Raw genomic sequence first — 63,319 nt, 5'->3', positions numbered from 1 at the left:
TACGATATCTTCTACAGCCATCACTGTGCACTGTCATTGTTTATGAAAATGTTGACATTTATTGGTTGGAGACATTGGCTCAGATGAATGTGTGAAGCGCCTTTTGAAAGAAGCTTTCCTGTAAAAATCCTAGCCCATACCTGAGTAGTGTAGAACCCGGGATCCACTTATAAATTATTTGTTTTTTCTTGCACTCTGTACTTACAGCTGTATACTGATCATTGACTTAAAACTTTCTGCCTAATAAAACTCGGCAAAATAAAAATAAAAAATATGGTTTTAAATATCGGTATCGAAATTAATATTACAAAGACATAAACTCCCGGGCGTAATCGGATGTTATCTATATAAAAAAAGAAGAAGAAGAGGTTATAATATTTAAGTTATTACGCCCTGCGATGGTTATTCAAGATTATATTAAATTGGATAATGCTACGGGTTATTATTGCTAACGCTTAACGCTCTGCACAGAACAGCCACCTCCCAGTCTTACGGTTAGCCGCTGGATAAAGCAGGTGCTGTGCGAGAGCGGCGCGGCGTCGACACGGGGATTGATACTTGACACTATTAGTAAGACGACAGTCGACAGGCAGGAGTCAGGACTAGCGATTCCAATACTTTCCAATACTTTCGCTATTTTCTATAACCATAATTTTATCGACGAATAAAGTTTCGCTAAATCAGTTAAATAATCACCATGATCCCAGTATGTTATCATTTGAATCACAAACCATAGAGGAGAGCGAGCTATTTTCCCCATGAATAAAAATTTCAAAAAAGTATGTAAAAACAAACACTTGTATCCCAATTAATGATAAACGTAATGAGAAGTTTAGGAGTGAAATTATATCTAAGATTGGAAATTTAGAATATCATAGTAGCCCAGATATGACATTTGGTAAACTTTTCAAATTAATTAAAAACAATTTTGATACCACCTTCACCTCTAAAACGGCAAAAATAATAAGAGTAAATTTAGTGAATGGGCTACACCAGATATTATGAAAAGCAGATTAAAATTGTATGATCTTTATAATGAAAGAACTGTAAATCAAAGTGAACACTTTAAAAACTATATAATATTATATTCTAAAATATTTAAGCAAGTTTGTGGGGCTGCAAAATCTATTCAAATTAGAAATAAAATTAAGAATTCAAAAAATAAAATAAAGACAACATTGCAAATAATAGCAAGTGAAATAATAGCAAAAAAACGAAGAGTCGCCAGTCACAACTCAGATTTTAAATTAAATATAGATAACAAAAATATAACTTCCGGCAATGATGTTGCGACTGCTTTTGAGAAATTTTTTGGTGACATTCCAGTTTCGATTACAAGAAACTTAAAGGACTCACCTGATGATGCTCTATTGTTACTTAAAGAAAAGGTAAATGAATGTGATATCGATTTTAGATTTAAAGAAGTAGGTCCTCAAGACATTATAAAAACTTTTAATTTATTAAATATTAAGAACACTACCGACTTGTGGGGCCTATCAATGAAAGTTATTAAATCTATAATCGATGTTATCGCGCCTTACTTAGCGACTATTTTTAATGATTGTATAAAAAGTGGCATATTTCCTGATCTAATGAAATACAGTAAAGTTTTACCTCTTTTTAAATCTGGTAGTAAGTCCACATTGAGTAAAATTTATGAAAAGATAATACTGAATCAATTAATAACGCACTTTAATATAAATAATATTTTACATAATAAACAATTTGGATTTACAAAGGTCTACTACAGACGCAGGCGTTGAATAGGTCAGTAGTATTTTTAATGCCTGGGAGACGTCGCAGGATGCTCTAGGAGTTTTTTGCGATCTCTCAAAGGCTTTTGACTGCGTGCAACACAAAACATTGGTCAGGAAACTCTATCACTATGGCATAAAAGGCACAGCACTCGCCCTCCTAAAATCGTACTTGTCAAATAGAACTCAGAGGGTTGAGATAAATGGTAAAAAATCTGCTGGTGCTAAAATTGAAATGGGGCTATAAATGACCTGCCATTCTTAATCAAAGATAAACATGGGATAGTATTATTTGCTGATGATACATCGCTTACATTCAAAATCAATGATTTTTTGGGTTAGTCGCCTTTTAACAAGAAAAACAAATTTTCTTTTCAATACATATATTATTATTCTCTTTGTTCATAAAATAAGTTTACGGGTGTTGAAACAAGTCCGAAATGATCCATCACAAACTTATGAAATTGAATAAGTTTCTCTGAGAACATGCCAACAGGGTGTAGGTACTATGAAAGAGAGTCCGTGGGAGAGCCATGCTTTGGCACGAATGGGCCGGCTCGATCGGAGAAATACCACGGGCTCACAGAAAACCGGCGTGAAGCAGCGCTTGCGCTAGGTTTCGCCGAGTGAGTGAGGTTACCGGAGGCCCAATCTCCTACCCTATTCCCTTCCCTACCTTCCCCTACCTTATTCCCTTCCCTACCCTCCTTACCCTATTACCCTATTCCCTCTTCAAAGGCCGGCAACGCTACTGCAGCTCTTCTGATGTTGCGAGTGTCTGTAGTGGTTTTCCATCATGTGACCAATTTGCTCGTTTGCCCCTTATTGTATAAAAAATCCTTCAAGTATACGATTTTGGCATGGAGGTATCTTAAGTCCCGCGGGTGGATACTTTTTATCACACATAAACAAATTTTGGCGCAACGGAGTTACGGGCGTCATTTGTAGTCATTTATTTATGCAAAAGTGTGTCTGTCTGTCTGTCTGTCTTTTACTTCTTCACGCATAAGCCGCTGAACCGATTTTGCTGGGCATGGAGATACTTTGAGTCTTTGACTAAGGACAAAGGGTACTTTTTATCCCGGAAAATGTACGGTTTCCGCGTGATAACTAATTAACTAGGTGACGTCACCTAGTTAATTATAAATATTATGTAAATTCCTATAAACTATATATTCTGTGCTAATTATTCAAATCAGTTCGATTACATACGTTCTCATCTCGCATTTATAAGGCATTAACATAGCTTCTGTAACTTGAACTGAAACTACCTGACCTAGTTAATTACTATATCATCTAGTTAAATGTATTCTAGTCTCTAGAATTGTAAATTCTAGGTGCTACAATATTATACCGTTATAACTTAATATGCTAAGTACTCCTATACGGTTTGACTCGATAGTTTTACTCCAAATCGAGCAAAAACCACAGTGTGGACCGCAAAACTCACAGTTCGTAGCTGTGGTTCGTAGGCTCGCATCGAGCCGGCTCGATAGAATTAAATACATCCTATCCTGTATTTCCTTCGATTTGGAGCTGCCCCCTACCCTCCTAGAAGATAAAATAAACGTCAATTTTCCTGGCAAGTTTCCTGGCAATAAAAAATCGGCCAAGTGCGAGTCGGACTCGCGCACGAAGGGTTCCGTACCATTATAGAACAAAATTAGGCTAAAAATTGTGTTTTTGTATGGGAGCCCCCCTTAATTTTATATTTAATTTTAATATTATTATTATATATTTAAGTACTTATACATACATATAACTAAGGACTTTGTGAAAAATTCAAGTATCTACCTGTTGCTATTATTGATATAGAGCAAAAAGAGGTTAAAAAAATCACGTTTGTTTTATGGGAGCCCCCCTTAAATATTAATTTTATTTTTAGTAAGTATTTGTTGTTATAGCGGCAACAGATATACATAATCTGTGAAAATTTCAACTCTCTAGCTATTACCGTTCTTGAGTTACAGCCTGGAGACAGACAGACAGATGGACAGACATCGAAGTCTCAGTAATAGGGTCCCGTTTTTTACCTTTGGGTACAGAACCCTAAAAACGTGTTACCTACTCTGCGCATAATGAAGTTTTGGTCAGTTTAATAAAAGTCAATTGTCATGATTTTTTGTTTCAATATACCAGACTGACCATCTTTTCGAAACAGATCTGCCGAACTGAAACGACGTTAGATGATGCACGGCAACAACACACCGTCGGAGTGAGGGGTGTTAAAAATAAAAGCTATATAATTGCTTAAAATCGGTCTCTCAGTTTTGCAACTATCGAATCCATAATCTCTATAATATTCTCTCTCATTCTCTCTTTGACACAAGAGGCAAATGAACGTCATCTAGCACGTACGAAATAGTTACCGTTGGCAAACTGACCTACATCAGCGTACGTTACCTGCGCGTGCGCATGACGCATCGGTCATTGGCATTGCCAGTATTTTTGTCTGGCAAGGGAATGACCTGTTTTGGTGAAATAATCATCGTATCAATACTTTTACATGATTTTAATGTCTCCTATTCATAATTCCATATTAATATTACTAGCTATTTGACCGAGCTTTGCTCGGTTTTGGATAAAACACGAATAAAATGACATTTTCTAAAAAATATGATTCCTAGCCAGATCGATTTATCGCCCCCGAAACCCCCTATATACTAAATTTCATGAAAATCGTTGGAGCCGATTCCGAGATACAAGAATTGCTCGTTTAAAGATATAAGATAAATGCGAATGTTAAACAGCAGCTGAACCAATTCGGTTGTAGATAAACGGAGGGACATTTTGAGTAAAAAGAAAAGGAAAAATGGCGTAGCCGACATGTTTATATTCACCTTTTAATTATTATATAAATGTAAATTTTATATTTTTTCGCTACGATCCAAAATTGTGAACCACTGTTTAAAGTAATAATGTTCAAAAGAAAAAAATATCATGTTTTATCTGCTACATTTCCGCTACAAGCCATTGAACCACAGTGAAAAACAATAAAACCAACCTGTTTTGTCACAATCTCTTGACCCATTTGATTGAATTGCCAGTTAATCTTTTTGGCGTCAATATATTCCATTGTTTTAACAATTTACACGGGCATCCAGTCCCAGTAATCTTTTATTGTCAATTTAATTTTCCTTTTTCCGTTTCAGAGTTTTTTTAAGTGCCGTTATCAATCTACTCCTTAATTTAATCCAGAGCTTTGTACGTTAAACAGAGAATTCGCTGAAAGATATATTATATTATTAATTTATAGAATTTTCCTGCTACTCGTTTAAGTACATAATATTGTATCATCATCACGCTCGACTCGTATTAAATATCCGTTTTGACATCGTTAATTATTATTTTACTCTCACGTCGACGGTACAGCTCGCACTTCCGTTATGAAAATTAATGTAAATATTTTCAAAATTAAATTACATTAGCGCTCGGGGAGTATAAATAACGTAATTAAACACAACTGATAAAATTTGTTATCACGCGACCACACGAACCGATATAATATCTGACATGAATGAACTTTGCGAATTGCGATACAAATATATCACCAGTAGTCCTCGACTCTCAGTCGGGTGTGACGGTGCCAACGTCGAACATGGCGGTGGAAGCTCACGTAGTTGTGACGGAAAACATGATAGTGAATGAAGCGATCAGGAAGAAACGAACTAACAAACTGCTGTTCTGGAGCGGGAATTATTGGCGAGCTATACTCGGTGAAGTGGTTTCGACGGCTCTACTGATGCTGCTCGGCTGCATGACCTGTATCCCAGTCGAAGGGCCCCTGCAGCCCCTGTACGCACCGATCGGATTTGGCCTAATCGTGCTCTTCAACGTTCAGACCTTCGGCCACATATCTGGAGCTCACATGAACCCCTGCGTCACCCTCGCTGCTGTGATCTGGGGGAAAATGAGCGTGCTTCTTGGAGTAGCGTATTTAGCAGCCCAATGCGTCGGTGCATTCGTTGGATACGGAGCACTGGTGGCGCTATCCCCGAGTGACTTTCTGGGTAGAGGAATATGCGTCACCCAACCCCATATGAGCTACACGCCTCTTCAGGCGCTCGGTATCGAAGCTCTTCTGACCGCTGCCTTAATCTTTATCACTTGTTCCATTTGGGATCCAGTGAATGAAACCCACACTGAAGCTGTCTCTTTGAAGTTTGGGTTGACTGTTATTGGTCTTTCGCTAGCTGGAGGTCCTCTCACTGGCGCGAGTATGAATCCAGCTCGTTCACTAGGGCCAGCAATGTGGACTAATACTTGGAATGTCCTGTGGTTGTACTGGATGGGACCACTGCTTGGCGCCACGTTTGCTGTAGTCGTCTACAAACAAATATGGCTAAAATTAAAGGTCCAAGAGTTAAGAAGTCACGAAATGGTGTTAATGAACGATGAACAGATTGTGATATAGTTTTAAGGTATTCAATATTTCTAGGTATAATATAATTTGTGTAAAATAGATAAGGTTTAATCATAAGCGTTATGGTGAATATTGTTCGTGATAAAAAGGAAGCTTTAATTTTATTTATTCCAAATGTTTTGTTTGTAATCTTTTCGCCTCGAATCTTCATAAAATAATAAAATGATTTTCCTAGTGGTGCAGTCTACGCATATATTAATTTCTTAAATGTACTGAACTGAAAATTCATGATAGCCATTCAACATACCGGCAACGTACCTATTTGCAGTACGAAAATAATTTAGAATGTATGTTCTTTTTGTTTCTCTATCTGTCAAGTTCTTCGAATTCCTTTGATATAAAAGTATAGAGGAAGTGTTTGTTTATTTACAAAAGGGTTGACCGTCTAATTTGGCGATGATCGATGACGGTCATTATGATTTACGGCCATCCACAAATAGCGTCCATCCATCATAAACCCTCACTGTATCATCGGTCGTCTGCTAATTTCCATCACCGTTGTTTATTTCAAAAACATTATGGGGCGATGTTCCTTTTTACCTCCAATGAATAGGACGTGTTTTTCAGTTTTTATTACCCGACTGCCAGGAGGGTTATGTGTTTGGCGCGTATCTTGTATGTTTGTAATATTCTTTATTACCTTGTATCTCCAGAACCGCTAAACGGATTTTCACAATTGAGGTATCGTTAGATTTGTCTTAATGACCCAAGTGTTCTTAGATAGGTGACATTAAAAAAAAACAAAATGGCAGATGTTTGACGCCATATTGTGAGGTAAAAAAAAAAAATTCTACCAAACATATCGAGTGGGGTATCAAAATAAAGGATTTTAAACACTAATTCTAAATATGTATATAACTTGCAGTTTTAATATTAAATGGAACGATAAATCTACACTAATATTATAAAGTGGAAAGATTTATTTATTTATTTATTTATTTATATATTTATTTGGGATAACAACAGCCATCAATTTTACAATGTACAATAGAAGAATACAACAAGTACATAAGGCCAATAACAGCTATCCACAACTTATTACAATACTTATTACAATTTTACCAAAAGTAAACAGCATAGAAACGGAAATGAAAACATGTTTGACACTTAATGCTAGTTCTTATAATAATATCAAGCCATATATTTTATCTATTATAACTTATAAGTTATAGTATAATATAAATAATAAATATATACTTATAATCATAATCATAATCATAATATCTTTATTTGCTCGAAATGTGGTTACAAAGGATGACAAAATGATACAGTACCAGCACACTTCGCTAATACATTGTTAGCATGCAAATGTTAATTTCTTAAAAGGAGTAAGACAATATTAAATATAAACATTCAGACAAAATAACAAAATCAAATTTAAATAAGTAATACAGTGCTAAGTGTCATTTAAAGAGTAATTAATCATCTTTATAAAATGTTTTATTTATATTTTTGATGGTCATCATCCAAAATGTTATAAGATACAGAAATTTAAGTCAATAGATTGAATTAATTAATGAAAATAATGTCCTATGGGTATAAAATTGGTCATTAATTAGTAAAATGTTAATAATGTTAAAGAAATATATGAATTAAAAAAATAATGATAATAAAATATAGTGTCAAAATTAGTTCAATAATAAGTAATAAAAATAAAATGTCAAAAAAAAAAAAAATTAATAAAATAATAATAATAATAAAGTCAATTGTCAATTAGTCGAGATTACATTAACAATAGTATGTGATGTCATTAATTTCATTATAATAGCAATAATTTCTAATGTCTAGGTTAAAATTAATGATAACTAAAACTCTTTATATTATTTTGTTGTTATCATTGAAATAATCAGAAAGGTTATAATAGCATTTGCTTATTAAAAGTTCTTTGACAGATTTTTTGAACATGTTTATACTGACATTATTTTTTCTTATAGATAGTGGCAATTTATTATAAATTTTGGATGACATACCTAATACACTTTTACAAACAAGTGACGTTTTATAATTGTTTGTGTATATTTTATCATTGTCACGCCTGTTTCTTTTTACGACCTCAGAAGTTTTAGGAAATAATTCAGGATTTTTATAAACAAATAGTACCATTTCTAATATATACAAGGACGGAAGTGATAGAATTTTGTGCTTAATAAAATATGCCTTGCAGCTATCCGTTACCTGCAAACCAAACATTGCCCGAATACATCGTTTTTGCATTTTAAAAATTACGTCTTTTTCAGGCGAATTTCCCCAAAATATTATACCATAGCGTAAGAGAGATCCAACCATGCCATGATAAGCAGTTAATATTCCATCAGTGTTCATGATAGGAGCTAACTGAGCAAGAGCATAAGAACAGCTACAAATTTTTTTGCTAAGTTTTTCTATGTGAGATTTCCAGTTTAGCTTGCTATCAATATTAATTCCTAAAAATTTACAGTCATTTACGCGGATAACTTTTGTATCACTATAGTGCACATTAATTTCGGGAGGGGATTTTCTTTGTGTGAAGTGTATGATGCTAGTTTTGTTTAAATTAATTTTTAAATTATTATTGTTTAGCCAAGATATTATATATGTCAAAGTTTTATTAATGTCGTTTTCATAATTACTTATTATGTCACAAGCTATTGTTAGGGTACTATCATCCGCAAAGAGTGTCATTGGTTTGTCAGTTGTTTTAGGGAAGTCATTTATATAGATTATGAATAGAAGAGGACCCAAAACACCACCCTGTGGAATGCCATAAATCAAGTATCTCATCTCAGATATAAACACATCCTCCTGCAGTGTTTTGGTGTTTATTCGCTTTATTTTTGTACACTGTTTCCTATTTGATAAGTATGACTCTATTAGTTTCAATGCATTTCCGCGAATACCATATGCCTCAAGTTTTTTTATTAAGATTTTGTGATCAATGTAATCAAAGGCTTGGGTCATGTCGCAAAATATAGAGCATATCGGATTTCCATTATCTACATTATTCAGTACTATCTTTAGAAAATCAAAAATGGCCCTATTTATATCCATATTACGACGAAAGCCCTTTTGTTCCTTACATAGTAGGTTATATTTTTCTAAATAATTGTACAACTGATTGTTAATATGTTTTTCAAAGATTTTCGAAATCACGGATGTCAAGGCTATAGGTCTGTAATTATTTAGTAATTTTTTGTCATTTTTTTTAAATAATGGCGTGATGACGGAGATTTTTAGTTTTTCCGGGAATACACCGGATACTATACTCAAATTTAGGACATAGCTTAAGGGATCAGACACTATTTCACTAACGCTTTTGATCACAGGAGTTGATACTTCATCCCAACCAACACTCTTTGAGTTTTTTAGACCTTGAATAATTTTCTGTATGTCTTTAGGTGTGCTGGGGGCGATAAAAAATGAATTCATTGTAGATGAAATATTGTTAGTAATATTTTTGCCGTGTCCAGGGATGGGGTCAATTTTGTCTATGAAGTAATTATTAAATGCGTTTGAAATTTGCTTTGGTTCTGTTATCATGTTGCCATTTACTATAATTTCTGATATATTATCCCGAGGTAAATTTAATTTAGTTTGTTTAATAATATTCCAAATAGACTTCGTTTTGTTTTTAGACATTTTTATTTTATATGTATTTTGCGCTTTTTGAGTTAGTTTTATTATTTTCTTTAATGTCTTTGAGTATTTTTTAAATTTCATTTTATTTTCATTGTTAGGAAATTTTCTATATAACCATAATAGTTTTCTTTTCTTTTTACAACCCAATTTGATTCCCCTAGATAACCATGTTGGCTTACTATATACTGGTATTCTTATTATTTTATATGGAAAACATAAATTATAAAACAACAAAAATGTTTCCAAGAAATAATTATATGCTTGGTTAGCGTCCTCAGTGGTATACAAATCATGAAAACTTAAACTAATAAGGCAATTTTTAAATTTGAGAATATTTTCTGTACTATAGTCACGTTGTTTCTTACGCCAGTATTTTATTGTAGGCATATGCTTAGTCGGACAATGGATAATTTGCGCTGAGTGGTCTGATAAAGCTAATTCTATCACTTCAGTCTTACAGTTTGTACTCAAGTTATGAGCAAAATTGTCTATGCAGGTTTTACTACTGGATCTGGTAGGCTCATTGAGGGCAAGTTTGAAAGAAAAATTTGTCAATAAACATTGAAAATCTAATGTCATGTTATTATTTTTTAAAATGTCAATGTTAAAATCTCCAGCAATTATAACTTGTTTATTTTTCTTCCTAGCCAGAATCGTTAGCAACTGTTCAAGTTTAGTAAAAAATATATTTAGATTAGTCGATTTTGGAACTCTATACAAACAAACTATGATTATGTTGTGATTCACTAATTCCACTCCACAGCACTCAAATGAACCTTCCATAGCTAGTTTAGATGTAAGATGTAATTCATTCCACAAAATGCCCTGTCTAATCAGTATGCATGATCCACCCCTGCTTACATTTTGTCTACAAAAGATGGCTCCCAGAGTATAATTAGGTACTAATAGCTGGTTTTCATATCCAGCTTTTATAAAGTGTTCAGTCACACAGATAATGTGTACAAGCCTATTATTGTCTGATAATTCAAACAAATTAGCTACCAGGGAATCACACTTATTTATTACCCCAGCAATGTTCTGGTGTAGAATTAATATCTTGTTTGTTAGGATAAAAAATCTTTGGACCCATCAATACCTTTGTGATTTAATTCTGTGCTGTGGTTATCATTAGTATCCTCCAAATTATATCCATTACTATCATAGTAATTGTCTTGAGAAATATTATTAGTGTAGGAAATGTCGTTAATACAATATTGCAATTCTAGGAAAATTGTATTAAAACCTATGTCTTTAAGTTTTCCGGTTTGTTTATTGTACATTGTATAGTCATATTTAAGATTTTTATTAGAATCTAATAGGTATACATGTTCGTGTGTCAATACATCTAAATAAAGTAGATTGTTAAAATGTTCAATTCTCCAGTTGTACATATCATAACCTAACCTAAATGTGGGAAGACATAGAATTATATTCGTGTTTTTTATATTTAGTAACATATTTCTTATTTTTATAACTAGATTAAAGTAATTTTTAGTAACAATAAAGTCATTTTCACTAATGAACACTATGCAAAAATCGGTCATACTGTATTTATCAAGTTTGGTACTTAAAGAACTAAGAATATTTGTAGTATTAGAATTGGGCATGCTGTAATGACATACACTATAATTTTGCCCAAAAGTATTAATGGAAAATTGAAGCATTTTATTATTCGGTTTCGTACTTATGATACATATTTTGTTTATGTTTTGTTGTTTGAAGTTCTTCATCTTCTTCTTGGGAATACTTGATGTTTCTTCATTATTGTCTTTGGCAATTGTCTCTGATTTCTTTGCAGTATAATAATTATAATCCACTTCAGTGTTGCTGTACTGCATAATGTAATTAATTTCGCTTGTCTGTGTCCAGCCGTCTGTCAATGTCACTGATTTTTTCCGTAATGGTTCCCGTTTGTTGTTGCCGGTATCTTGTGGTGTTTCAGTTTCTAATTTTTTACTTTTTTGTGGTGTTGTCTCTAAGCTCTGACATCTATTTAGATCATACATCCTATTTCTACTCTTCCTCCTAGCGTTTGGTGTAATAGAACTGCTGCCGGTTTCAATCTTTTTATACATTTCAATTATTTTGTCCCTTTTTTCCAAGTCATTCCTTAACTTAAGAATTTCCAAGCTTAAATTTTCAATTTCCTGATTGGCGATAAGCAGATCATCTGATAATTTTTGAATTTTATTAATGTGTTCTAAGCATTCAGTACTACCGGAATTAAGTGAATTGTTAGGTAGGCTGTTCATAGAGGCGTCAAATGTGAACGAGTGATCAATGTTTGTCAACGAGTTTGATCGAGCATTTCTCCTTAGTGTTACAAACTCGTTTTGGGATGTATCCATTATTATAGTGAAGAATTTAATAGTTCTTGAGATTGTGTGGTCAGCTGTGGTATACAGTAGATAAGCATAAAAAAACTTCTGCAATTTACCAATAGATGGCAGGTACGTCGCACTTTTATTCCGTTGATATGATTTAAAAAATAACTTTTTAGCACTAGTAAAAATTTAATTTTTTTGTGTTTATTTCCACTATTTCCATATGATAACTTCTTGCATAAGTAATTTAAACATGTAGATTCTTCTTTGAGACTTCAGAACCGTTTAATTTAATTCTTTTTAAATGTTACAAAAAGTTTTATAAACAACACTGTAATTTTAATATTTGCAGGTTTTTTGTTATGATTATTTTATCACTTAGACACTTAGCACTTAGTAATTTAATTTGTAGCACAGTTTCGACAATATAGCGTAAATTAATATTTTTTAAGAATTTTTAATATAGAGCCAATGTAGCTATTTCTTTTGACACCTGTCAACTCATAAATGTGTATAATATAATTTGGTGAATAAATGATAAAATAAGTATGATATATGCATATAAGATATAAGTATAATTTAAATAGTAAAAGTAATTAATTAATAATTATAGATGAGGATATTGAAAACAATATATAAATTCAGTACAATTTCATTAATTTTAAAACTAACTAACGACTCCAATTATCACACAGGCTTTTTATTTTTCTAACAAGGATAATTTAATTTTTGATTTTAATGATGGTTTTGTTTCTATAAAGGGATCAATATGAGAAAATTTTTTGTTGTATGTTTGTATAATTCTAGTGAGAACACAATTTTTAGCGTAATTAGTATACTGAAATGGGACATAAAATAGAGGAGTTTGACGTGTTCTGCGATGGGGTACGTTAAACAAGACTAGATTTAACAGATAAGGACTATCTATATTACCATTTAATATATCATATAGAAGACACATGTCATATAAGTTACGACGATCATCTAGGCGCATTAGTTTATAATGACGACACTCTTCAACGTAATTCTGTGTGGGTAAAGAAGAGCCAGACTTAAAATTTAGAAAACGAATAAACTTCTTCTGGATGTTTTCAATGCGAGATGCATGGGTGATATAAGAAGGAGACCAAATTTGACATGCATATTCCAGAATGCTTCTAACAAATGCAAAGTACAGAACCTTAATACAATGAATACTTTTGAAGGGTTTGCATGTCCTTTGCACGAAACCCAGCACACGGTATGCTCTGTCTATTATATTGTCATAATGCATAGTTAGAAGCATTCCGGAATCGAAATATACGCCAAGATCTCGAACATTACTAACGCGAGCTATGGTGACGTTATTAAAATTATACGGAAACATTATGGGGTTTTTTCTGCGTGTGAAACTTATGCATTGGCATTTGCGAATGTTAATTGTTATATTGTTGTCTTTGTAATAAATAAATAATTGGTTAAGATCGCGCTGCAAAAGTTCACAGTCCTGTAATGAACCGATGGCAAGGAAAATTTTTTTGTCGTCAGCATAAAGTAGATGCATGGCGCTGGTGAGGCACTTGTTAATGTCAAAAATGTAAGCACTGTAAAACAAAGGGCCCAAATGTGATCCCTGCGGGACACCGGAGGGTATTTTTACATAATCCGATCTGAAACCCCCCAGAATAACAGCTTGTGAACGGTTCGTAAGATACGACTTGACCCACCGTAGCAGATCACCATGTATTCCCAGTTTATGGAGCTTGATAAGCAGGAGGCCGTGATCAACTCGATCAAAAGCTTTTTCAAAATCCGTATAAATCACGTCCACCTGCCCACCACGCTCCATATTCTGTAAGACATAGGTAGAAAATATAGACAGGTTTGATAATGTTGACCGTCCCTTCAGAAAGCCGTGTTGAGTACTTGGTATGCCTTTAGATAAAATGTGATATATATTGTCATAAACAAGTTTTTCGAAAACTTTACTGATGGTGCTTAAAATAGAGATAGGCCTATAATTGTCAATAGCTGATTTACTGCCTTTCTTATGAATGGGAATAACGTGATCTATTTTCCATTTGTCGGGAAAAATACATTCAGACATTGACCTACGCAGCAAAATTGTAATGGGTGTAGCCAGTGAGTCAGCACATGCTTTTAAAACAATAGGTGGTATATTATCACAACCCGAACCTTTTGATATGTTCAGTGATTTAAGTGACTTTAACACCGATTCGTAGGAAATATTGACATGGGATATAGAATCAGGGCAGTTTATATCACTGACGAAATTTAAAGATTGAGTGTCACTGTTATCTAATGAGGAAGAGGTAAAAACACTTTTAAAAAAATTACTAAATTCGGAGCAGATCGAATGGCCCTCGTCGTATTTCTCCGAACCCAATGTAAAATATTTTGGATATTTAATTACACCTTTTTTGGAGCGTACATATCTCCAAAAGTATTTTGGACAACGTCTAATATTTTCTTCGGATCTGGAAGTAAAATGTTCAAAGCATAGATTTAGAACCATACGCTGCCTCTTTCTTAGTAACGAGAATTCATCGTAATCTAATGGGTTGCCATGTTTCTGCCAAGCACGATGCGCTTTTGATTTTTCTCTGATAATCTTTATTAGTGGCAAAGAATACCAAGGTGGGTAATTTTGCTTATTTAAAGAGAAATGTTTGAGTGGAACATAAAGAACAAAACATTCATGTAATTTTGAGTAAAACAGATCAACGGCGTCATTAACTGAGCCAACACTTAAAATCTCGTCCCAGTTAACATTGTTAAAGTGATTATTAATTACTGTGTAGTCACACTTATAAAAGTTAAAACGCGGTTCGTGACGCTCTGTAAAAGGTTGCAGGTTGACATCACAAACTGTAATATTTAGTGCGGGATGATACTTATCTTCTTTTATTAATGGTGAGTTTGTGGTGTTTACCTGCACAGGTAGCGTGGAAAAACATAGGTCAATAATGTTACCGCTAGCATTAGGAAAAAAATTATATTGCTTTAAGCCTAAGTACCCAAGAGCGTCAGCAAAGTTAATCGCGTTAATGTGTGAAGTTGAGGTACCAGAGATATGAGCGACGTTGTCGTGTGTACTCCAACTCAGCTGTGGCAAATTAAAGTCACCCAATACTATGTAATTATCGGAAGAATTTAAGTTTATGTAGGTTGATAACTTATTCTTAAAGTCAATTAAACAATCGCATAGTGAAGTCGGGTCGGGAGCTATATAAGTAAGAAAAGAAAATTTGATTTTTTGTTTGTTTGGCTCCGAAACTACTGGACCAAATTGAAAAATTCTTTTACCATTGGAATTCTACATTATTTTTGCTAAACATAGGCTGAATTTTATTTTCGAAAAAAAAAAAGAGTTCCGTAAGATATTTGGGTTCTTCGGACGCAATGTGTAAAAAATCAACCAGAAAAGTTACTTATTTTACGTACGCTGCCTAAACTATAAAAGAGAGAACCATAAAATGTTCTAAGTATTTGTAGAACTTATAAATATCTACAAAAAAGTCCACGGCACACTATACGTATCTATGTCGAGTGAGGCACAATAACCATTTTTTTATTTAAAAATCTTGAATTTTTTTGGACTACATTTAAACGCGTTTATTTTTTAATTCTTACCAAAATAAATTATTCCATCACTAAGTACAGTTTATGTAGATAATAATTGGTCTTTGAATAAATAGAATTGGACATTTGGTTTTGAAATTATGGTGAAATTAAAATATTACGATAGTGCGCGTGCGGGAGGAAGATAATCTGTGCAGGGTGCAGGCTGCGTATAATGACTGCGTCGTCGATGTTAGTGTTGGAGTCTGTGAATTGACCTGGGAATCATTTCGCTGACCGAGTCTTTCCTGGGTATGCTTTTTGCAGCGCTCACCAACGCTAGTAATAAAATAAGAAAAAACCAAAATCCGCCTGCATGGATAAATACATAATTAAAAATTAACTGACATTACTGAAACAAGATGAAAATTCAATGACAAATTATTAAAAAAAAAACAATGATTTGGTACTTAAAACTAGAAACATACATTGAAACAGTACCAAACCTATGTACCTATTATAACGTATTGTAGGTACACTTAGAAATATCAGCACGGTAGTTTTTCAATTTTGTATTAGAATAATAATTGTCGAAATGGTTAGATGGCTACAACTAAAAAGTCGAAAATAAAATTAATTAATTAAAAATCAAAAAACCCGACTGCAAAAATGTTAACTCAAAAGAACGAAACAAGACCTAATTCTGCCGGAGACATCGAATCCATGTTTTAATTGATACGACTCTTGCTTACGAGTTACATGCCAGGATAAATAGAAGGTTACATAGGAAAATGTAGAAGAAGAAAGTGGATTATAAAATGCAGTCGGAGGCATAATATTTTATGATTTATGAATTAATGTTAAACTTGGTGCGACATGCCTCCGACTGCATTTTATTGGACCGGCTCGACCGGAGAAATACCACGGCCTCACAGACAGCGCTTGCGCTGTGTTTCGCCGAGTGAGTGAGTTTATCGGAGGCCCAATCCCCTACCCCCCTAGAAATGCCGCAGTTGAAAAACAATTTGTTACCCCAGGAGGGTACCAACTGCGTTGGAGAATCCCTCTCTGGACGTCCATGCTCAGGCACCCCTGGAACTGAACGTGGACGTCCAGGCTGCCCCTCGTATTCTGGGGAGGGCAAAACTGCGCTCCAATCTGCTCGGGGCAAGGGCAAACATACAAAGGCATCCCCCTCGATATTAAACATGGACTTTTGTAATATCAGAGGATTATACTCCAACCTTAATGCCGTCCATTACCACCTTGAGACGGCAAAGCCGGCTTTGCTCTTTTTAACCGAGACGCAGATATCATCTCCGAGTGACACATCATACCTTTCCCAACCAGTGTATTACCTCGAGCACTCCTTTCTACCCAAAGCTGGACTGTGTGTGTATATCAGAGATGATAGCAGCTCTCGCCGCCTCAGCAATCTTGAGGTCATGGATCTATCAAACTTATGGCTCCGCATAGATTGCGATGACCACCCTCGCGTCTATGCGTGCCTATATAGGTCCCATAGTAGTGACCCCGAGACGGACCGGCTCTTAGAGCACCTGCAAGCTGCTTCAGATTTTGTGCAGCAGCAGATCCAATCCGCAGAGATCATAATACTTGGCGACTTTAATGCCCACCACGCCGACTGGCTCAATTCCAGTAAAACTGATCATGCGGGGAGATCTGTCTGCAACTTTGCCCTTGCGAACGACTTGACACAACTGGTTACTACGCCTACGCGAATCCCAGATGTGGATGGTCAGAATCCTTCCTTGTTGGATCTCCTACTGACTTCAAATCCTGACGGCTACCAAATATCCGTAACCGCACCACTTGGTTCATCGGATAATTGCATTGTTAGGAGTTCTGTGCCACTTAAGACGGTGTTAAGACAGCGCGCTGTTAAATACCGTCGTGTGTGGCACTACAAGTCAGCAGACTGGGATGGGATGCGGTCGTTTTTTGCATCCTATCCTTGGGGGCACGTGTGCTTCTCACCGGGTGATCCTGACAACACTGCCAACTCTGTTGCTGATGTGGTGATGCAGGGGATGGAACTATTCATTCCGACCTCTGTAGTGCGAACTGGCGGCAGATTTCGTCCCTGGTTTGGTTCATCCCCCAAAAAAGTTTGCCCCCTTATTTAGTTAAAAAAAAAAAAACTACAAAATTGTATTTTAATGGAAAATATCAACGAAAGGCTGTTTTGATTAAAGCCTTTCGTTTAACATTCGTTTGATATGAGATTCTAATTTGCTTTTTATTGGAAAACAGCTTGGACCAACAAGGGACGCTTAAATATATTTGGATTAAAATAGTAGATGGTGTCAGTACGGAAACACATGTTTGTTTTTTAATTCTTCAAGCCCCATAAGACCACCGGTTATTGCGACAACAATAGAATACAATAGCATTTCCTGGAAACTGTGATCGAAGTATTAAGGGGTTCCGTACCCAACGGGTAAAAACGGAACCTATTACTAAGACTTCGATGTCTGTCCGTCTGTCCGTCTGTCTGTCTCCAGGCTGTATCTCAAGAACCGCTATAGCTAGACTTCTGAAATTTTCACAGATTGTGTATATCTTTTGCCGCTATAACAACAAATACTAAAAACAAAATAAATTAAATATTTAAGGGAGGCTCCCATACAACAAACGTGATTTTTTTGCTCTTTATTTGCTCGACCTCAATAATGGCAACAGGTAGGCACTTGAAATGTTCACAAAATATCTTAAAATAAAATCAATCGTATGATAATTTAATAATTAATGATAAAATTAAAATAAACTAAATAATAAAGGCGGCTACCATACAAAAAAAACCTTTTTTTTTGCCTATTTTTGCTCTATTATGGTACGGAACCCTTCGTGCGCGAGTCCAACTCGCACTTGGCCGATTACTTATTTTTGTTTTCTCTGACGAAAAAAGTTGTGATCTAGATAATATACATATTGTCAAAATATTTTGATCAGATTGAACCATAGACTTAATATATACTGTCGTAAAGACCACCTGACAACCCGAAAATGCGTGACCATTTTCGATCTGTCAATGTGTGAGTGTGCTAGTGATGTATATTTTACTATCGATAGTATAGTATTTTGCTATCGATAGTATAGTCCGTTCGAGTTATTTTACCTGAGTTTCTATAAGAAATAAATAATATGCAACTTTGACAGATTTGTATTTCAAATTAGGTATCATAAATTTTAATTGGCAAAAAAAGGTGACGATTGAAAAGTAGATACACATTTTCTTTTGGAATGATTTTTCAATCGTCGGATATGTTATGACATGAGGTTCTTATAGGGATAAATAATATACACATAACACATTATAAAGTTACTTATTTATTACTCAGGTAAAATCTATCTGGTAAATCAGTCCTTACATTGAAAGTAAACGTTGAAAGTAAACAACAAATAGAAAATAAATAGCCCTGATAATGTTAGGGGGACGAAATAATAATAATAAAAAAAAAAAAAAAAAAGTAAACAACACACATAGAATATTATATTTTATTCTTAAATTAAATACATAATATCATAAAATATCATAATATTTTTTATTATAATTATTTTTAACCGACTTCCAAACAGGAGGAGTCTAGACGTTCGGCTGTGGATATATTTTTTATGTATGTTCAACGATTACTCCGCCGTTTATGAACCGATTTTTAAATTTTTTCTTTTGTTGTACATTGTATTGTTCCGAGTAGGTATCATGTTCACAAAAGTGGTGGTCTGGTGATGGAAACCATGAGAAATCGAGGTGACTCCTTGATATTCAAATGGGAACATATTATGGTCCCAGAAAACGTTCAAAATCTTTCGATTAATAAATTTAAAAAAGTAGTCAAAGAACGTTTTGTGCCAAAGCCTATTATAAGGTCAATGATTTCATAAACGATGGCACATCTTGGGAATGCTGAATTACTGCTTGCAAGGCTACTTCTACATGACTTACAATTATTATGTATCTATCTATGTTTACATTGTATAATTTTTAGTTACAGCATTGTAAATTTTATTTTAAAAGATTATTTTTTTTCTCACTTTTTTTGGTAAAAAGTGGACCCCGTGCGAGTTTCTTACGCCGGTTCTTTTCGTCGGCTTAGTTACCGAACCGGTGGTAGGCACCATGTATTCTGAAAATATATTTTATTTTAGATTTGTTCAGAAATAAAGCAATTTTGATTTAGATTTTTTAAAACACCAACTGTAGGTATAGAAAACCTTAAGGACAGCTAAAAAGAGTAAAATTATCATTTTTTATACAAAAAATTAAAACCGACTTCCAAGGTAATGACAATTCTTATTCTGTACTCAGTATTAATTTCTAAACTCTAACCTAATCGCCAGTTCTCTGACAGAATAGGTATAACTGCAACTTATATACTTAGGACTGGTACCGACTTCAAAATTACGAAGATTGAGTACAGAATAAGGATTATTTAATACTTTTTAGTTCATTTAAGTATAATCTTAAATGAACTAAAAAGCAATAATTGCTTATAATTGCTTATTTTTAATAATTGCTTCAGTAACAAGTGCAACAGTATGTCAAACTTACTGGCACAAATAAAGTTGGGATAGCTAGATCCTTTAACCAAAATAGTATTTATTCTACATTTTCTTTAAAAATTTTCAATGAAATGTTTGCTACATATTGTTGAATTTTTCTTGGGATTCCAACCAACACGCCCAATTAATTTCAGCCATTTTCCTCTTATTAGAGGATCTTGAGGGAATCTGTAAAACAAATGATTATGATATATAAATATAAACCTTCCACTAGTTTTAGAGTCACTCTATATTATAGTAGTTATATTATATTAGCTATATTACAATATACTATTAGTTAAAATAAGATAGTCCTTTTTAGTCCGGCCGCACATTATCCGAATTTGTGATCACTAAAATTCGGACGCCCCGCCCCGCTCGTACATTTTGACACGTCAGAAATTCTTTTAGTATGATGGGTCTACAACAAAATGTATGAACAGAGTGCGTTCCGCCGGGCGTCCGAATTTTTCTGATCAGAAATTTCGGTTAATGTGCGACCGGGCTTAAGGTGATAAATATAAAGGTAAATGATTTTTAATTTTAGTTTTATGTTATTGTAAAATATCGATAAGCATATCGATAAATTTGATTCAAGCACTAGCGTATATGTAAAAAATTTTGATGAAAAATTTTTCTTCAAAATTTGTGTAATATAAGAACAATAGTACCTTTAGTTACGCAAAATATGAAAGTAAAAGGGAGGATTCATAATATTTTATTTGAAATAGAGAACTAAAGACAGAATAGAGCGAAAATAAACACATCGTAGCAATTAGGACATGAAGATTAATTACCTGTGAAATGTATATTTTTCAGGATTAATCTTATGATTTACACTGCAAACAATTACAGCACAAGTCAACATTTTTAAATATAATAATATTTATTAAAAATAACAAACAAATTGAACAATATATTGGAAATACCGAAAGGGCATAAAAACGACTGACGACTTTTGACGACCTGTCAAATAAAAGTGGTTACAATTTTCATTAGACTGCCTCTCTCTTTTCATCTTGTTATAATTCCATAAAGGATTTTCTTCTCTCTCGCACTCTTTGTTGGTCTTTAGCATTATAGGTTTATGGATTGAACCAGGTATAAAGTGACATTAACAATATTATGGAACATGCCAACCTGTCGTAGCAACACGGCTGGCTTATCCCTCGTAAGTATTTATTTTTGTTTTCTAGATAATGTATTGAAATATTTTGATTAGATTATACCAGGTTTGGCTGCGTTTCCACCAGATATGTGTTGCGAGGAATATGTTTTTGAGAACCAATAGAATCGCTTCATTGATGAGAGCTTGTCATGACTCAAAAACACATTTCTCGCAACACATCTCTGGTGGAAACGCAGCCTTAAAGTCACATTAATATGAAATATGCCTACCAAAGTTGTAGCAACACGGCTGGCTTATCCCTCGTAAGCTTCTATCTCAAGTAATACGACCGGAGATTACGAAGCCCGCCGATATTGGCCGTAATGCCGTTTATCCACTGCCACCGTCACCGCCACCGTCACCGCCACAGTCACCGCCGCCGTCACCGCCGCCGTCACCGCCGCCGTCACCGCCGCCGTCACAGGGACGTCACTGAGAACGAGATTATGTCGGGCCGACAAAATGATAACTTACACCACTGCGGGAAATAACGAAAGCTACTTTTTGCAACGAAGCTGTACACAGCATAATGAACTTTATATCAACAGTAGTTATAACACTTAAATTAAATACGACCCAAAAAATTGGACGCACATCTTCCACGGAATTCTCGAGAACTCTCCGGTGCCGTTTGTGGAATGGGAATCCACGGGAAGTGGTGCAAACTAATCAAGTAAAAGATACAGACTAAACAATGGGATTTCCTCATGATGCGGGAATTCGCAGGAATGCTCGCGCATTCCAGCAAATTCTCGCGTTATAAGGCAAAATTAACGCTTCCATTCCACGCCGCTGAAAATTGAGCCATTATTATAGGTTTAATTTTGCTCTACACCATTACAAATCAGCATAATATTACGATCGCTAGACCAATGTCGGTAGAATACGAAACCCATAAGCTATATAGCCTAGGCCCTAGGTCATAAAGTGGCATTTTATTTCAATTTTTGTCGGTGACGTCCCGTTGATGCCGGCGGTGGACAAACGTTAACGGCACGACTTGTAAGTTTTCATATACGATATTACCTTTGCAGATCCACGGTATTACCTTCGATGAAGGAAATTCTTCGTGGAAAATGTAATCATCATCTTTTTTGCTAAAACGGCAGCTTGTAAGTCTTTCCTAAGTAATGAAATACCAATTTTAGTATTTCAAACGGACGTATTAACATTTTTGTGTACATTTTTGGAGTGTTGACCGGTCATTTGGTTGAATGGGCTTCCGTCAACCTTTGTAAAATTATAATTATAATCGTGGAGCCTTTGACCTATCACGATAATTTAAGGAGGCGGAATACAAGTAACATTTTTCCAATTTATCGGTTTCAAAAATGATTCTCCGCGTCTTTTTCGTGGGATTTTTTTATTTTCGAGTTATCTTAAAACAAATGCAAATACCTTTAAGGTGCTCTAAAGATAATAAATACGATCTTTAAGGCATGTAAATCGGTCCATAAACTACTGAGATAATCAAATTTGAAATTTCGGTCTCCACGAAAGTTGCGACAAACTCCACGAAAGTTACGATTGAATTTTCTAGGAACAAAATATGGATTGAAATCTTTTTTTCCTTAAAAAATAAAATAAATTATTATTTATTTAATCAGTTTTTATTAAGATCAACAATACTAAAGAGCACTCTGTCAAGTAACCGGTCCTGAAATGCTGTGATTTTTTCGAGGTTCAGGTGATTTTATTTGAAGTTCGTGAAGAATAAGTGATTTAGGAGGTCATATAAGGGGGTTTTCAACTAAATATGGAGATTTAGGACACAAGATCATAATATTTTCTTCGATTCAGTTTGTGAGATATATACAAGGGCTCGCTTCGCTCGCTCTCGTCTGAGTATTGTATCGCATTGCATTTGGATTGAGGATGTAATATCAGTTGTTCATGTAAAATACTGATATTCAGGTAAATCCACTACATTAGAAGCAGATTCGATATATTTGGGGAAAAGATCAGAAGGTAGATTGATGTATAAAGCCACATATGTTTTGTTTTTCAAAAAATGCTTGTATAGTGAAAAATTAGTTCTGGCTACCAAAACCATACCTGGAAATACTATACTATAGCCAATTCACATAGGAAAACGGTGTACAAAACAGCCTACGTAGCTTTTGTAGGTCACTAGGTAACTTTCATGGGTGAAAATCTACGAAAACTGTGCCACGAAAGTTACAAAAATTTTACATTTTTTAGAATTATGATTAAAGTAATAGGTAAATAAACAAACAAAGTGCTAGGAAATAATCTCGATCATATACCTTATTCCTTAATTTGATATGAGTGTCATAATTATAAATTATTATCATTCAAAACATGCTCGCAAAAGTTACGTGACTACAGCGACCACCAAATATATAAGGAATATCTTATCTTATATTTTCTTTGTTTTGAAGCAACGAGGGTTTGAGTCCCCTGTACTTATGCTGGAAAGACACTGAGCGTTGGTGCAGCTAAAACGTGTAACCACAAGTCGTCGCGTTTGGAAGATAGGTGCAGTTTTATTACCCGCTCGTGAAACTAGCAAAATCGTGTGACACAGACGTTATGCCTATTAACTTTTTTAACTTAATGTATAACATTATTTTATTTTAGGAATTAGGTAGCCCAGTCAATCTAGATTATTTTGATGTATCACACTCTATGCTAATGAATAGAATACAAAAGTTATTAAAGCTTTCCGTAAGCGCGAACAGAGTGTGACACGCGGAGAACACCGATTTTGCCCCCGATTTAAACATTGAATTAACCATTAAACAAAAACTATAAATAATTATAGATGTTTTTTATTGAAATCAGATACTTAAATAAATGAGGAATAACGTGTGTTTGGTCACTTTGGTCCTAATGCTGTATGTTTATTAAGGTAGTAGTAAAGAGCGTGTGACCACATTTTGAGGGGCCTCGGAGAATTACTTAATAAATTCATAACAACAGCACGATTATTTTGCTAAAAGCGCTCGCCCGTCCAAAAAAACGGTTTAATATTTTTTGTAGGGACTTGATATATACAACTTTGGCTAACTTATTTTTACGATAACATTTATATTTATCGAGAAAAACGGGAATAACCACTATTTCGCACATTTGACCTTGAATAAAAATGTTTGCGCAAGAGGGCTCGTCGAGCCCTTTGATAATATTTTCTTTACAATGCAGGTGAATTAAGCATTTAACGTCTCCACTTATTTTCAGCTCCGAATATGGAATTTTCCTGGGTTATGACTTTTTAACCCCCAAAAAAAAGAGAGGTGTAATAAGTTTGACGTGTCTGTCTGTCTGTGTGCGTGTCTGTCCGTGGCATCGTAGCATCAAAACGGGTGGACCGATTTTGATCTAGTTTAAAATAAACTAGATCAAAATCGGATGGTTTGAAAGCTGACATTATCGAGCGTGTTCTTAGCTATAGTTGATCATCATCAGTTCGCTCAGCACTGAAAAATTTGATTTTGATCTACTTGAAATAAATCCGGGGTTGTTTTTGACTTCTTAATTTAACGTTATTTGTAAATCCGGGGTTGTTTATAAATTACTTAATTTTGTGTCGAATTTGTCTGGGCTATAGTTAAAACAAGGTTTTGTCCAGCGAGAACTATAATAATCATGAGTGTGGTGCTACGGGTTTCCGAAAGTGTTTGGCGTAGATGCTGTCCCAAAGGTCCATTCTATCTTGGTCACTCCTGTACCATTTCAGTTCTAACTGACTTGATAATGACATAAATGGCACTCCGCTTTCTCCCACTGGTGCCCAGTATGGTAGCTTTGAATTTTCGTGTACCGGTTTGCTGAAAGAAGATAAGAATTTATGAGTATGACACATACAGACAAAAACATGTAAAATTAAAATTATTTAGGCCAACATCGGATGTGAAACCTTTGATTCAAGTACCTAAATTTAATTACTATCTGGAAATATGTCTTTCTACTAAATCTGTAGAACAGTTTTTGATGGATTAGGTTTGGAGATGTTTATATCTCCATTATACATACAGCGAAATGAAGTTGCGGCCAAAATTTTAAAATGTTTACCCAGTTATGATGAAGTTTGACCATAGCTCCCTCATGACGGCCTTCATGCGTTTATATTCCTGCGACATTCCGTTCTCGTTCACGTCGTCTAGAACCGCAAACGACTGGGAGCAGTGCGAAGCGCCTCGAATCGACTCGAAGTTGGAGTAAGGCACGCTTTCATCACTAAACAGATATTCATAAAAGTAGACTTCCTTATTTCCAGCTGCCACGTGCATTTTTATCGATTTTGTGATCGAATGCGTGAAAAGCCTGTCCGTGTAGTAGTTTATATAATTCTCCGCTGTATTCATATCGATCGTCCGGTTACCGAAATAAAAATGTTTCAATCTGTCCGCCACTTCCTGCCGCTCCTCTGTAGATTCAAAAGCCAGATTGTCCGGAAGGAAGTACGAAAAGTTTCTGTTCATCAGGTTCTCGTACTTCCGGAAGAAAAACATTCTTAGCATGCCTTCCATGCTCGTGAATCCGAATAGCATAGGTACCGGTCGGTAGTCGCCGCTCGTAAACGGGTAGCTATCTAAGAACATCTCCTGTCCGACGTTCTTTTCGATACAGGGTGTGAATGCCACCGATGCGTCGGGTTTCCCCATCACTACCACCGAACTTAGAGCAGACAGTGATGTATTTTTGTAAAACGCCGACAGTCGCTCCGCATCATTGGTATCATTTGAATGTTTCGTATCGAAGCCCAATAGTTTAGCGTAAAATTTAGCGTTCCCGATCGGATCCGTTTGCAAACTGAAAGTGGCAGTGCAAGCCCCACTTCCCGCTATTGCTCTGTGGAACAAGCCTCTGGACATTTTTGATACCATGTGTAAATCTACGGAGGACCCTCCAGCGCTGCATCCCGCTATGGTGACCGATTTTGGGTCACCTCCGAATGATGCTATATTTTCTTGGACCCATCTCAGAAGCGCCACCTGATCCTTCATAGCGGCATTTCCTGGTACGTCCGTCGTACCGAGGCATAGGAAACCATAAGGACCGAGTCGGTAGTTGAAAGTGACAGCTATAATTTCATTATTTTTAACCAGAGTATTAGGTGTATCTCTGTCACCATAGCCGATCTGGAATGCTCCCCCATGAATGTACACGACGACCGGGAGATTTCTTCTGTCAGTGTCAGGTACGTGTACGTTAGCAATGAGACAGTCATCTTTAAAAATTAGTTTGGTCTTAAAGAATCTTAAATTAGGTTGTGGACAAGCTATATGTCTTTTTGTTGCTTCGAATACTTCTTGCCATGTTGGCGGAGGTAGTGGTGCCTGAAATATTAAAAAAGTATTACATAATCACTCATCTACTACACACATTTTTGTATTGCTTTATTTTGTTTATCCTTTTTTAAAAAAGGTGTGTGCTGTGTATGTTTTTAAATAATTTTATTTTACTAAAAATCATTAATATTTGCTTATTACTTACCTTATACTTGTCAGTTCCCGCCGGTGCCGTGGCATAAGGTATTCCATAGAATTTAAATACTCCATCAGACTTGTATCCCCTCACTGTTCCTTGTTTTATATTGACATCAAGAAACTCTTCAGATGATACAACACTTAGACAGGCTATGGCCAATATTACTTGTAGCATATTGTTTCTTTTACACTGTAATATAGAAATATAATAACTTTAATATTATAACAAATTACCTATAATGTATGTTAAAAGATATTATGTTATAGGTTCCTACACGACACAATAGTAAATATATAACACAGGATCAATATGAATACAAAAAATAATTTAACCAAATATTATACACCAGATTGGTGGTTATAATTATTATTTAGGGGAAGTTTCGTTTTGGTCGCTAATTATTGGATTTACATGATTGATTCACAATCAATCATGTAAATCCTATAATAATGAATTCTCCAAAAATTGTTTCAACTCAATTCAATATATTTATTTGCATAAAACATGTTATAAAATTATATTTTTAACACGAATAATGATACACTCTAGTTATTTCAGATAGATATATTACATAATTGCTATTTATTTAAATAAGAAAATAGGATTAAAACACGTCAAGATTGTTTTCTCATTTTTTTTAATTTAATTCTATCTTAGTGAGTCCTTCTCTATTAGTCAAAAATATATAAGTTTATTGTTCAGTATTTAGGAAAATAATAAAAATATGACTAAAGATAATATTATTGTGATTAAATTAAATTGATTATGATTAAGAGTAGATTAGCGACAAAATATTACAAGAATTGCTTACCATCAGATATACAGGGTGTAACAAAAATAAGTGATAATACTTTAGGGTATGTATGTATTCCTTGTAGAGAATTCACTGTGAAAGTAGCAGCGCTAAAAGACCAAATTTTTTTTCACTTTTGTATGGGCAAGCGCCCGAACGTTACGAGTTTCCCCATACAAAAGTGAAAAAAAAATTTGGTCTTTCAGCGCTGCTACTTTCACAGTGAACTCTCTATAAGGAACACATACTCACCCTAAAGTATTATCACTTATTTTTGTTACACCTTGTATAATATTATTATTTTACAAAACGATAACTTTATTAATAAATAAAAAATTAAAACGACGCACATTCGATGCGAACTGTAAGAATCCTTTAATAATACCCAGATGCCTATACTTAAATGTATTTCGGTTTAGTATTTTTACTTTTAGATTGCTTGCGTGCTTTGTATTAAAGTCGCCGGTTTTTCCCTGCTTTACAAAATAATTGGTTCCCTCCTTCCTTCACTTTTCTGATTAGATTAAAAGTAATAAAAATGTTTACCTGCTTTATGTCCACCTTGGTAATCCCATTCGTCTCGATGGAGATTATAATTTCTTCTGTTTATGTAGTTTATTAGATTTCAGAATATTTCATAAATCCAGAATTTAGACGTCTTCAGAAGAACAGTTCAAGCCTTGACAGTGCCCGACCACACAGTTTAAAATTCTGCATTCGTGCGAAACAGGATGCTTATAATATACACTCGAGGTGCTTTAAAGTCAAAGAACCGTTAACTGACTGGTCTCCTACTGTGTTATCTCGTATTAAATTATTTTGGGTATTAATCGGTTCAAACTGTGATGAGGGTCAACAAAACATTAAAAGATAGCGAATTTATATTATGATAGCGGTCATATGTGATCGAGGTCAGTTGAATATTGAATGTATGTATTATAAATCAGTTTATTTCCTCGTGTCACAGATTTGGAGATGCAACAATAAGCGTTTCAACAGCTAGCTATGGAAAATACTATTTTATACCTAGTTTTATGACTTCCTAATTATTTTTGTTCTCACAAAGTAGATCTTTTTGTATCTAAAATAATTCAATACAAGCCAAGAAATCATAAGGTTTTTTTTAATAAATAAAAATTAAATAACAGCATTAAAATGATTAAAAAATAAGAGTCAGATTAAAATTAGTACGTAGGAGGTATTGGTTTCCTGTAGTATTTGCTGTAGATGTTATCCCAAAACTTGGCTCTCTTGGGTTGTAATTTGCCCTTCAGTTCCATGGTGGTGTTCAGAACCATGTGAGGACTTCTGTTTGTATTCGCTGGTGGCCACTGGGGGTAACTGGATTCTGCAGGTACTGGTTTCCTGTAAGTAATTTTATTATTAACTAGCTGTTGCCCGCGACTTCGTCCGTGTCAGCAAAATGTGATAACGAAGATAATAAAAAAGAGAGAATTTTTCCGAACAAAATAAAATATATCCTCCTTTATCGAAAGTCAGTTAAAAAGTAGCCTAAGTTACTCCTTATTACATCAGCTATTTGCCAAAAAAAGTCCCGTCAAAATCGCCCCAGCCGTTTCGGAGATTAGCCGGAACAAACAGACAGACATACAGACAGACAAAAATTTTAAAAATGCTATTTTGGTATATGTATCGTAAGTACATTCATATGCATGTAGTAAGAAACGGTTCTTTCAATATTACAAACAGACACTTCAATTTTATTTATATGTAAGTATGTAATGTATGTATATGTATGTATAGATAACAAGTTGTGCCTGATAATATAAGAAATTTCTTGCTCAAATTTATGATACAATATTATATTTTCTTAAAAACTATTTAATGACTGATGGATAGATTTCAAGTTTCAGATAAGTAATTATAAACTATTTTATATACCTACAAACGTGGACGTGGTGTGAAGCGTCCATAGATAGATATATTAAACATAATTATTGAATGAAGAACCATCTAAACTTTTATCATAATTTAAAACTCCTGCTTCATTCTAAATTTAGTAATAAAACTGTTGCTTGAAAAAAATAATAGGCACTTTTTAATAAATTTAATAAACTGGCAAATCACAACATAATAAGTCTGACTAGACGCATTATTAGGATAATATAGGCTAATTTTAAGACGACTCAAAAACATAAAAATATTATAATTTACAATAGTTCTATCACTAAATACTTAAAGGAAATAATACAATTATTTTATTCTTACCCGGTCAAAATAAAGTTGAGCCATAAATCCCTCATAGTTGATTTCATTTGTTTATATTCTGCTGACAGATCTTCTTCGTTGGCTTCATCTAAAACAGCCATTGATTGGTCACAGTGATTTGCCCCATGAAGATTATATGGAAGGTTTCCAGATTTGTCAAATACGTACTCATAAAGATATACGTTGTTATTGCCAGCTTTTGTTTGCAACGCAGCAGACTTCAGCATCCCGTGTGTAAAAGTTATATCTGTTATATAGTCTACGAAATTAGCAATAGTGCTTTCATCTACAGTTCTATTTCCAAAGTAAAAGTTTTTAACTTTTCGAGCCACTCTTTGTTTTTCTTCTTCGCTTTGGAACTGGAGATTTTCGGGTAGGAAGTCAGCAAAGTTTTCATTCATTAAACCTTTCCAGGTAGGGAAAAAAGATAATCTCAACATGCCTTCCATATCGGTGAAGCCGTACAGCATCGGAACCTTCCGATAGGCGCCCGTCTTCAAAACGTACGATGGATCAGTATCTAAAAACATCTCCTGTCCCAAATCTCTTTCGATGCAAGGAACAAATGTTACTGAAGAATCCAGGTTTTCCATAACGTTAATAGAGTTTAGTACAGAAAAAGGCACATTCTTGTAGAATTCCTCTAAAGCTTGAATATCATCCACGTTTGTAAAATTAAGTAATTTGGCATAGTTTTGAGCATATTCTATAGGATCTGGTTGAACACTATAAGAACATAAGTTTGCAGAACTCTCTGGTATGGCCTTTTTAAATAGTCCCCTGGACATCTTGGAGACTAAATGCAGATCGACGGAGGATCCACCGGCGCTGCACCCCGCTATAGTGACGTCAGCAGGATTGCCTCCAAAATATTTAATGTTTTGTTGGACCCATCTCAACAACGCTACTTGGTCTTTCATGGCAGCATTTCCTGGAACATCCTTGGTTCCCAGACAAAGGAAACCGTTAGGCCCCACTCGATAGTTAAAGTTTAAAGCAATAACTTTTTTAGTTTTAACGATTTTCTGTGGTTCCTTTGATTCACCGTAGCCATATTGGTATGCTCCCCCATGGAAGAACACTACCACTGGGAGATTTTTCTCATCGGTATCTGGTACATAGATGTTAGTTACTAAACAATCTTCAACAGTTTTCATAAACTGCCCTCCTCCTCGTGCAGCTTGTGGACATATAATCAGTCTCTCCGTAGCTTCGAATGTGTCTTCCCATGTTGGGGGTGGCAGGGGTGCCTGGAAAATAAATGTTTTATATATTATTACGAATAGTAAAAATCAATAATCATAATCTTATACTTTAAACGAGACAATCTTATTTTATTATAAGTATGTAAATGTTTTAGGCATCGCGGTCGTTTTGTAGTGTAGTATGTAGAGGTTAATTTGAGAAAAAGATCTAGGAAGTCCATGCCTGGAAACCAGTAACCACACAATTTTGAATTACTTCTTTGAAATGAGAGCAAATAATATTCTACTCACATTAAACCTTTGAGGTCCTGTCGGCGCTGTGGCATAATGTATACCATAAAACGCAAACACACCATCAGAAGTCTTATATCCTCGGACTGGGCCCTGGTCGATGGTCACATCCAAGTATTCCTCCGCCGCCACAAGCTTGCACAGCACAAGAAACACAAGCACTAATGTTGTCATGATCTGAAAGATGTAGCACAAAACTTTCAAATTAATTTTCACCATCATTTCAGTTATTGGGTTCTTAATAACTTCTGATTTGTTCACACAAAAAAATGTCATTTTGTCGCTATAAGATGCTGCCTATCGCCTTCCCCAAGATTCATCTAATACTTTTAGTCGACTCAAAACACATCAAATCTTATCTCTTCGTTATATTAGTTTATAATTTAGATAATAAGAAACATTAAATATATTTAGGAGACTAGCAGTATTACTCGTACGTGGTACGCGTACGGGATAAAGTTGGTACAAATATTTACGGTCCGTGATTCTAGAGGTACAACCTCAGAACAGGAAAAGGTACAACATTATTCTCGGTTCAGTGTGCATTTTCTTAATGAAACCTTATACGGCATTTCTTGCTCTATTCAATTCAATTCAAATATTCTTTATTGTGCACACAATACATAGAGAATACAAACAATTTAAACAAGATTTTACATAGGTGTCACAATGGCGGCCTTATTACTAGGTAGCAATCTCTTCCAGGCAACCACGAGCGAAGGTGAAAATTGTGGAAGAGGTAAGTGTGCATGCGTAGACAAAAGAATACAAATATTATATTATTATAAATATATAAATAAATATACATATATATACAATAATACTATACATAAATACCAAATATATATATCACAAAATAATACTATACAATATACATAATTTATAGAACTATATTAATAGGAATAATGACTTATGACATAGTACAACACGGACATACCATGAACATGAAACATAAACATAAATTATTTACAAATATTTAAATAGTGTAGCTTGACCAGATTTTTAAATGAATTTAACGTTTTTGCAACTTTGACATGCTTAGGCAACGAATTCCAGAGCTTCACACCGGTAACGACAAACGAGGAACCGTAATATTTGGTTTGATGCACGGGCATTTCTAGATGATAATTAGTCGCAGATCTTAACCTCTACCCTTGCTTCCTAGAGTTACGAACTTACGTTACGACTTTCTAAATTTAGTTTTAGTTCTTAATTCTATAACTTATTTAGTGTATTATTTTATTTGTTTATCTAAATAAATATAATAAAAATACGAATTTAAAATTTTGTAAGTCTCGCAAACTCGAGAACGGCTGAACCAATTTTGCTTATTTTAGAAATATTCGTGATCTTGAAGTTCACCGGGTCATCTTGTTGCTTAAAAATATTTTTCTTATTAGATAAATGTACATATTAATAATAATATGTAATATTACATTATTGAATATTATTAATATTGCTCAATAAACATTAATTTATATCCTATGACCTGCTGCAGTGCTGTTATGTAGTGATATGAAATCAAAATTTAATTGTTATCAACTTATTTGCTTTATTGTTTCATTATCAAAAGTTCCTCGCAATCTTTAAAAATCAATGTTAAGGTAAAATTACTAAAAATTGTACCCGACTTCTGATAATGAAGATAAGCACTTTATTAAGTCGGTGATAAAGAAAGTAGGAATATCATATTATTATAAAGCGTGTACAGAATTTAAAATTTATTTAAATATGGAATTGAAAACATTGTACTATATATTTATAAGGCCGGCCGCACATTTTAAGAATATTTTTTGATCAAAAAAATTCGGACGCCCACCGCGCGCCGGACCACAACACCGCACACCTATCAGAAATTTCCTTCCGGCGAGTCCGAGTTTAGTACAAAATGTAACCCTTTTTAGGGTTCCGTACCCAAAGGGTAAAAACGGGACCCTATTACTAAGACTTCGATGTCTGTCCGTCTGTCTGTCTGAGTGTCTCCAGGCTGTAAATCAAGAACCGCTATAGATAGACTTCTGAAATTTTCACAGATTGTGAATATCTGTTGCCGTTATAACAACAAATACTAAAAACAAAAAAAATATTTAAGGGGGGGCTCCCATACAACAAACATGACTGTTTTGCTATTTTTTGCTCGATATCAATAACGGCAATACATAGGCACTTGAAGTATTCACGAAATACTCAGTTTTATTTGTACTTTAATAGATAATGTATAATAAAATTTATAATATAAATGAAATAATTAAGGGCTCCCATACAAAAACACATTTTTGAGCCTATTTTTGCTCTTTTGTGGTACGTAACCCTTCGTGCGCGAGTCCAACTCGCACATGGCCGATTTTTTATTTAAATATATCTTTTTTTATTTGTTTAATGAACCGACAAGAGTGTGTGACCCAACGGCTACTTGTATAGATAATATTATCACACACCATGCAAAAAAGAAATGATTAATAAGCTTAGCTCTGATCCTTCTGCTTTTATGGTTATAAAAAATATGGTTTTCTCACACTAAAGGCATAGGACCAAATATTGTTATCTGCGCCATTAATACTAAGATAAAAACGATAAATGCAATAGTATGACAATGAATGATATATAGATTTACACTTATCATTATACAACTAACAATGAAATAACTATTGTGATTTATGCGAGACACGTTTTAAATAACAACATGTTGTTATTTAAAACGTGTCTACAAAAAAAATGGAAAAACTCTTTTTGTAAAAGTTTACAAAAAAGTTTTTCCAAGTGAAAACTTTTTAACGGCGATTTGCACTCGGGCTCGTCGATTTATATGCGTCTGCGCGAAAGAGCGGTGTGGCCGCTACCCCGCGAGAATAGAAGCAATTTTATGTGAAAAGATTTATCCCTAGATCACTAACCATTCGTCTCTCAGACTACGCATAGGTACCCCACGAGTTTCATAGTTCGGTATGTTCCCCTAACCCACACCACCTTCCCCGCTTAGTACCTTCCTGATTGGGTCAATTAGTGACGCACGTACCCTCAGTGCGATCGCATGCGCATTTTTTTAGAAGATACAGACAATTAGTACATAATCACTAATTTTCGTCTATCAGAAGTTTTGATATGCGGATCAAAAGTGCTCAGTCATGAGTACTAGTTACAAAACCACTAGATGGCCGCTTTGCTTGTTATAATATAATACTTTAAACATTAATAAGTATTACAAACTCATAAGCTATTTACGTATCCAACATGAACAGAGACCGTAGGAAACCTCTAAAGAGAAAGAAATTTTGATTATCAAATAGTGGATGAACCTAACTTATAAAACCCTGGCTACTCGAGCGCTGCAATATGGTGAGTTTGAAGCGTGATTTGGGAAAAAGTATTGAATATATTCTAATTATTGAAGAGCCACATGAGAGCTGTATTCAAGAGATTCCTATATCATGAAAAATTTGTAGATTTTTGTGTAGATTTTTGTCCTTCAAAAAAGTTGTATGACATAATATTCTTGCACATACTGCAAAAAGCCCATTTACGGGGAGCATAGTTTTTCTATTTGTAATAATTGCAGGAATCACTATTATTTCTATTTATTTGTTTTGTTTAATTGTATAAGGAAAACACTTAAAGTTTTTGTTAATATTATATTATTGTTAATCTTATAAAAAGATAAATAATGACGGTTTTGAAAATATGTGAATTTTATTGCGTAGTCTGTGAGTCGGAAGGTTAGTTAGTGAGTTAAACAGTGTAATGTGTAACACCTATTTAAGGGATAAAAGGATAGATCTAGGCATAAAAGGCATTTGCATTTATTAATGATAAAGTATTTCTATCTTTATGCATGTCTGCTTCTCTTCACGGTTAAACTGCTCAACCAATCTTGATAAAACTTAATTAGACATTTTTGAGTCCCCCAAAAACAAGATTTCGGTTCGAAGAATTACAGTAAAAATACTCACTTTAATAGTAGCTGTTACTCTTCACAGTACATTGCTCCGTGCTAATATCTGAACACTACAAATGCAAAAGAATTTCAATACTTTAAGTATAGAGTTAGCGTGATAACGATCACTGTTATCATACACGTGTTGATTTATTAACTTTCGATTGTGGGATAACAGTTTGCACAGTTTAGGTTCCGAAATATAAACGGGTATACTGGCCAGTGCTCGTGACGTTTTGATTCCCACGCCATGTTGTACTAGTGTACCCCTAGTGGTAGTGAGGCAAGTTTGACGTATTTTAATGACGTTCCAACAAAGTTATATACCTACGTTAATGCCCCTGCGCATATAAGGAACGAATCAACAGTTCGGTATCGATTCTAAACATAACATAAAGCACTGGTAAGTAAACTGGGTTTTATTTCGGAACTTACTGATTGTTAAGCTGTGGATGATCTAGACTCGCGGTAGCGTATCAAGCCAAGTTCTAGCATAACAGAACTGGCGAGCAGCACCGTGTGTAATATTACACGGACCATTTGCAGCCACTTTTGACCCCCTCATAATTCAAAAGCTATTAAACTTAAACATGTCAAATTTGGCTCATATAATGAGACCTGCGAGATAAATATTATGTGGTCTAAATTTCATAAACACAGCTCAAACGGTTATTAAGATATTAACGTCTGAAAATCTACATTTTTATCACTGACTGACTGACTGACCTATAGATCAAAATTCTAACCCACTTCCAGATGACCCTAGAGGGATGAAATTTGGAATCCAGCTCGGTAATTTTGTGTAAGCGTAGGGAAAAATAAAAAAAAACAAAATCGGTTAAGTGTGAGTAGGACACACCACTGGGTAGCTTTTTCTATAAATATAAAAAGTATAATTATAAAAATCTATTCTCAGGCCTAACGAATGTACATACAAATCGGTTGATCCGTTTTGGAGGAGTTCGCGCACAAACACTGTGACACGACAATTTGAACATAAGATAATATAGCTTTGAGGTTTTATAAATAACTAAAAAAAGTATAATTATTATTTTATACAAATTTTACTCGACTTTCAAGGATAATTACTATTTAATTTTGAAACAAAATTAAACAGCAATTATTATCGAATGAAAATTATACGTTTTATTTTTATCTTAGATATTGTTGTTATTTCGTAGGCTTACAGCAAAGTAAAAACATTACGGCCGATATTATTAATGAAGTATGATTATTATTTCATAACAAAAATTTGAACCCGACTTCCAAGGGAAAAACCATTGTAATATTCTTAAAATTAATTAAAAAGGATCGAATAATTTTTGTTCTTCATGAGTGCCTTTTTCAGAATTTGACTAAACCTCAACTATTTCTGTATCCAATAATTCACTCTTTAGTCGGTACCAGCTCGGAAAATTTCCGAGATCCTTGACGTAGAACTGTTTGACGTAGAATTCATCCTTTTTAAGCTGGTACCGACTTAAAAAGGATGAAGATTGTGTACAGAAATAGCTGTTGTTTAGTCGAATTCTGAAAAAGACCTAATACAGGCTGCACTGGTCCACGACGGTCGAGCTGGTCGTGGACTACATCAGGAGCAAGACCCACTTTGTCTTGAGGGTCGAGCGCTTGGAGTCCCGCCACAAAGTGAATTTTAGCTCCTTTGTGGTGAGAGTCCCGACGCACCATCTACCGACCTTCGAGAAGGAGTTCTGGCCGATTGGAGTCGTCTACAGGAGGTTCCAAGGACGACTTCCGAACACGTCGCCCCACGTCGCAGACAATACGTGTTTAGTGTTTTAGTGTTAGTGTTAGTTTTTAGTATAATTGTATGTATGTTAGTCTATAAGGTATTTATAATATGGACCAAGATGCCTGAATTAAATAAATAAAATAAATAAAGAAAAATAATTATTTGATCCTTGTTAAATAAATTTTAAGAAAACTAAAATTGTTTTCACCTTGGAAGTCGGGTTCATATTTTTGTTAAAAAATAATAATCAATGTACTTAACCCATTTGTAGCCAAACCAAAACGGCAAGAAAAAAATTAGAAACTTCTTAATTTTATAATAGTAAGGAATATAAATAATAAAAAAAATGATAAAAAAAATTATAAATATATATTTTATTTAAATTATAGGGGTGTACCCAAATTGGCACAATGGCCACTTTAGGGGGTCGGCGTAGGTGGGTTTATGTGAAGTATTCCTACTCAATGCAAATTATTTTTTCGTTTTTTTTATAAGCTCTTGGACTTTTATTATGACGGACAACCTAATATTCACGGTTTGAAAGTACTTTTGACACAAAGTTTTTAGATTTTGGATACTAGTGGGCGAGTAGGACGTCGACGAGATCATTATAGGAGGTAAAATCAAGCTCTTCCTTGACGAAATAATAACTTGTCAATTGCACCTTCTTTATGCTGAACATGTAAAAGACACGCATTGGATAAGCTCATGTCAATCATGTGTGTGATTATATATTATGTGCTTATACTTCAATAATGAATGCTAATTCTATACAACAATATTAATTGGTCCATTTTGACCACACCATCCCTGTGGCTTCTTGTAGTAATTGTTATAAAAGTTTGCTATTTTTTAGTTTAGTGATAGGCTATGCGATGCTGAACAAGTCTGAGTATAAGGAGTACACTTCGTCAAGAAGTAACACTTAGCACAAATCAATTAGGCCAATCGTATGTACTGCTATTATACTAGCGGTTGTTTGAATCTTATTAGATCTAAGACAAGCTCAACTCGCTGCCTGCTGCAGGTTCATCGTGCATGACCGCTATCCTCAGAATCCGAAAAAGTACCAACGTTATGAACTTCAGTTTCTCCTGAAAATTTAGCAAGGTTGATGAAATTTATCTATCATCAAAACCACTTTGTCAATAAATACACAGGATTCTAGTGAAATGATGGTCAATTTCTACTCCAAGGCATCATCACTACCTTTGATAATCGTATTCAGCGCTTCCTCAATCCCACGGTAGCTGTTAGTGACACTATAAAGTCGTTAGCGATTCATCATAATAATGTAAAAAAATATTTTTTCTTAGTGCACATGTAGCCAGTGTACCAAAATTGGTACAGCAACGTTTCAGTTGCTATAAAATGGTAAAAAACGATTTGAAAAAAACTTGTTATGTGCTTATAGGATACATTATTTATTGTATTTGAAGAATAATTTCTATTTAGGATGATATACTTAACGTGTAAAATATAATAATTACAAACAGGTAACTACCTCGACGTGTCATTCGAAAGCATATTTTAGCCAAATATTGCTATAAATGTATAATATTTAACGAAACTATTTAATTTTATACGTAACGACAACACTTTCAAGTTTATTGTTATGTAAGATTTTTGCACTTAATGTCAATATTTTTTTCATAAACAATTAAAAACAAAGTGTTCCCAAATTGGCACGGTGGTCATGAATGGGTTAAGGCCCTATAGACCCAATTTTATTATTTTTACATGACTTTGAATCAATAATAAACAAACAAAGAGTGACTTTTAGAAGCCAAACAAATACACATTGTTGTTAACTTAATAATAAATAAATAAATAAATTCTTTATTGAAAGCTACTAAGGCCCAAATTGTTAGTAACAAATATCTTAAAAACTAGGTTAGTGGGTAGTATTTTATTAGTTAGTTTAAGAGTAACATTTATTTTCTAACTAGAACCCTTAAATGGTGTTCTAGTATCGGCGAGTCGTATTTTTCAGCCAGCATCTTTAGAATACGAGTACCATTGGTACTCGATCGCAGTCTGCTCAGCAAGGACCATGTCTTTTTTCTTATGATTGCATAAAAGTCATCAGTATGCTCATTTGCAAACATACCCGACGCTGAGCAGAATTGTGGCAGTCCCAACAGTATTCTAAAACCATTATTATATTGTACCCTAATTTTATTTATACTTTTTTGTGTATAGTTAGTCCACAGGTTCGCCGTATAAAAAGTTTGGCAGTACGCTTTGAAAAGTGTTATTTTTGCCTCCTTACTACATCTTGCGAACCTGGGGGCCAGCATATTACACCTTACAGCTAGGGCTCTACGTTCCCTCTCAATATCGACGTGATCTTTAAGATCCTCCGTAACGTAGTGTCCGAGAGTGTATTTATGTACTTTGACAATTTGTGGTTCGAAACATAATATTCATCACTCGATCAAAAATAACTCCGAAGAGGATACTAAATTCGAATATTTTGTGATATTTTTCTTATTTTACATGAAGCTTATGATAGTTTTACTTTCAAAAATCATATCTCTGAAAATCTCATAACTTAAAGAAGAGTAATATGTGGTTACATTTTGCATTTTGGTTTAATTATCTAAGTAAAAAGGGTTTTTTCTCCTAATTCGCCCTATCAAGGACGCGGCGAGCGTCGTAACCGCCACTGTACAAGGCGTGCTGATATCAATGTTATTTTAATGTGCATTACGTCGATATTCGTGCTGACAGACATCGACCTGCTAATTTTAGGGTCTACCAGGCCTTAAACATATTTTATCGGCCGTTTAAATGTTTTCAGTTTTCACTTTGCTGAAAACCTACTAAAATAACAACAATAACTAAGTCAAATAAAACGTATGATTTTCATTCAATTACTATTTTTTGTTTCAAAAGCAATAAAAAATACAAACAAAACTTACCTTTCTATGGTCACTGTATGGCTTGCAAGGAACTAATTATTTCATTATTACAATTTATTAACTTGTTATCATGAAATCTAGTGTCACTGCAAGTGTTTTGTCGTGCACTGACAGTTTAATGCGCTTGGCGTAGTGGCCTCTTCACCGAGGCTACTGACAAGGTTTAACTATTCAGAGTAACACGAGATGAATAGCGATTTGGAGAGGTATAAAACAATGAAAATCGGTAAAGTGCGAGTCGGACTCGCGCACGAAGGGTTCCGTACCGTTATAGAGCGCAAATAGGTGAAAATTTGTGTTTTTTGTATGGGATAAATTATTTATTTTATTTTAATTTTATTATTTAATATTAAAGAACACATATTATAATTGAGGATTTTGTGAAAATTTTAAGTGTCCATATGTTGCCATTATGGATTACTAGCCAAAAAGACCAAAAAAAATAACGTTTGTTGTATGGGAAATATAAATACTCGTATTAATTTTATTTTGTTTTTAGTATTTGTTGTTATAGCGGCACCAGAAAAAAAAAGCGGTTTTTGAGTTACAGCTTGGAGACAGACAGACAGACAGACGGACAGACAGACGGACGGACAGACAGACGGACGGACAGACAGACGGACAGACATCGAAGTGTCAGTAATAGGGTCCGTTTTTACCCCTTGGGTACGGAACCCTAAAAAACGGAAATGTGAAATAGCGTGACGCTACTTTACTTTTTAACTTTGTATCGCTGCGCCTCGTCCTATATTTTTATTGTTTTTATTTTTATGAAATAAGGGGCAAACGAGCAAACGGGTCACCTGATGGAAAGCAACTTCCGTCGCCCATGGACACTCGCAGCATCAGAAGAGCTGCAGGTGCGTTGCCGGCCTTTTAAGAGGGAATAGGGTAATAGGGGAGGGTAGAGAAGGGAAGGGAAGGGAATACGGGAGGGTAGGGAAGGGAATAGGGTAGGGGATTGGGCCTCCGGTAAACTCACTCACTCGGCGAAACACAGCGCAAGCGCTGTTTCACGCCGGTTTTCTGTGAGAACGTGGTATTTCTCCGGTCGAGCCGGCCCATTCGTGCCGAAGCATGGCTCTCCCACGTATCGACTGAATTAAACATAATGGAATAAATGTAAACCCTAGTTCTTCGTCTAATAGACGAGAAGGCATTAAAACTATACGATTAGCAATGACTCACACTTGCGCAAGTAAGATTATGTTTAGGATTATAAAAATTTATACCTTCCAAAATTATTAAAAAAAACATCCCATTTAATCACAAAAAACTTTAATAAGAAAAACTTTAATTAGAAAGTAGGTGGAACTGGCCTTCGCTGGTATCTTCTGTATATTCTGTCCCAGAATCGGGCTCGTTTGTCGTCCGAAAACGTGTCCCGTAATATTAGATTACTGTTGATGGACATATGCGGGCTCCTATTACTCCTCGACGACGGCCAACTCAGATCTGATCCATTTGAAACTGGCGATCTGTAAGGTAGAAACAAAATAAATAAGGAATTCTTGTAAAAATTGTTCGTTTGGCAACTGGATTTAAGTCATTTAACAGTAATTGTAACAATAATTTACGCATGAAATAGAAATCGTAAGCATGGTGCAAAATATGTTATGTATTCTGTTGCAAGATATTCAGAGACGAGGTCAACATGTTGAAGGTTGCATAGAAATAATAATCGCCAATTGTAATCTTATCAGGTTATCTGATATAGGGTATATCTAAAACTATCGTAATAATATAATATGAGATAAAGAACTCACCCAGTTACAATAAAGTTTAGCCACAATTCTCTTAGAGTTCTCTTCATGTTCTGGTAATCTTCCGGGAAATCTTCTTCGCCAGGTTCATCCAGAACAGCATTGGACTGAGCACAGTGGCCCGCTCCAGTGAAATTGTACTGAGTTTTGTTATTACAGAATGAATACTCGTAGAAGAATACGTTATCATTACCAGCTTTCGCTTGCAGCTTAACAGAACTCAGCATCCCATAGGAGAACGTTATGTCACCCAAGTAATGAATATAGTTCACGATAGTATTCTCATTGACTGTATTATTGCCGAAGTAAAATTTCTTCACTCGTCCCGCCACTTTTTCCTTTTGTTTCGCATTTCTAAACTCGAGGTTTTCTGGCAAGAAGTCTGAAAACTTTTTGTTCATGAAATGACTCCATCGTTTGAAGTAAGATAATCGTAGTAGGCCCTCCATGTCCGTGAATCCGTAAAGGATGGGTACTCTCTCGTAGTCTCCGGTCTCCAAGATGTACGTCGGGTCCTTATCTAGGAACATCTCCTGTCTAACGTCACGTTCAATGCAAGGAGTGAATACAACTGAGGAGTTGCGATTTTCCAATACATTAATCGAAGTCAGAACTGAATAGGGAGCATTTCTGTAAAATTCCTCCAATGCGTCTATATCGTCAACTTCAGTGAAGTTTAACTGGCGAGCATAGTTCTGAGCGTTTTCAATTGGGTCCGGTTGGATACTGAATGCTGCAACGTTGGCGCCACTCTGCGGTATCGCTTTATGAAACAAACCTCGTGAGGTTCTCGAGAGGAGATGCAAATCCACAGAAGATCCTCCAGCGCTACACCCGTACAGTGTAACGTCATTGGGATTTCCTCCAAAGGATTCAATGTTCTCCTGAACCCAGCGTAATAGTGCTATCTGATCCTTCATCGCAGCATTTCCCGGGACGTCTTTAGTTCCCAGGCAGAGAAAGCCCATAGCTCCAACGCGGTAATTGAAATTGAGAGCGATGACTTTGTTACTTTTTACCAACTGTGTGGGTAGTTTGTAATCACCATAACCATACTGGTAAGCGCCTCCGTGTATGATGACGACGACTGGTAGTTTCTCTCGTTTAACAGCAGGAACGTAGATGTTAGTTATCAGGCAATCCTCTCTTTTGTTTGTATGCTTGTATCTTTTCGAATACAGTTGAGGACAAGATATTTCAGTTTCAGTTGCCTCGAATGGTTCACTCCATGTTGGTGGTGGAAGGGGTGCCTAAAATTATAATAAAACTATAAAACTTGCTGCGTAATCAATATAAACAGTAGCTTTATAATACTATCAACTAGCAATAGATAGGATTATTGCGACTGATAACCCAGTAAATTATGACATAATAACTATTATAATCATTATCTATCCTAGTTCTTATATCATAACTCATAAGAATTGTAGGTAACTATGGCCTTATTTGTGCACTTAAATAATTACACTCTCATATTAATCATCGATTATTATCATCTATTCGCAATATGATAGTAAAGCAATACGAAAATAATAATTAAATATCTAAACCTAATGAATCGATGAATTTTGTTATTAAATCAAAATCAGATTGGCCAGAAACTAACATAATATTCTGAATTGTCCTATGAAGGACAATTGATTTGAAGGAAAACGGACCACGGACATAACAATGAAGGAAAAGCACATCCATAATGCATAATATGTCCTACGTATTAAAAATAGTAATTATTACTTTAAACTTATCTCGTCCAGTAGGTGCAGTGGCGTATGGTATTCCTCGGAAGACAAACACTCCCTCGGCAGCCTGGTAGCCCCTAATAGGTCCCTGCTTTATATTCAGCTCCAGGTAGTCTTCAGAAGCAGTAAGCTTAAGGGCCACCAGGAATATTATGGCGTGATACATGGTAAAACGTCTGAAATGGTAAAAATCAGATACAGTTGTTATTAATAATAACAATTACTGTATCTGATATTATGTTTGTAAGTGGTGAGATAGGGTTTTAAATTTATATGAATAAAATTTTAATAATCTAAGAATTAATAATAATATCTATGGACGCTTCGCACCACGTCAGTCTGGCCCCGTGCTAAGTACCTAAAGGACTTGTGTTACAGGTACCAGACAACGGAAATATATTTAATACTTTTATACTATACATATATTTGAGATTTTTATTATATTATACACATATTAAATACGACATCCAGACCCGGGAACATTGAAAACTTTTTGTTCCGTCGGCGGGATTCGAACCCGCGACCCCCGGCTTGAGCTACCAACGCACTCACCACTGAGCCACAGAGGTCGTCATTTCAATTAAATAGAAAAATGGATATAAGTACCTACGAATAATAAAAGTAAAGAACAGTAATAATATTTTAGTTAACAATTTATGGACCAAGAGGCTGCGACGGTCAAACCTTCCTCGGTTTCGTAAAGCTGAACACCTGTTTGTGACCATAACAGAGGTAAGAACGACCAGCAACTATGGAGTTTTGGTCGCGGTTACTTTAGAAGGTATCCAGTTCTGAAGGTCTACCTGACCTTCCAAAAAGAGCAATTCGTAGCTAATATTCTTCGCGGTAACTGGAGGAATCTCGTCTTCCAGTGCCGGTTTTATTGAAAGTTGAAAGTTGCTTCTCACTACTCACACTCACTAATAGTTTAAGAAAGTTTTTTTTTTTTTTTTATGAAATAAGGGGGCAAACGAGCAAACGGGTCACCTGATGGAAAGCAACTTCCGTCGCCCATGGACATTCGCAGCATCAGAAGAGCTGCATGTGCGTTGCCGGCCTTTTAAGAGGGAATAGGGTAATAGGGGAGGGTAGGGAAGAGAAGGGAGTAGGGGAGGGTAGGAAAGGGAATAGGGTAGGGGATTGGGCCTCCGGTAAACTCACTCACTCGGCGAAACACAGCGCAAGCGCTGTTTCACGCCGGTTTTCTGTGAGAACGTGGTATTTATCCGGTCGAGCCGGCCCATTCGTGCCGAAGCATGGCTCTCCCACGTATAAATTTGTTTATTAAACTGCGTTTAAGGGTGTCTGGCAGCTGCCTAATTGGTAATATGTACTAATTGGCATTATGTAAAAAATGTAATTGTTTTTTACAGTATTATAATCGGACAAATATATTAGAAGTTAGAGCAGATTAATTGAAACTCAAAACAACGCGCCGACGGCGTCGACGACGTGTTGCGCGAGGGCTTAACGATAATATTTTCCAAGTCGAACGACCAGCTACCGATCTCAAGATCTTCCAAATACGCTGGAGAGATGAAAGTGCCAAAATATGTGCGCAATACACAGGGAACATTCTCTATTCCATTACTCTCTCCCATCGAGGGGCGGCTGACCGACACGACTGGTGAGAGAACTGGCGAAGGACTGACTGCTTTATATGTGAGGTCTACGCATGGATCGACCATCTATCGGCCTTTTTTTCTAGCCCAATGTAAATGATCGCTGGCCTCTTTGCGGTAGGTTCTATCGTACCCGCATCTCTGCCTTAAGCGATGAGTGGAGCACCATGGGATTTTAGCCCAACTGAAAATTTATTGAAGTAACTTATAAAACGTTCATATTTATACATACATGCAATACCATCAACAAATCCCCGGGCCAAACTTCCAATGTAGTAGGCTATAGACTTTGTTTTGCACATTGCTACTTTGGAAGAATACTGTCGTAACTCAAATTGAGTGAATTTTTCAGTAGAACACTTTAAACTTTTATCAAATCTTCAAATGCTGTTTTTTTACTGCGCTAATGTTGATAAAACGTGAATAAAAACACGGAAAATATAATATTGCAGTTTGTTTATTAAATGTTTTAAGAAAATAATTAGTATTATTTTCTTAAAACATTTAATAAACAAACTGCAATTTAATAAAAAATAGTATTTAAACTTCATTTTGTGTATGTCTTTATGAGAAACTAGCTGTTGCCCGCGACTTCGTCCGCGTGGACCTCAGTTTATAGCGCGCGATGTTCAAACAACAAAATTGGTGTCAAAAGATTTTATAAAAAAACCCTGGTACCCCTTAAATCAAAACACTCAAAAACAGCTGTGCAGTGTGCACATAACTTATTTCATTTTTTGAAATTAAACTTTACTTATGCCAAATTTTAAAATATATTTAGCCCCCCAATTACACAACTTTACCCATAAACTATTTATCACTGATAGGTTTAAGGTTACGTCACTCATCACTGCATAGATAAAGTACAAAGTTATTTAATAAAGTAAAAAAGAAATGACAATCGAAAAAACCGAAAATCGAATGTAAGATGATACCACCTCTTATAGAAAGACTTTTGAGCAAGCGTCAACGCGATGTAGGAGCGGCACGGCGCCATATATTGTGTATTTTTGGAAGTAACTTAATTTGAACAAATTTACGGATTTTTACCCCCTTACAACCCTTTTTTCTAGTTAAAAAGTAGCCTATGTCCTTTCTCAGGCTTTAGACTATCTGTGTACAAAATTTCATTACAATCAGTTCGGAAGTTTTGGCGTGAAAGCGAGACAGACAGACAGATATACTTTCGCATTTATAATATTAGTATAGATTTTTGACAAGTTGAATTTATAGGATCATAATAATAATTATGCACAGCAAAAATGTATGTAACTGCGATCAAATAATGACTTTTCTGTTGCCCGTAGCAATTATCGGAGTAAAATATCAAATCCAGTTTTGAATCGAGTTTATTGGGGGTTTCTTCCAGGCTTTCGGTGTATTTTTTTATAAATCGAGCAAACGGGTCTCCTGATGGAAAGCAGCAGAAAATTAAGCAAAAAACGCACAGTGGAAGACTGCCACTCATCAAGGTAATGAGTATGGTATATTTTTCGCGTGGAACTATGGCGAAAAGATGCAGGAGGTACGATTCCGAATAATTCCTCAATTTTAGTTCGTTTCGATTCCTTCATGACATAACACATAACAGTTAACACATAACAGGTAACACATAACAATTAACATAATATTTGGTTTTAATATCATAAATAGTACAATTATAGCAGTTCAACTTGGATACGTAATAAAATGTGGACGTATCACTTTTAAAACAAGGCATTGCAGCTTGTAGATTATAAATAGATACTATACAATTATTCGGAGTATGGCTGTTATTGTCTTCATCTTTTTGATCCCTTGCTAATTGTTTTTGCTTTAGATGAAGTTCATAATCGTGTTTCACAATTTGTTTGTCTTCTTCAGTCGCATTAACTGTATGATTTGTAGTCTTCGCATTGGTATTTTTTAAGTAAGTAGGTACTAATTTGATTTAAACTTGAATATTTAGTCCCAACTGGAAACAGCTTTGCACGTGTATGTCACTATGTAAGTCACTATGGTCAGATTCGGAATAGTAGTCATCAGTATTATATTACTTCGGATACTTAACGCTGTCATCTGAACAATAGTCATGTACTTGCTGGTTTAGCTGATCTTCTGCATCTAAAATGTTGTTTTCAGGTGGTAAAGGGTCTGCTTGATTTTCCTGTAACATAAACGTAAAACATAAAAAAATTCGAATAAAGCGATTATTATTGTTATTATTATGTTTGTGTAAGGTATTCCTTGGTCACGGGCAATTAAATCCCGGACCTTTGGAAGGCATGCGTGGGGCCGAAGCCAACACGTAGAGGCCCGTTACACAGTTTTAATTTAAATGTTATGTGACACTGGCCGGCGACTCTCCCTGTCCGCACTATGGGAGTACAACCAAGGAGAGCCAGCGGCCAGTGTAGGACTATTGCAGGGAATGGATATTAGAAATGATACCGGGCTATGGGGTGAGGTGCTAGTGGACTGGGTAACTGGAACTATGGAAGGACTATGGCGTCTGCCGATACAACGTGGAAACATGTATATTATTATCAGCCTACAGTGTCCCACTGCTGGGCAAAGGCCTCCCCTCTTTCCTAAATAAAGCGATACTCAAAGAAATTTAAAACAATATTCTTCTCGATATTTATTATCTCGATACTTAGAATCTTATGTATTATTATAAAATAAAATAATCCAACTTCTTACCTATATTTCATGTAAAAGTGCGTACTTACAGCTTTTTTTATATTCTTGATACTCAATGTGTCATTGATGTTCCGGAACACCAGTAGTGTCCTTCGGTTTGCCACTGAAATAAAAAAGTCAAGTAAAAGTTAGGTCATACAATATAACTAACTAGTAATTGGCTACCTGGATTACAAGAGTCGATAGGTATAAAAATACTACTAAATATGAGGTTCTGTAAGCTCATGATTAGTTAGGTAGGTATTTGACTGCGTTTTCGATTTGCTTTTTATTTGATATAGTGTGTCGAGTACAATGATACCACAAGTAAATTAATAGATAAAGTCATAATATGCAAATATGAAATACAATACCAATCACGAAGTACTTTATATAGAAAAACGTTATAATTTCAATTGTACTAATAACATTATAGTCGACCCTATTTTTATTATAAACACTAATTTATGTAACTAAATTTAATACATTTAAGTGGTAGGTACTTACTTTTTGTAAAACGTAGAAATCCCAAATGATGCTGTTTATGAGAAGTGTCTTAATTTAAGTACGGTACTACTAGTTTTTTTTAAAACAATAATGTAGTGTCACATTTCGAAATAATGCAGTGTTCTAGATAAATTCGCACTCAAAATCTGTATTATTTTCTAATTTTGTAATATCACCATATCCCAGAAAACCGACCGCGTGTTCACTTCTAAAGACAAGTTGAAACTGGCGATACAACGCTGTCTATAAAAAATGGCGGAGAAAGTTGACCTTGAATAGAATACAGTCTTTTGGTGGCGCCACGACTGTAAAAGTTGTTATAGAAATACGCGGTCTTTACTAAGTATACAAAACAGACGATTTTATGTTGAATGGTGTTAAAACACAATTTTGTAGTATTTGGTAATAATACGCTATTCTTCCAAAGCTTATCGCGAGTTGACGCGGCATAAGACCTATTTATTTTAATGCCACAGAATAAAATTACAGCGAATGTTGTAAATAATGAGGCTCTGGCACTAATAAAAAAAAGGCCTTTGACCTCGAGGTACACGTGAAACAATAATAGTTCCCCAGTATGTGCGAAATACTCTGGTGCACTCTCCAAATAATGAGATGCATAAAATCAGCCCAACACAAACCAAATTTTGGAAACGAATTTATTATAAACTAGATGACGCCCGCAACTTCGTTGCGCCAAAACTTGTTTATCGCGCGGGAAAAGTATCCTATGTCCTTTCCCGGGACTCCAAGTATCTCCATACCAAATTTCAGCAAAATCGGTTCAGCGATTTAAGCGTGAAGAGGTAACAGACAGACAGACAGGCAGACAGACAGACAGACAGACAGACAGACGGACAGACAGACAGACACACTTTCGCATTTATAATATCAGTATGGATATATTATAATGTTTTGGTTGGGAATAGTACGCCTTCGTTTCTAATGATTTAACGAATGTATTCTCTCAAATGCGCTAAAAATAATAACAATAATCTTTAGTAGAATACTACCTTATATTTGTAATTTTGTATTTAAAGTATAAAAAATTAAGGTATAATTTTCATAATTTCTGCCAGAGAGGACTCGAACGCAGCTCATGCTAAAAGATAAGAAAATCGACAAGATGAGACATAAACATACTGATATTAGACAAAATTAAATAACAAAAGCAAAAGATAGTCTCAATCTTGCTATGAAACTTATGTGGAGGCGCACGTGGCGAGGATTACATAGGTATTAAAGATGTACAAAAATAATAAGTTATTGAAAGGTAAACGGGCTAGAGGAAGACCTATAACACGTTGGGACGATGAAATAAAGGCCACAGCAGGCCCAAATTGGCTAGAACTAGCTAAGACAGAGAGAAATGGGGGCACTTGGAGGAGGCCTTTACCCATTCAGGGGTTCATGTAGATTAACGAATCATACGTAACTAAAATAGGATTAAAACTAATAATTATAAAAATAATAAACTAACTGTGAATAAATAAGTTGTAAAATTATTAGCATGTAAGGGGGCGTCCACAAATTACGTGAGGTATTTAGGGGGGGGGGATGTCAAGTCAAATCTAATCTAATCTCACGTTGGGGAGACTATTTTGGTTCATTTCGTCCACATTGTACGAGTACGTATGCTTAAGATTTAATCGTAATCGTTATACGATTAAGATCATTCACAAATCAAATCAAAAGAAAATCTACTGACTGTCGTGGTCAAACCAAACGTTTACGTAAGAAACCCACACCCACAACCCACCAACCCACAAAAAACACCTCACTTAATTTGTGGACGCCCCCTAACCTACTTGTGTAAATCTATATTATTATGAAATAAAAAGACTTTTTTATTCATTTTATTTCATAATTTCATTGTCAGCGAACCGAAGTTCGCGGGGTCAGATAGTAATGTAATTAATAATGCTGCGCATCCACAAGGCACAAGCGTCCACAAATCTCGCTTGGCATTTGGAAGTCGTTTACAAGCTTGTGAATGCGTCAGTGTTATGTACATCCAAGCATGGCGGGCACCGAACTTGTGCCGGTTATTAAGTTTGGTTTATATCATAGCGGCTACTAAGCGCGCGCAAGCGCTTGTTGTCATTGACATTAGAAGACAATATGACACAAGACAAGCCACAGCGAAAATTATAAACGGATGAGTATTACAGACTTTTTCAAGAAGAATTGATGTTTTATTTTAACTTATATTAATTGATCTTTGTCCAAAAACCGACACTACACCGGATCGGTTACAAGCGTCCACAAGCTCACGCAAGCCAAGCCAGATACTCTCTTGTCAGACACGCATGTGCTTGTGGACGCTTGTCAAGCCTTGGCAAGTGTGGAAACGCAGCAAAACATTTAAAAGGCACCTTCCGAAGATAATGAAAGACCCTTTAAGTTGGATGAATGAAATAATAGTTAAGAAACTAATCTGCTGCGTTACTTCATTGAAACTTTTAATTGAAATTTAAGTTATTACAATAATAAGTAATAGAAAGTTAATAAAATAGAAATAAGTTAATAAAATTAACTTACCCAAATTTGCCCTTTGAAACTCACGAATTAGCTACGTATGAGGCCAAAGTAAGATCAGATTAGATATCAGGTCTCATTATTGGCTTAGGTCCGTCTGCAGTCTGAACAATTGTGACATTGGCGACTGATAATATGGACAAGATAAGATCTGAAATGAAAGTAGGTAGTGGGTTTGTAATAGCTAATACATAAACTCACGTTATTGATTAATCTTTTGCGAAATATAATTGAAGACATGAGTGGACGAAGTAGGTAACTAACAAGTTGAAAACTGACGTTTTTAGGGTTCCGTAACCAAAGGGTAAAACGGGACCCTATTACTAAGACTTCGTTGTCTGTCCGTCTGTCCGTCTGTCTGTCTGTCTGTCTGTCTGTCTGTCTGTCTCCAGGCTGTAACTCAAGAACGGTAATAGAGAGTTGAAATTTTCACATGTTGATCACATTGTGTATCTGTTGCCGCTATAACAACAAATTAGACTAAGAATAGGACATTGTAATGCTACACACATTCACCTAATTACTAAAACCCCTAAGAGCAAATGCACAAGATGTGATTGTGAATTGACCGTAAAACATTTTCTTATTGATTGTCCTATGTTCAATCCAGAAAGAACTAGTGTAATACTTCAAAGTACATTAAAATATTGTTTGTTAGATTGGGAAAACACTTTAAAATTTCTAAGGTTTTAACGAATATTATTCTGTAATTTAATGTATTATTGTTATTACTTGTAGTCGCTAATGACCTTCGATGTTTTAAGGGACTTTAAATAAATAAATAAATTAATTAAAAAAAATACTAAAATCAAAATAAAATTAATATTTAAGGGGGGCTCCCATACAAACAATCGTGTTTTTTTGGCCTTTTTGCTTTATATCAATAATAACAACAGATAGGTTATTTATATCTACAGAAATGGAGGTTGGCCGGAAAAATGATTTGAAATAAATAGCGCATTCTATTTAGGTAGCTAGACAATATTATTATAATAGGGAAGTTGACCACTTTTTAAAAATAGTTTTAAGCGCTTCAGTTGTTTACAATAATACCTGTAAATTAATATTTTATTCATTATTATGCCCTAGAATGAGTTCAAAATTATTTTAAATACTGAATTCAAAATATGTCACAAAAACGTGGCATTATGGTCACGTGATCACGTGTGACGTCATCGTTCATGAAACAAAACAAGCGTAGACAGAGCAAAAGTGAGTAAGTGTTTAACCTGTCAATTTTTGCAATGTAAAATAAAATAAATCAATACTTAATTATTTTTTCCTTATTTGTATTTTTTTAGAGTTTTTATCAATAAATCGATAAAATTTAATAATTATTTTAAAATTTTAAACATGCTGTCAACTCCCGGATTAACTAGATGATGAAGTAAGTCAGTTATAGTCCGTCAAGAAAGTCATGACAGACGGGAAAATTTTCTAAACGTAATCACGCTTTAAATATATTATTAGTATTTTTTTCTTTGTATTTTCACAGAGAACGCTTATTACATTTTAAATATTGTCACCTTGCACATTCTTATCTCGAATTAATAAAGTTCGCATATTTTTTATTTCATTTAAAAAAATTCCCGCCTTGATGACTTTCTTGACAGACTATACAAGCTTTGTTCGAATTATAAGGGTTATGACTTATGAAGTTATGAGTAATTATTTTTGATCTTATGTTGTAAAATGTTAGTTACCCACATCGTCAACTCTCGTCTCCATTTGTGAATAATTATTTATTAGGAGAATTGAAATTGACCATTAGTAAAATTTTAAGGCCGTGATGGACTAAAGCTAGTTAAGACTGAAAAAAAAGAGACAAAAAGGATATAGGCAAAATTTTCTTAGATTACTTTATATCTTATATATAAAATTCTCGTGTCACAATGTTAGGCCGCATACTCCTCCGAAACGGCTTTACTGATTTGACAAATTTTATATGCATGTGGACCTGAGAATCGGCTACTGGGTACTTATTATATTGATATGTGCATTTGTTGAATAAATAATATAGTAAATTATTACAACTCGAGACTGACGCCGACCATTGTTTGTACGACGAGATAGCGATGGACGTTGCCATGGTGACATACTTATTTAGTCACTTCAATAAAATAATATGGGTAATGGGCGAAATACTTTATATTATGGCAAAGAAATGTTTGTCGGGGCGGGGCAGCTAGTTATATAATATAAAAAAAAACTATGCAAATCACATCTAAAACTTTACCTGTACGCAAAATCATACACACAAACACATAAGGGCACATCAAATTAAAACACTCTTGTGGTGGTGGGTCTTGAGGTAAAGCTAACGGCACTCGGACACATTTAATGATAATTAATCTTCAATTGTATGAAGAGTTTGACAGATAATGTATGGGGTTTATATCAAAATCTTCATTTAATATCACGGTTAAATGATTAATTTTCGTCTCTGATCGCGGCAGTAAGTCAACTCACATAATGTACCACCGATTCTAATATAAATATTTTTGCGAATGTAACTCGCCTACTTAAAATTTCGTTAGCTAGTAGCTACTACACTTGACCTTCGACCTTTACTTACCAAACACGCGGTGTACAGAGGTCAGGTAGACATTTCCGATATGTACTTGTACATAATAAGCATTAAAACATAGTATACAGATACAGGTTAGTTACCTAAAGTATTGGTACGATCAAATATTGATGTCTTTGATAGTACCAATACCTTAAGGGCCCCACACATTAAAGGGTCCCACCCAATAAAGAGTCCCACACATTAACAGTCCACCTGCAGGCTCTGGTCGGCAGGCTGCCTGACAGTAATTGACCGTCATTACAAAATCTACGAAATCGTCAAGGGAACTGTGAGTCTGTGGTCTTTTCCGATTAACTGCCAGGCGAACTGTTAATGTGTGGGGCCCAACAGTTCGCCGGCAGGCAGGCCGCCGCCTGGCACTCATGGCAGTTAATCGGAAAAGATCACAGACTCACAGTTCCCTTGACTGTCAGGCAGCCTGCCGACCATAGCCTGCAGGCGGACTGTTTTTGTGTGGGTCCGTTTATTAACCTACGCAACGTAACCGCAAATGGACCTGCGTAATTTAGTCAGACTATGTCAAGACCAATCGACAAATCATGACTAACATTGACCCAATTTCACCAACGACTGTGATGCTGCGTTTCCATGCTTGCCAAGGCTTGACCAGCGTCCACAAGCACAAGCATTAAAGAGAGTAAATATTATATTCTGGCTTGGCTTGCGTGAGCTTGTGGACGCTTGTATCCGATGTAGTGTCCGTTTTTGGCCACAGGTAAAGGGCGCTTGTGGCAAGCGCTTGCGACGCATTAGCTATGTCCACATTGTGCGCTTTCGTCTTCAATTTTCGTCATCTTCTTTCATTAAACTATCGTTTTGGCGCATTCAATAATTGAATGCGTCAACGAACGCAACGCCAACTGTCATTTTTAATAACAAAGCGAAAGTTTTGGATACGGTCAGAGGACATTCGTCGCGGGCATGCCTCACGTTTGCTGTTGACTGCGCTATAACGCATGCCCTTGACGAATAGAAAAAGGCACAGTGTGTGTGACGAAGCTATTCACACGCGCGCTTCGTAGCCGCTTTGAAAGGTACGTTTGGTGTACGTAATAGCCGACACAAGTTCAGTGTACGCCATGCTTGGATGTTCCTAATACATTGACGTATTCAGAAGCGTGTAAACGACTTCCAAATGCCAGCGAGATTCGTGGACGCTTGTACCTTGTGGATGCTTGCCAAGCGTTGGCAAGCATGGAAACGCTGGTTGGCTTTTGAGAGCTGACTTAGCTCAAGTGTCTTAGATAAGATACGTGAGTATCTGTCATAATAAGGCTGTGTTTCCAACAGGGATGTGTTGCGAGGAACGTGTTTTTAAGGTCCAATAGCATCGCCGCGCTGAGCGATGTAATGGCAAGCTCACGTCTATGAAGCGATTCTATTGGTTCTCAAAACAAATTCCTCGTAACACATTTCTGGTGGAAACGCAGCCTTATGATGGTGCTATTTCATAACAAGAGAAAACCGGCTTTTCATGATAAATTATTATAACGTCAACGCCTCCGTGGTCTAGTGGTACAGAGTGCGGCTCTTGACTCGGAGGTCGTGGGTTCGATTCCCGCGTTGGAAACATGTTATTTCCAAGTTTGGTTAGGACAATGCAGGCTGATCACCTGATTGTCCGACAAGTAAGATGATCCATGCGTCGGATGGGCATGTAAAAAGTCGGTCCTGCGCCTGATATCTCGCCAGTCGTGTCGGTCTTCCGTCCCACTGGGTTATGAGAGTAAAGGAATAGAGAGTGTTCTTGTGTATTGCGCACACACTTGGGCACTATAAAATTACTCCTGCGTAGCTGGTCTGGTTTCAATGAAACTGAACCGAAATCGGTGTGGGAGCTATTATTATTATAACGTCACTGAAATACGGTCATGTCATGAATCATAATAGTCTGCAATGACATCAAGCGCATACGAAAATAATGAAAAACCGATTTATAATAAAATATTACTTTTAAAACTTTTTTGCCAAAAAAATCTTTTCTCGGGATTCAAATCTGCTTCCTTCAAAGATGGTGGCCCAAAACACCCCTCTGGCAAGAGTAACAGGCAGAGAGACTTGCGCATTTATAATATTACTAGTAGTGGATTATTAACATACACTCAAACAACCAACTTCAGACTCACAAATGTTATAGCACCAGTCATCACATTAAAAAAAATTAACAAAATCAAAGTTGTTTACTACTAAGGATTTCTTAAAATAACTCTATTATCATAATTTTATAAACCACTTACACGTATGTAGATGCGGGCTGTCACGTAAAGTTAATTATAGAATTAATGATAATTTTTATCGTGAAGATAAAATATTGTAACTATACGGGTATTATACGCTTAGCGCTAGTATTATGTAAATAAAAGCTGACTCTGTAAATAATACATCGGCCAAGTGCGAGTCACATTGGCGGACGGAGGGCTCCGTACCTATTTGTAAATCGAGATTTTTAGGCTTTTCTTATAGAATATTGCTGATCAATAATTAAAAATGAAAAATTTTGCATACATATACCAAACATAACCTCCTACTAGTTAAGTTAAGTAAAAATATGCATAAGGACCTATCAGATAGAGTGCAGTCACGCGGTTAAGTGTTTAAGCGGCCAGTTGTGCGGTCTTTGTGTTTTATCACGTTTTATTGAGATTTGAGATACTCCCACAGGGGCTGAGTGCGTCAGAATTCCTCCTGTGTGACTGACCGCTCGAACGCAGAATGCGAACGCAAAACGCATGAACGCATGACATCTCTATCTGATAGGTCCCTTAGCTACACCCATGAAGCTTTGTTTTAGCCACGTGGCTACTCCAAACTGAACTCTATAATGCAATTCCGAAACTTTTAATCCAAATCCTGGCGGAAAAACCCAAAAGTTTCCACAATATGGCGACTCTTTTATATACAGAGTTCTTTGTTTGCGCAAAAAAGGTGACGCTGTGTACGATTTGCATATAAAGTGAATTGGAAACACCTTGTGCTGAAGTTTGTCGACAAAATAAATGGACAACGTGCTCCAGAGGATATATGCTCCAGGAGTAATAGTATTTACCGTGTGCCTAACATTTTTACCCGTCTACGAGTAAGTAATGGTTATTCGTAGACCGTAGTCCACCACTTGTTTTCGTTCTTTGTATTTTATGCTTCTTACAATGGGATCGGTGACAGTGGCCGGATTATTACAACCAGGCGAGCTCTGCAGTTATGGTGCCCAAGTGTGTGCGCAGCACTCGAATGGATAGATGCAAAATACAACTAGTAACAGATTAGGAATTAGGAGCAAAGTCGACTTTTCCCACCCAATACACAAAAATAGCTGAGTTTGAAATTCCTCTCTTAGAATCATCCTCAAAATCTGCTGTTACTAATGAGAAGAGCGGGTTACATTAAAAGACGAACAAATCTTCCAGAATTTTATTTTGTGCGGATATATTGCATTGTTGAACAACAAAATAATAACAATTTATGCAGTACAATAATTTGAATCTATCTATTACATTGCATGAAGAAAAAATTATGTAGACAATAATATTATGTACAAAAGTGCGGCAATATTTTTTACAAAAGTCTTTTACAAACGCAGACATGAATAAAGGTGAACGCAGATCTGACCAAAACGCATGCGATGCAGTCGCAGCGACATTCTAATGACTGATGAAGTTCTGTAAGGACTGCAGTAAACATGCAGTTACTTTAGATTCATTTTCTACTAAATGTAAACTTGATCTAACTTGTATGTTTTTTTTAAACGTGACATTGAAACAGAGTACCGTATGCTTATATTATTACTAGACGTTCCGCGCGGCTTCGCCCGCGTAAATTAGATATTTCACAGAAAAATTAGTCCACAAAAAAAAAGCCTATGATCCTTCACGTGGTCTACTTCTTATCTGATCCAAATAACAGAAAAAATGCTCTAGTAGTTCGTGAGATAAGCCCTTTCAAATAATTTTCCCCGTTTTTTTTCACATTTTTCTCCTCCTTCGCTCCTATTAGTCTTAGCGTGATAAAATATAGCCTATAGCCTTCCTCGATAAATGGGCTACCTAACACTGAAAGATTTTTTTTAAATCGGACCAGTAGTTCCTGAGATTAGCGCGTTCAAACAAACAAACAAACTGTTCCGCTTTATTATGTTAGTATAGATTAGTTCTTATCTATACTAATATAATAAAGCGGAAGAAATGCGGCAAATGTGTTGTGTACATCGGAAAGCTGCGTTCATCTTAAGAATTTGTCTAATCCAAAACATTTATACATTCCCTTCTTTCATTCTCTTCAATTCTTAACTAACAACAACCTACATTTAGTAGCATTAACATTATAAAATCTGCCTAGGAAGGGTCAAACACTCTACCTCTACAGGAAGCACTAGGGTAAGCACAACACAGAGTTTTCATACTTCAAAATTTCATTACAAACAATTCTTTCTTAGGGGGCGTCCATAAATTACGTGAGGTGTTTTTTTTTTTAATTTTCTGACCCTCCCTCCCCCTTGGTGAGATTTCGTGATATTTTATTCAACCCCCTTCCCCTACCCCCCAATCTCAAGTGAGATTTTTCAACATTTGGGTTTCTTATGTAAACGCGTTGAATTGTATGACAGTCAGTAGATGTATACGTCAAATTATGAATAAGATTATTTGAAATAATCTTAATCGTATGACGATTATGCTTACGAGTATCTTAAGCATACGTACATTCTGGATGATGAATGGACCAAAGTATTTTTTTTTTTGTAAATATGAGAAAAAAAATTACTTACGTAAGATTTGCCGAGAGCCCCCCCTCTCTCCAACGTAAGATTAGATGAAATTTGACTCGACCCCCTTCCCCCTAAAACCCCTCACGTAATTTATGGACGTATTTATTATTTATACCTTTGAAAAAACTGCTTTTCTAACAATGTTTCGGCTTAAACCTCAAAACCTGACCTGCGAATTCACAATCAAGAAAATGCGTCGCGTTTTCGTTGTGATTTCGCATTTCGGTTTTTGTGTAAGGGCCTTAAAAGTATAGGTATACAATTACTCATGATAATATAATATATATCAGATCCTCGCCGAGAAGTTCAAAGGTTATTGACAATGCCTCGCGTTCTCTCTGTCGCGAACAAACTTCTCGCATTTACACAAAATGATATCAAAATGATAAATTGACTACGCTAATTTTGTACAATTTATTTACAATTTAACTTCTAATCAGTGAAATTAACAATTAATATGAGGACACTATCATATTATTCGCAACAACCCCCGTGTAACCCCTGTGTATTATTACTACTTACAATGGACTTAGTTTATTTTTCATTCCGTCTATTATTCTTAATTTAGTCTTAAAGGAGATCAACAATAATAACACAGCTGTCATAGATAAAATAGATATATAGAAAAATGTAAAACTACCCTGTCTTATGTTTTTATCGTAATCATTTCTCACTTGATTATTTTCTTAATTTTTCAATAAATAACAACATTTTTTTATCATAAAAATGGACAGCAGCAAGCGAATGAATGTATTTTTAAAATTCTATACTGAATCTTGGCTAAATGAAATCTTGGCTGAAAAACACTCTAAAATAAAACTCAGTTATAAAGTAGTATGTTGTGAAAAAATTCTCTGGTCGACATTTCAGGTAATAATTTTCCCTGGTGATTGGTAGTTACGTAACACGTTAAGTGTGATTACACACCTTCCGAAAGTAACGCAGCCGAAAAGCTTAAAACGCACATAGTTTTTGTCTACTTGTTGTTGTTAAAATTCATAATCTAGAAATGAATTTGTGGCGTTTTTAGATGAAATAAGGTTTTCAGATATTAAAAATTACGCAATGGCCGAATTAGTTAGGATTAGTCTTTCTGTTGTATAAAAATCCATCTCACAGCGTATTCTTTGCCAACTTCTTTTTTTTTGTTTCACATTGCAATTCGAAAGTACTATATAGTACAAAGAAAGACTCTGTTTTATGTAGGTATAAAATGCTATAGTTTCCATAGCCACACTCACAAAACCTAACACGTTTATCGCAGCGACCTTTTAAATAGTATGTCGCTACCCTTATGCTATTTTGCCCGCAGTAATTGGACAAACCGCTTTATTTGCCTCCGGGTTCGTTGATTAATGTAGCTGGACCATATAGACATGTAATTTCCGTTGGTTAATACAGTTAACTCACTATTAAATTAAAGATAATTTAATGGGGAATTCGGTGGTAATTTTACAGATTTAAATTGTAAATGCGAATGTAAATTTTATTCTGGTTTGTATAAATAGTGAAGTGCGTAATAAAATAAATTTATTTTAATTGAAATCAATTGCTTTAATTTCAATTAGATTGAAGAGTTCGATTCATTATGTAGTTCAATTTACTGGCCAGTTAAATTTTCAACTCTACTAAATTAACCTTCAAGCGGTCGCGCGACGTCGAATCGACTAACTTCAATACATTTTCGTTGATATTATCGATATTTCTCGTTGAATCCATATCATTCTCTCAGTAGCTTTTCATAATAATTTAAATCTATATACCAAATAAATAGCTTACACTTACTCTCCGCACCCCCTTAGCTCAATTATTATGATTATGGCGCCGGCGTCGAAAAGACTCCGTGCGCCTCACTTATAATTTTATATGTAGTTTTCATAATATTATAATTGAGTCAAATCATATGTTTATTTATAAAACTAAGTCGTCGTTGACCGATAACATCGAGTGTTATTGCTAGATGAAGAAAAAATCGCAACAAGGATAAGAAAATTCCGATCACTTTTTCTGACCCTGTTCACACAAGATAAGCTACATTGGGTCTCCCGATTTTACAACCAAGTTTTTATGAAATTCATTTAATTTTCTGGGTGGAATTGATTACTTTTAAAAAGAGTAATAAATTACATTTATGAAATATTAAAATAATAATTTTGAATGAAAAGTGTTTTGTTTTCCAAATTCACCTAAGACGTCTTTTAGGTTACGCGCGACCACTGCCGTTACAAAAAGCGCGCGCTCGCTTGAAGGTTAATCAGGTTTAGCAGGCATGTTGTAATGCTGAAATTGTCACTAATATATTTATAGAAGTAGGTACGGACTCTGGCTTATACGATCTTAAAAATACAAAAAAGAATGCAACGTGCATTTTTAAACCAGCATGTTATGTAGAATAATATCAAATATTTACCAACGTTATTTTAGTTTAAGTCTGCGTGTTCAAATCCAGGCGGAACTCTTTGTTGACTCGCGGTAAACGCTAATTAAGTGGAATTTTGTGTCAATGTTTGCAATTCCAGCGGATTTATGCTAGTTATTAACACAAAATTTTGTACAGAGCGCTCACACGAGCCGTCCGTTTGGAATGGATTCACGCACTCCGAATAAAGGCGACCGCACTAAATCGACACGACGCGACGCTATACTTCCCATAAAGTTAAAATACCTAGCGGAATAGAGCAACAATCTCGAGCTGTCAAACGAAACCGAAATTGGTTTCATCGGTCTGTAAAAATATGTGTAGGTACGTATACACTTACACGAGAAAAAAGAAGAAAAGAGTGCTGCTGTCATGTATCACACGTCTCTTTTTACCACGCAGTGTTACTGATAGTGACATCTCTCTTGCTCAGGCCTTTGTTTCTCTATTCCGCTAGGTATATTAGCTTTATGATACTTTCATAGAACTGACGTTTGTGAAACGTCAATTTCACTTAGAAGACGTCAGTTTCACGTTAAGGGTCAATTCAGATCGCAATGCGACGAATGCATTTCTAAATTTGTATGGATTTGACGGATTTGCAAGACGTCTCACACTCACGAAATCTGACAATTCAGTACAAATTTAGAAATGCATCAACGCGTCACGTCGTGGTCTGAACTGACCCTTAGAATACGTCAGTTCTATGGAACGTGAAGTGTCGCGTAGTGCGGCTCGCCTTAAAAGGAATGCTTAGTCATAATTTACATTAATCAGTTCGAAAGCGAAGTTACATGTAAAAAATGTATGCGACATGTCACATGACTACGTCATGTCAAATCCCATAATTTTTATCATCCAACTTCGTCAGAGTAGACAGAATGATAGAGTATGCCGACTTAGAACTGATGTTGAAACTTTTAAATTTGACGTATTATGACGAAAATCGTCGCTAGGGTTGTTAACTTGTTACATACGAATTTAAAACTATGACATATTCGCTGGACGTGTTCCTCTTTGGTCGTATTGTTGTTTGTGTTTTGGCACATGCGATTAAAATTGTCAGAATCCAATTTTGAAATCTTTATTTTAAATATTTAAAAATAAATTATATCAGCCAGCGCGAGGCACAATCCGTTCATAATCCTAGTGAAACCCGACGAATTTGACAGGTATTGAAACCTGTCCGTTTCTTTGCAGTCGAACTACTGGTAGTTATGTCTATTGTGACTTCGTTTTCGAAACTGGCGAATGGCACTAGGACACAGAGTCTCAAATTTAAATAAAAATGACGGCTTTAAATGAATATTATTTGAATTTGGATTGCTGTCTGAACACTGGCCAGCTACATCGCATTACAAGAAATACTACCAACTTTACAATCTTACCGAAATTGTTGCATTAATATTACTAGTCATTTGACCGAGCTTTGCTCGGTATTCGATAAAACACAAATAAAATGACATTTTCTAAAAATGATTCCTAGCTAGATCGATTTATCGCCCCCGAAACCCCCTATATAAAAAAATCCATGAAAATCATTGGAGCCGATTCCGAGATTCCAAATTGCTCGTTTAAAGATATAAGATTTTCGTTGACCTTATAACATCAATAACTCGTCACATACAAAACCATTTAAATAATATATTTCAGTAAAGCGTTGGTAATTTCGGAATTATGTGTAGTACCTACCTTAAATATTGTGAAATTGTTACAAAATTGTTTACTTATAAATAATCTATCTAATACACATTATAAAATTCTCTTGTCACGGTGTGCGTGGTTGAACTCCTCTGAAACGGCTCTACCGATTTTCGTGAATCTTAGCGAGATTATTGACTAGGGTGGAGAATCGGACAACATGTACTTTTTTGATAAGTGCATTTGTTGAATAAATAATAGTAAATTATTACAACTCGAGACTGACGGCGACCATTGTTTGTGCGACGGGATAGCGATGGACTTTGCCATGGTAACATACTTATTTAGTCACTTCAATAAAATAATATGAGCGAAATACTTTATATGGCAAAACAATGATTGCCGGGACAGCTAGTATTCTATAATATGAATAAATAAAACAATCTATAACTTTGAATTATTACAAAGAGGGTTTGAATTTCAATAACTTGAAAATAATTAATCGAGACTGGTACAATTAATAACAGTTAGAAATTCAATTTAAGCTGAGAGAAATAGATTAGACAATTTTAGAAATTGGTTTCAGTTATTGCAGCGGGGCTAAAATGGTCACATTTATCAATTCCTCTCCATCAATTCAGCAAATGAATTGTCAAAACTGTCAAACTGACAAATGTCAAATTAGTACGAATTACTAAATATGAATTGCAAGCAGACTTGCATTTTGCGATTTTAAAAGAATGAATCATAACATGACTCATAATAAATATGATTCTTCAAAGCGACCATTTTAGCCCCGCAGATTTAATGTGATAAGGGTGAAATATTTGTAGACGTAAAGTGATTTCAGTACATAACCAACAATTTTAAATTGACGTTTTTTTTGCACAAATGGTGGCTTTAGGACCGGCAAAATTATTTGAAATCAAAAAAATATGGATTTGATGTATCGCCAGATAAATTATTAGCCAGATGATTTAGATAATATTACAAGGTTTTTTAAAGAAAATGAAAAATAACCCTAATGTTATAAAATGTTAATTATTCACATACGTTTTCAATTAATATAATAATTTACAAAAAGTTATTTTC

General features: G+C 35.2%; 4 protein-coding genes across 6 annotated transcripts; 1 reads left to right on the top strand and 3 right to left on the bottom strand.

Moving 5' to 3' along the window:
• The first annotated feature begins 5,311 nt into the window (after nucleotides 1–5,311).
• Nucleotides 5,312–6,362, top strand: LOC121728134 (aquaporin AQPAe.a-like). The gene has a single exon (XM_042116248.1). The coding sequence runs from the start codon at nucleotides 5,353–5,355 to the stop codon at nucleotides 6,166–6,168; it is 816 nt and encodes a 271-aa protein (XP_041972182.1). The 5' UTR covers nucleotides 5,312–5,352; the 3' UTR covers nucleotides 6,169–6,362.
• Nucleotides 6,363–24,990: 18,628 nt separating this feature from the next.
• Nucleotides 24,991–28,683, bottom strand: LOC121728128 (esterase FE4-like). Its single transcript, XM_042116240.1, has 4 exons — nucleotides 28,202–28,683; nucleotides 26,869–27,051; nucleotides 25,444–26,711; nucleotides 24,991–25,199 (listed from the first exon to the last, which is right to left on the bottom strand). The coding sequence occupies exons 2-4, from the start codon at nucleotides 27,034–27,036 to the stop codon at nucleotides 25,016–25,018; spliced, it is 1,620 nt and encodes a 539-aa protein (XP_041972174.1). The 5' UTR covers nucleotides 27,037–27,051; nucleotides 28,202–28,683; the 3' UTR covers nucleotides 24,991–25,015.
• Nucleotides 28,684–28,806: 123 nt separating this feature from the next.
• Nucleotides 28,807–52,936, bottom strand: LOC121728127 (esterase FE4-like). 3 transcript variants are annotated; one of them, XM_042116239.1, is made up of 6 exons: nucleotides 52,930–52,936; nucleotides 45,176–45,178; nucleotides 39,989–40,001; nucleotides 31,381–31,557; nucleotides 29,885–31,134; nucleotides 28,807–29,020 (listed from the first exon to the last, which is right to left on the bottom strand). In XM_042116239.1, the coding sequence occupies exons 4-6, from the start codon at nucleotides 31,552–31,554 to the stop codon at nucleotides 28,840–28,842; spliced, it is 1,605 nt and encodes a 534-aa protein (XP_041972173.1). In that variant the 5' UTR covers nucleotides 31,555–31,557; nucleotides 39,989–40,001; nucleotides 45,176–45,178; nucleotides 52,930–52,936; the 3' UTR covers nucleotides 28,807–28,839. The 3 variants fall into 3 exon arrangements, with proteins under 3 accessions (XP_041972173.1, XP_041972172.1, XP_041972171.1); XM_042116238.1 differs by lacking the exons at nucleotides 39,989–40,001; nucleotides 45,176–45,178; nucleotides 52,930–52,936 and adding an exon at nucleotides 35,328–35,456; XM_042116237.1 differs by lacking the exons at nucleotides 39,989–40,001; nucleotides 45,176–45,178; nucleotides 52,930–52,936 and having other exon boundaries at nucleotides 31,381–31,677.
• LOC121728231 (esterase FE4-like) lies at nucleotides 41,286–48,578 on the bottom strand. Its single transcript, XM_042116372.1, has 6 exons — nucleotides 48,281–48,578; nucleotides 47,824–47,897; nucleotides 47,149–47,258; nucleotides 43,486–43,666; nucleotides 41,755–43,001; nucleotides 41,286–41,466 (listed from the first exon to the last, which is right to left on the bottom strand). Coding segments are annotated over exons 1-6 (1,794 nt in total). The 5' UTR covers nucleotides 48,282–48,578.
• Nucleotides 52,937–63,319: the final 10,383 nt, after the last annotated feature.

Source organism: Aricia agestis, chromosome 6 (genome assembly GCF_905147365.1).
Source record: "Aricia agestis chromosome 6, ilAriAges1.1, whole genome shotgun sequence".
Lineage (NCBI taxonomy): Eukaryota > Metazoa > Arthropoda > Insecta > Lepidoptera > Lycaenidae > Aricia > Aricia agestis.
Note: the sequence above shows the minus strand (reverse complement) of the source record. Positions and strands in the feature narration are given on the sequence as shown.

Coding starts and splice junctions, on each gene's coding strand:
- LOC121728134 (XM_042116248.1), top strand. CDS start 5,353: ATGGCGGTGGAAGCTCACGTAGTTGTGACGGAAAACATGATAGTGAAT.
- LOC121728128 (XM_042116240.1), bottom strand. CDS start 27,036: ATGCTACAAGTAATATTGGCCATAGCCTGTCTAAGTGTTGTATCATCT. Junction 26,712..26,868: donor CGGGAACTGACAAGTATAAG/GTAAGTAATAAG, acceptor TTAATATTTCAG/GCACCACTACCTCCGCCAAC. Junction 25,200..25,443: donor TCAAACTTCATCATAACTGG/GTAAACATTTTA, acceptor ATCTTCTTTCAG/CAAACCGGTACACGAAAATT.
- LOC121728127 (XM_042116237.1), bottom strand. CDS start 31,656: ATGACATTTTTTTGTGTGAACAAATCAGAAGTTATTAAGAACCCAATA. Junction 31,135..31,380: donor CAGGACCTCAAAGGTTTAAT/GTGAGTAGAATA, acceptor TTTATTTTCCAG/GCACCCCTGCCACCCCCAAC. Junction 29,021..29,884: donor CTCAACTTTATTTTGACCGG/GTAAGAATAAAA, acceptor AATTACTTACAG/GAAACCAGTACCTGCAGAAT.
- LOC121728231 (XM_042116372.1), bottom strand. Junction 43,667..47,148: donor GACAGCGTTAAGTATCCGAA/GTAATATAATAC, acceptor TTACCATTTCAG/ACGTTTTACCATGTATCACG. Junction 43,002..43,485: donor CTGGACGAGATAAGTTTAAA/GTAATAATTACT, acceptor TTATAATTTTAG/GCACCCCTTCCACCACCAAC.